This window comes from Oryctolagus cuniculus, chromosome 1, assembly GCF_964237555.1.
Source record: "Oryctolagus cuniculus chromosome 1, mOryCun1.1, whole genome shotgun sequence".
In the NCBI taxonomy this organism is placed as follows: domain Eukaryota; kingdom Metazoa; phylum Chordata; class Mammalia; order Lagomorpha; family Leporidae; genus Oryctolagus; species Oryctolagus cuniculus.
The window spans coordinates 236,258,987-236,313,486 of record NC_091432.1 but is presented as its reverse complement, the minus strand read 5'-3'; the positions used below and the strand labels follow the sequence as shown (position 1 = coordinate 236,313,486).

General features: G+C 68.5%; 1 protein-coding gene across 2 annotated transcripts; it reads right to left on the bottom strand.

Moving 5' to 3' along the window:
- Positions 1-25,185: 25,185 nt before the first annotated feature.
- OLFM1 (olfactomedin 1) lies at positions 25,186-54,167 on the bottom strand. Of its 2 annotated transcripts, none has more exons than XM_070058864.1 (6): positions 53,957-54,167; positions 42,956-43,105; positions 39,903-40,058; positions 38,050-38,269; positions 31,544-31,650; positions 25,186-26,622 (listed from the first exon to the last, which is right to left on the bottom strand). In XM_070058864.1, the coding sequence occupies exons 1-6, from the start codon at positions 54,020-54,022 to the stop codon at positions 25,948-25,950; spliced, it is 1,374 nt and encodes a 457-aa protein (XP_069914965.1). In that variant the 5' UTR covers positions 54,023-54,167; the 3' UTR covers positions 25,186-25,947. The 2 variants fall into 2 exon arrangements, with proteins under 2 accessions (XP_069914965.1, XP_051687425.1); XM_051831465.2 differs by lacking the exon at positions 53,957-54,167 and adding an exon at positions 44,582-44,863.
- Positions 54,168-54,500: the final 333 nt, after the last annotated feature.

Genomic DNA, 54,500 nt, shown 5'->3' with positions numbered 1-54,500 from the left:
CGGGCGTCGTGTGAGCTGTGCCTTGGCAAGGCTGCTCGGCGAGGTGGCGAGGAGATGCGGAGGAAGGAGACCAGCGAGGTGGCGGGGGTGTGGGGGCTGCAGGGAGCCGGGGCTGCCGTGGGGGGAGGCGCTGGTGGCAGAGACGTGGCAGGAGGACACGCGGGGCGTGGCGTGGAGGCCGAGGCTGCGGGGAACCGGATGTGCACGGGAGGAGCTCTGGGCCCCGCCAGGAAAGGGGTCCTGCACGCCCGGCTCTCCAGCCGCAGCCCCGCGCGGTCTGGGTTTCTGGGTCTCTGCTGCCTCTGCCGGGTCTCTGTGGGCGCGGTCGGTCCCTGCCGGGTCTCTGGGCGTGGTCGGTCCCCTCTCAGGTCTCTGTGGGCACTGTAGGTCCCTGCCGGGTCTCTGTGGGCGTGGTCGGTCCCTCCCGGGTCTCTGAGGGCACTGTAGGTCCCTCCCGGGTCTCTGTGGGCACTGTAGGTCCCTGCCGGGTCTCTGTGGGCGTGGTCAGTCCCCTCCCGGGTCTCTGTGGGCGCAGTCCGTCTGCTCCTGGTTCTCTGTGGGCACGGTCAGTCCCCTCTCAGGTCTCTGTGGGCACTGTAGGTCCCTCCCGGGTCTCTGTGGGCGTGGTCGGTCCCTCCCGGGTCTCTGCGGGCACTGTAGGTCCCTCCCGGGTCTCTGTGGGCACTGTAGGTCCCTGCCGGGTCTCTGTGGGCGTGGTCGGTCCCCTCCCGGGTCTCTGCGGGCGTGGTTGGTCCCTTCCCGGGTCTCTGTGGGCGTGGTCGGTCCCCTCCCGGGTCTCTGTGGGCACTGTCGGTCCCTCCCGGGTCTCTGTGGGCGTGGTCGGTCCCCTCCCGGGTCTCTGTGGGCACTGTCGGTCCCTCCCGGGTCTCTGTGGGCACTGTCGGTCCCTCCCGGGTCTCTGTGGGCACTGTCGGTCCCCTCCCGGGTCTCTGTGGGCGTGGTCGGTCCCCTCCCGGGTCTCTGTGAGCTCGGTCCGTCCCCTCCTGGACCACAGGACGTCAATTCCTTCTCCCTCGGGACCCCTCCCCTCGGCTCTGTGGGACTTTCTCCCTTTGCTTCCGTGACCTGCTCCTGGGTCCTCACCTCTGCCCCTCATTCTTCCTGCTCACGAGACCCCGGTGACTACAACCGCAGCTCCCGGCGTCATGGGGCCGCCCTCCCGGGCCACGTCACACGTCCCGGGCCACGTCACATGTGGCTCCCACGTCTCCTTCCGATGCTGGCGACGAGCCGAGCCCTGCAGCCCGCTTTGCCCTGGCTGCAGGTTGTCTCAGACACAGGGACTCTGAGGCCAGGCCAGGCCATGGCCCAAGCAGCAGGGGCTCTGCCGCCCTGGCCCCCAGCCTCCTCTTTGCAGGGAGGACCGGGCAGAGAACGGGGTTGAGGCACCTGGGCGCTGCGCGCGCTGCACCTGGCCGGAGCTGCGAGCCTCTCATTGGCCAGCACCAGTCACATGATCCCTCATCGCCAGGGGCGGGGCTGGTGACCCAGGAGCTCCCACGCCTGCCTCTGGTCTGGCTGGTCCTATCTGAAGCAATGAAGGGGAGCCCTCGGGAGCTGGGGCCGGTGGGCGCTGGCAGGGAGCGGCCAGGAGGGCAGAGGGGTTATCAGACAGTGACGGGCTCCTTGTCCGTGTCACACCGCACTGAGCCCCAGCGTTTAGAACATCTCCGAACAGGTGCTCGGGGTGGGCTCGGGCTCCCTGCGCAGTGGACACCCTGGACGCAGGACGGCCTGCGAGGTCCTGACCCGAGGTGAGGGGTCCTGCCCAGCCCCGGCGGGGGCGCGGGACGAGGTTCCGATGATGGATGCGAGCAGGCGCCCGTGCAGTTCCCCGGATTCCCCGCGTCCTGCGGCCACCGCCGTCTGTGCTGGCCCATCCGTCCAGGCAGCCCTCGTGGGGGTGGGGGTGGGGTGCATGCTGGGTGGGTGGGGTGCTCCTTCCAGAAGCGGACACGGGGATTCAGCACACCGGGAACGGGACCAGGGCCGGACACGGCTTCTGGAGGGCAGGGACAGCACTGGAGGGCAGGACGTTCTGTCCTGGTGTCCAGGGGTGTCTGCCTGGGTCCCGGCAGGGCCACCATGCAGGGGCCACGTGGGTGGCTCAGGAGGACCTGCCGGGCGGCCAAGGGCACCGCCCCGGGAGGAAGCCACCTGTATGTGCCCGCGCCCTCCCTCCGGGCTTCCATCCCCGCCCCCACAGAGCGGCTGTGCGCACCTGCTTGAGTGACAGCTGCTGCTTCCTCTGTGCGGGCAGTGAGCGGCGGGAGGGCAGAAGGGCGGGACCGCGTTGTCACATTGCTGTCCAGAGCAACCCCTCCTCCCGCCCAGGCTCTCTCCTTCCTGGGGTCCCTGGCTGGGGTGAGACGTGGGCAGCCCCGAGGGGCCGTCCCTGGGCCACTGTGGGTGCGTCAGCCCTCAGCACAGAGCCCCTGACGCAGAGACCCCGACTCATCCCTGACGGCTTCTCTGGGGCGCCGAGTGCCAGATAGTTCATTCTTTCCTTCCTGCGTGGAACTAGCACGGCGACTACAAGCAAACAGCAGAGACTCAGAAAGTGGGAAACCAAAACCCTGCCCTGCACCGGAGCCGTGAGGTTCTGGGCGCATACGGGCCTGTGGGGGCCTGTGGGGGCCCGGCGGGGGGCTGAGTTCTCACTGCTGATGGCTCTGGTGCACTGCCACCCCCGCAGGGGCCGGCACAGTAGTGGCTGCTCGCGGCGCCCGGGGTGCTATGTGTGTGTGTGCGCGTGCACTGTGGGGGGAGGGAGGGGCCGGGTCTCGTGGAGCTGGGGCTGGGTCCCCTGGGCCCTTGGGATGTCACGTGACTCCCTCGCCACTGTCCCCGCCCTCCCACAGACTTGCACCCAGGTGGTCCCCTCCCCGCAGAGAGCCCCCCCCGGGGGGGAAGCAGACAGGACACAGCCCTCAGCAGCTCCGCTCAAATTTGCATTTAGGACGTCTGAGCGGTTTTGCCGTCACCGGGAAGTTGCCAGGACCGTGCAGGGCGCGTCTGCTGGGCCCCGTGAGCATCAGGGGCTGCCCCGCGTTTCTCTGGGTGCTGGAGTAGACGCCGGAACCTTGTGGCCGGCCCCTTGTCCCTGTGTCCTCCAGGGAGCACTGGCCAGTCACGAGGCAGTCTCCCCAGGGCCCTCGTGCCCTTATCGGGGTCAGCTGACGGCGGCTTCCGTTACCCACCGACCAGATCCAGTCAGGTGCAGAGAGCCAACAATGTTTACAACTCCCTGAACTGGGGCCGGCGCTGGACGTGGTGGGCTGAGCCTCCGCCTGCAGCGCCTGCGTCCCATGTGTGCCGGCGGCTCCACTTCCCATCCAGCTCTCTGCTGTGGCCTGGGAGAGCAGTGGACAATGACCCAAGTGCTTGGCCCCTGCACCCGCGTGGGAGACCAGGAAGAAGCTCCTGGCCCCTGGCTTCAGATCAGCGCAGCTCTGGCTGTTGCGGCCATGTGGAGAGTGAACCAGCGGATGGAAGACCTCTCTCTCTCTCTCTCTCTCTCTCTCTCTCTCTCCTTCTCTCCCTATAACTCTGACTTTGGAGTAAATAAATAAACTTAAAAAAAGCTAAGGGTGTTTGGTGCACAAGGTGACATCCATGTTCCGTTTTTCCTTTTGCATTTTTCCCAGGAACCCCTTGGAGCTTCCTTGTGAGCGTCGGGGGCCCCTAGGGTCGGTCCTAAGGGTACAGCCCCACCGTTCAGCGCCCGCTCGTCCCGTGTGGTCCGGCAGGCCCTGGTGTTGAGTCTGGATTTTGTCTTTCTGGAGAGAGTCGGTCGCAGCAGGCGCTCGCAGGGGCGTGTGTGTCGATCAGGGCCTGGCTGGCCCCCTTTCTTCCCTGGTGAGCAGGGTGTTGGGCTCCCGCCGTCTCCCCGCAGTCCTGCTCGCCTGGAGGAGCCCCCTTGACACGCAGCTGGGTGAGGGGCAGGGGCGCACGCGGCCCGGGGCGGCTGCTGTGGGACCCCGACAGTGACCGGGCGCCACTGCGGTGCACAGCAGGGGAGCGGCCGGCCTGCGCGTGTGCCCCAGGCTCGTGGCGGCCCCGGGGCGGCCTCTGCAGTCCACGGGGACAGACACCGAGCGCCCGCCGTGCTCCTCCCCGGGGGCTCTCGGGGGCTCACGCCGGGGCTCAGCTCAGCTTACCGAGCCCTGTGTAGGGCATTTTACGGATTTTTTTCCAAACAAAGCAAAGCCAAGGCCGCAGATGTGCATGATTGATGGGCTCTGTCCTCCAGGCTTCGAAGGCGCTTTGTCATCAGCGACCCAGGGCCCAGCTACACCCCCGCCCCGCCCCCACCCCGTGACCCCTGACCCTGCGAAGCCTGGTGCTCCACAATGGCTCCTGCGGCTAAAGGTGGGGGAGGGTCGGGGCTACGGGGTTGCCTCACGTGGCTTCATGGCTCTGCTGGCTCTGGGGGTCGTGGCCACGCTGGCCGTGGAGGCTGGGGTCGGAGGAGGACACGCTTACTCAGGAGAACCCCACATGGGACACAAGTCCTTTTGGGGGCACCCGATGCCCTGGGCTCTGCGGCCTCACCCGCAGCCCCCTTCTCTGGCCCAGCCTGGAAAGAGGACGCAGGGATCCGTGTGGCGGAGATGGCGCCCGGGCTGTGGGCTTCCTGGGGGCCTGTCCCGGGGACACAGCTGGGCTCGTTCCCCTGCCGAGGTGTGACGCCGCGGAGTGGCCGCCCCCTGTGGCCTTAGCAGTGACCAGAGCACGGACGATGCACCCGCAGGAGGAACCTGTGGGCAAGCAGCCGTGCAGGTCCCCAGGCTAGCCCAGGCACACGGCGCGGGGAAGGAACTTGGGACTCGGAGCCCCCAGGGGGAGCCACGGCCTCGGCTCGGCTGTGAGAGGCTCTGGTCGCCTGCTTCTGGCGCCCGAGCTGTGGACAGCGGCTGCTGTCCGTGCCGGCCTTGGAAACCAATGCCAGGGGTCGGGGCAGGCGGTGGGGCCGAGGAGAGGACTGGGCCGTCCAGCTGGCTCTTCACTGGGGTGGGCTGAAGGTGGGCTGCCCAGAGCCCGCTGGGAGCTCCCGGCGCCCCTGCTTCCGCTAGGCGGCTTCTTGCTGGGATGACCTTGGTGTCGCCTTCAGGGCTGGGCAGACGCCGGCTGCTCCCCGGAGAGCTCCCTGGTGCCTCCCTTCCGGGGACAGCATTGACTGTGGGCTCACAGTGAGCCACTCCACACGGGCTGCCCTGGAGTCAGGAACCCCAGAGCTGGGAGAGAGCCCAGGGCTCCCCAGACGCCCCAGGACGGTCAGGACAGGAAGCAGCCCCGCCCATTTCTGCCTTCACTCTGCTGTGAGTCTTTATCATGGGGGCCCCAGGACCGGGCCCCGTGGCTCCCACGCTGTCCCCCAGGGTGGGGCTGTTAGGGCACGGGGACTCGGGGCTGCCAGAGCCCAGTCGGCTGCCCGCCCGTGGTGGCCTCGGCAGGTGCCGAGAACCGACCTGTGCTTTTCCCAGGATGGGGTTAGGCAATGAGGGGCGGGGGAGGATGTTCTGGGTCCTCAGCTTGGGCCAGAGAGGTGGAATGGAGCCTACAGAAGAGGCGGGGTCTGCCTGGCCCCGGGGACCCCTGCACTTGCTGGGGAGGGGTCTCCAAGGGACCCCTCGGTGCGGCCCTGGGTGGGCGGCGGACCTGAATCATCTCTCGGGCTCAGGAGCGAGTGTGGCCCTGGGGCGGCCAGGCTGGTGAGCGGAGTGTGGGAGCTGGGCGTGGGCCGGGCAGCAGAGCCGCCCGAGCCAGCTGGCCGGAGGGGGAGTGGCCCGGACTTCGGCGGGACGGTGTCTTAACCAGAACAGCCGACTGGCCGACCGGGTGACACCAGGACAGCTGCGCCTCCCAGGGACCCATGGGGCCGGAGGGCTGGGAACGGCGGGGTCTCGGGGCCCAGCAGCGTCCTGTGCCACCCGCCCTGGCTCCTCCTGACCGCGGCCTGCAGTCCTCGGCTGTCCGCTGATAGAGGGCGCTAGATTGGCCGCTGGGTGTGGCGCAGTGCGTCTCCCGGTCACTGAAGCTGCTCCCTCCCTCTGGGCTCAGCCCTGGGGCCTGGCCGGCACTGTTGGGAGGAAGCCAAGCTCCACGCACAGGTGGCGCGGACAGCAGCTGGCCACCACGCACGAACCGTCGTGGAGTGGAGCCGGCAGTGCGGCTGCGCGACAGGTCCCAGAGCAGAGCAGGTGCCGGGCGGTTCAGCTGCCGAGTTTGTTGGGGGTGGGGGCTTGGGGGCAGCCCCAGGGACTCTGGCCCCCGGGGTGTCAGGTGACACGGAGCCTCCCCTTGTGTGTCCTCCAGGCCATTGGTGCTCAGGGCTGGGAGACCCCGCCCACCACCCGGGACCACCTCTGCACGTCCAGCGGTGGGAGGCAGGGTGTCTGGGCGAGACGCTGCAGCTGCCTCGCTCCTCCCCAGATTCCCCGCCTGGGACGTCCCCGCTCTGCATAAGGAGGGCGCTCCTGTCCTGCTCAGCGGGCGCCCGTGCACTGGACAGCGGCTGACTGAGCGGAGGGCGGCTCTGGCTGTTAGGCGGCCGTGGGGGGCGGGACTTCCTGCTGCGGGATCTCAGGCCACCGCCGTGCCAGAGGTGAGACGGCAGGTACGCAGGTACGGAGGTGCCGGCCCAGCCAGCCGCGGCCGCCTTCCCCTTCATGGCTGAAACCTTTCCCAGGGGGAGTTTGCCCAGGGCTGGAATGCACTGGGGGCTGCTGTGTTGTGGCTTCATGGCTAAGCCACCGCCTGCGGTGCCGGCTTCCCATTTGGGTGCTGGCTTGAGTCCCGGCCGCTCCACTGCTCATCCGGCTCCTTGCTGTGGCCTGGGAAAGCAGTGGCGAGCGATCCAAGTGCTTGGGCCCCGCGTGGGAGACCCGGGTGCAGCTCCCGGCTCCTGGTTCAGCCTGGCCCAGCCCTGGCCGTTGCAGCCACCTGGGGAGTGAACCAGGGGACGGAAGACCTCTCTCTCTCTCTCTCTGTAACTCTGCTTTTCAAATAAATGGAATAAATCTGTAAAAAAGAAGAAAAATGAAGGAGACTCAGGACTGTTGGGGTTTTGTTAGAATCGAATCCCGGGAATATCGAGTGCTGGGTTGGCGGCTCCCCTGGCAGCCGTGGGTGTCGGCTGCGGGGGAGCTGAGTGGCCCCCGAGAGCCCCCGATGGGCCGTCCTCCCGGCGGGCGTCTCGAGGTCCTGGCCGACTCCCCAGCAATCGTCCACAGCGAGGAGCTCACAGCCTCCGGGCTGCCCCTTTGCCCCCGGCCATCAACACCCAGCTGCCTGTGAGAGCCCAGAAATTAAATTAGCGCGAAATGGAGGAAGCTCTTAGTGTTAGGAGTCGCCCGTGGCTTCAGGAGCCTGGTGCATTTCCACCCGCGGGGCGACCTCCTAGGAGATGTTGAAATGCGATTTCTGCTGTCAAACGGAAATGCCCATCTGTCACCTGCCCCTCAGGCCCCGCTCAGGGCTGGGGCTGTGGCTGGCGGCTCTCCGGTGGGAGCTGTGGCCATGGCAGGATCCGCCCGCGGGGGTGCCGGGAGCTGCACACACACTCCTGGGGCTCCAGGCTCTGGGGCTGGGGGCTCGTCTGGGAATGCACGTGTCCCACTCAGTGGCTCTGTGGCAGGGGGCAGGGGTGGGCGTCTGGAGTGGGGCCGGACTGTCCAGGCTGCAGCTGGGGACCTGAGTGGGGTCCCGTCAGCACCATCCCTTCCTTCCGCTGCGCCCTTTGCCCTCTGTGGGTGGGGCCTCTGTCCACGCTCTGGCAATGAACCCCCCAGGGTCCCAGGGCTGATTTCTGCAGGGGGCTCGGTTCTAGCAAATCTGCTGGGTGCACTCCGGGCGAGGGAAGTGTGAGGAAGCCGTGGCAGGAGCCGCATGGCCCGGGACTCCCGGCTCAACCCAGGGCGTCTTCTCGGAGGGGCTCGGTGCAGCCTGGGGTGTCTACTGGGAGGTGTGGCTTTGTCCACGCGCCCAGGCTGTGGGCCCCGCTGGGGAGCAGGGTCGGCCCACCTTGCTCTCGCCCGCTGGCTGCTGCAGCCGGCCCAGGACTGGGACACGGGTCGGGGACCAACCAGAACCCGCAGGGATAAGCAGATGAGCTCATCTCTCCTGGCCGGGGCAGGGGTGAGGGGAGGCCTCTGACCCTTGGACAGGAAATCTGACCCATCGGCTGCATCCCGTCTCCAGGCTCAGCACCCAGAGGTGCCCTAGGGGGAGAGACCCCCGGCCAGCGCTGGGGGGCGTCTGAGGCCAGGGGGGACCCCGATATGGGGCCTTCTGCCTCTGCTTCCCTCCGACCCTGCCAGGACCCCGCCCTGCCCAGTGCCTCGGCTACCAGCACCAGGAGTGGTATCTGCCGCCCCCCGAAGGTTGGCTCGCTGGGCTCCGTGGATGGGCAGGAGGGGCAGTGGCCAGCGGGGACCGGGGGACGGGCATCCCTGAAGGGTGTGTGGCCCCAGGGCACCTCTTGGGCTGCACTGGGCTCGTGCTGGCCACTCCCTCCTGTCCAGACCCACTGTTAGCGGGCGGGAATGGGTCCCCCCGGGGGGTGAGGGCCGGGGGGTGAGGGCCGGACGTCTGCCCAGTACCGATTGATGTGCTGCAGATTCTCAGGCTGCTGGACCGCAAACGAGCGTCCTCAATGCTGGCCCCCGGCCACTTCCTGCCTTGTTGGCCTGCTCCTGCCCCTCCCCTGGCCCGAGGCCCAGCCCTGGCTCCCGGTGCTGACAGATGGGAGGCCCGGCCCCAGCCTGCCCGCCTGCACCCCAGACGGCTGAGCTGCCTGGCGGCCGGCGCTGCTGCTCCCTCTCCCCCCAGCGGCACAGCTGCCTCGCTCGGGGAACGGATCCGTCTCTGCGCCGCCTCGCACCGCCTCCGGAGCAATGCACCTGTGCCGAGTTCAGAGCCAGAGTCCCCGAGTCGCAGGCAGAAGGGACGGGGTCTCACGCAGCCCCCCACCCCAGCCTGGCTTCCAGACCCCAGTGTGTGGTCCCTTGGCAACACTGGACAGACCTCCCCCACCCCCGCCCCAGGCCACAGAGAATCTGGGTGGAGCAGGCGGCAGGAGGGGGGAGCCACGGGAGCCACCAAGCCTGCCCGTGGGGGCCCGGGTTGGGGCTGCCTGTGGAGGAGGAACAGCTCCGTCGGGTGCCCAGCGAGGCCGGCGTCCGAGCACACGCTCCACGCTTCCGGAGCCCTTCTCAGAGCACTCGTGCAGGGCAAGCTCTGTCCTTCCGGCTTTGGGCGCCCACGGGACCTGGAGGACATGGAAGCTTCTGGAATCCTGGGGATGTGGGGACCCAGCGCACCCTCTGCAGTGCCTCCTGTGGGTCCCGCGGCTCCTGCACCTGCTGGTGAGCCGATGCACGCCTCCTCGTCCCCCTCGTCCCCCTCCTGCCCCTGGCCCCCCTGGTCCCCCTGGCCCCCCTCGTCCCCCTGGTCCCCCTCCTGCCCCTGGCCCCCCTCACCCCCCTGGTCCCCCTCGACACCCCCTCGTCCCCCTCAGCCCCCTCGGCCCTCTCGTCCGCCTTGTCCTCCCCCCCGTCGCCCGTGTCCCCTCACCCCCTCAGCACCAAGCCCCCGCTCTCCTCTGTCTTCCCCGCGCTCACACAGCCGTCGCCGTCGCCCCTGATGCCACTGTCGGCGTCTGGCGGTGTGTCCCCCAGGCTGTGACGTCACGCCGGCATTTCTGGGTCTGGGCTGCTGGCTGGATTTCCCCCCACCCGACTTAGGGGTCCCGGTTTCTTTGTGGCTGCTTGGTGGCACCTGGCGGGATGCTGTTTCATTCCTTTGAGAACGCCGGCCTTGGTCTGCTCCTCGGGGGTCACCTGCTCCTTGACCCATTGTAGGGTGGGCGCAGAGCAGCCCTTGGTCTCAGGCTTGGGGGCCGCCCTCTGAGAACCGCCCGGCGCCGTGTCCTTCGCCCCAGGTCTTTTCCCCGCCCGGCGCCGTCTCACAGCCCACGTGGGCAGGCCTTGGCCGGCTGTCTCGAGGGCCTGCTGTGCAGCTCTGGAATCTCCTCGTGGGGCACAAATGCCCAGTGCCCACTTAGCAGACCCTGCCTGAGGCCGGCCATGGGCCAGAGAGGTCAGCCCTGGGGATGAGCCCCGTCCCCAGGCCCTGGTCCCCTCTGCGGAATGAGTGCCCACTCCTGGGACCAGAGCACACAGCCCGGGTCACACACACCTGGGACCAGAGACACAGCCCGGGTCACACACACCTGGGACCAGAGACACAGCCCGGGTCAGAGACACAGCCCGGGTCACACACACCTGGGACCAGACACACAGCCCGGGTCACACACACCTGGGACCAGAGACACAGCCCGGGTCAGAGACACAGCCCGGGTCACACACACCTGGGACCAGAGACACAGCCCGGGTCAGAGACACAGCCCGGGTCACACACACCTGGGACCAGACACACAGCCCGGGTCACACACACCTGGGACCAGAGACACAGCCCGGGTCAGAGACACAGCCCGGGTCACACACACCTGGGACCAGACACACAGCCCAGGTCACGCACACCTGGGACCAGAGACACAGCCCAGGTCACACACACCTGGGACCAGACACACAGCCGGGGTCACACACACCTGGGACCAGAGCACACAGCCCGGGTCACACATACCCGGGGACCACGGCACACAGCACGTGTCAGAGACACAGCCCAGGTCACACACACCTGGGACCTGACACACAGCCCGGGTCACACACACCTGGGACCAGAGACACAGCCCAGGTCACACACACCTGGGACCTGACACACAGCCCGGGTCACGCACACCCGGGGACCAGAGCACACAGCCCGGGTCACACATACCCGGGGACCAGAGACACAGCCCGGGTCACACACACCCAGGCACCTAACACAGCCCGGGTCACACACACCCGGGGACCTGACACAGCCCGGGTCACACACACCTGGGACCAGAGCACACAGCCCGGGTCACACACACCTGGGACCAGAGACACAGCCCGGGTCACACACACCTGGGACCAGAGCACACAGCCGGGGTCACACACACCTGGGACCAGACACACAGCCCAGGTCACACACACCCGGGGACCAGAGACACAGCCGGGGTCACGCACACCTGGGACCTGACACAGCCCGGTCACACACACCCGGGGACCAGCATGCTCAGCCTAGCTCAGCAGCCCCAGTGCTGCCCCTCCCCCGTCCCACCTTCTCCTGCCCCGCCCTGTCCCCTCCTGTCACTGTATCCACACAGCAAGGCTCTGGCACAAACTGCGTTTCTAATTAAGCTCCTTTCTCCTGTGAAATTCCCGAGCCGGCTTCTTTTTTCCGCTGCTTTTTTTTTTTTTTCATTTTCCAGTCACCTGGGACCCCAAGGACTGTGCAGGGGCGCTGCAGCGCAGAGCCCAGTTCCGCCCCTGCTGCCCTGTAGCCTGGAGCTGCGACCTGGCTCCCTGCACCTCCACTTCCTGGCCTGGGAGTGCCGGGGGCTCCCAGGGGGCCTGGGAGTGGCACAGGGTGGCCAGCCCGGCCAGGACGGGTGTGGGGGAGGGGCTGCTCCCACTGGGGGTGTTTTCCTGAACCAGGAAGGTGGAAAAGGACAAAGAAAAGGAGGAGGGGAGGGGAGCCCGGGTCCTCGGGCTGTCGTGGCCGGGTCGGTGCGGGGTGGATCCCCCCCCGAATAAGCAAGTGTGGGTTTGCTGTGGCACTCGAGCCTGGGCTTGGCCACCGCCTGGGTCAGGCCACCGTGCGGCTCTGAGCTCCCCTGCGGTTCAAGAGGCTCCCGGAGGCTGGGGGTCTCCCGAGGGTCGGCAGATCACAGGGGAGGAGCCCCGGGCAGCCGGCTCCGCCCTGAGAACGCGGGCTTGGAAGTGCCTCGGCCAAGGTTAGGGTTAGGGTTAGGGTTAGGCCTCGGCGAAGGTGCCTGCGTCCCGGCCGGCGCCCTGAGCCCAGCGCCATGCTGGGTCCCCGCACCCACGGTGTGACGGCTGCCACCGCGGGCTTGCTGGGGCTGTTCCCGTCCACGCACCTTGAGGCTGGGGGTGCTGGGGTGTGCGTGCGCTGGATGTCTCTGGTGAGCCCCAGGGGGAACCAGGCTCACCTGGCTGCAGCGGGTGGCCGTGGCCCGAGTGCCCCCCACACCGGCTGTCCCCTCCTGGCCCCCACAGCTCCTGCGGAGCCCCTCCCCATCGGGGCCTGCAGCTCTGTTCTGGCACGAGGCTGCATACTGCAGGCCCAGGCAGAGCTCGGGGCCCGGCTCTGGTCTTGCCCTGCACCGGGATGGCCCCAGCCGGCCCCGCGAATAAGGTGATGACCGGCTGTGGTCCAGCAGCGCCCGTGGAGCAGCAGGGGCCAGGGTCCCGCTGAGCGCCGGGAGGGGTCAGAGGGACGAGACTCCAGCTCCAAACCCGGAACCTCACAGACGGGAGTGCGGGGGAGCTGTGCTGGGGGAGGGGCTGTCCAGCCAGCAGTGGACACACAGGTGGACAGAGAGGGTGGCTGAGGGCTGCGGGGGGCGCCAGGGGCAGTGGGAGACAGGCTGGGTGGGCCAACCCCGGCTGTGGTCGAGGACTGAGCAGGACAGAGGCCGCTCTGGCCGTGGTTGCCCTGTTGGGTGGTGTCACCAAGCCACCAGCGGGAGCCGGGGACTGGGGCTCTCAGCTCAGCCAGGCAGGTTGGAGCTGCCTGGGAGGGGCGTCCACAGTACAGGAAGTGACCGCAGGTGAGGCTGGGCAGTGAGGAGGAAGGGGCAGCCCTGAGGGGCGTGGGGACGGTGCACACCCCTGGCTCTGCCCACTGTCGCCCCAGGGTGCTTCCCTGAAAGGGGGGAGGGGAGGAAAGGGAGTGGGGAAGAGGAGGGGAGGAGGGAGAGGGGAGGAGGGGGAGGAGGAGGGGGAGGGAGAGGAGGGGGAGGGGGAGGGGGGAGGGGAGGGAGAGAAGTAGGGAAGGGGAGAGGAGGAGGAGGGGAAGGAGGGGGGAGGGAAGAAGTAGGGGGAGCGGAAGCAGGGGAGAAGGGGGGAGAGGGAGGAGGAGCGGGGGAGGGGCAGGAGTACGGGGAAGGCGGCGGGGGGGGGGCAACAGAAGCCCCGTGGGCCCCAGGAAGGAGGGGCTCCTGTGAGTGGTGGAGCCCTGCTGAGGCGGAGGGGCCCCCGCTGGGCGTTCAGCGCGCTGGGCGGGCAGGTGGTCACTGCAGGGGACGCCCCCGAATCGCAGACGGTGCCAGGCAGGCTGCGGCCACCCCCCCAGGCCCCGGCCTCGCGTGAGCGCTGCTGACACCCAGCTGGCCCTGCACGCAGTGCTCAGCTCCCCCATCCTCAGGGCGCCCCGGGCTCTCCGGGGGGGTGGGTGGGGTGACGGACATCCTGGAAGAAGGCACAGCCGCCTGCAAGCGGTCAGCGCTGGCCTGGGCAGGTGCTCGGCCGTGGTCTCAGGGCAGCCCCAGGCCACGAGGCCCTCCTGCCTCCCGGGACTCCAGTCCTGAGGGGGAGGCGCAGGCCGGCCCCAGGCGGGGGTGGGACCCTGTCCAGCACCTGAGGGCTTCTTTGCCCAGGCCGCTGGGTGAGCCCCTCCACTCCGCTCCTGGGGCTGGATCCGGCAGAATCATGCTGAGCCTGGCTCGTGGCTGCAGCCCTCGCTGTCTGACCCCTGGTGAACCCTCAGCCACACTCAGGTCAGCGGGGACCCCAAAACCCGCCCCGCCGCGCCTGCAGGTCGCAGCCTGCCGAGCACAGCGCTGGGCTCCGGGCTGTTTCCTGGCAGCCCACCTGGCTGAGTGGCAGCCGCCGGGGGGCGGGGGGCGGGCCAGGCACTCTTGGGGTCCACGGCCCTGCAGGACCCACTCAGGCGGCAGTCACGTGGTCAGAGGACCAGCTGGCCTGGGATCTGAGAACCAGAGGCGGGGTCTGGGCGCAGCCTGCCTCCTGGCCTGGTAGGTCCCAGGCTCGGGCAGGCGCGGCACACCTGGCCCGGGAGCTCCCCAGGTAAGCGGCACCGGCTCCTTATTCCCGAGAGGGGGGCGTATCCATGGCTGATTAATTAAGCCCATGCACCTGTCGCCACGGTGCCCGTCAGGCGGAAGTGGGTCACACCTTCCCCTCCCCCTCATTCTTGAACTTTGGTGAAAGATGATGGATCGGATGTCGCCCCGCACCGCTGTCCCTAACGGGCACCCTGCCTGGAGCGGGAGTCTGGCCAGCCACGAGGCCGGCGAGGGGAGAGGAACAGAGGCTGAGGGAACAGGAGGGCGCGGTGAGTGATGACCCTGTACCCCGATATGCACTCGACCTTGGGGTCTTGGCAGATGCCTGTGGCTCAGGATCTGAGATGACGCGGTCCTGTGCTAGGTGGCACTGAGACCCGTGACAGGAGCCCTGCCAAGGAGAATGGAGCAGGCAGGGACCCCACCTCGGCCCCGGAGGGAGGGGGTGTGGGCCTACAGACACCTTGACTTTACCCCCGTGACCTTGAACCACCGCGCCTGGGACAGTGAGGTCACGACAGCCACAGGTAACTGCCGGGCACCCCGAGGCCCCCTGCAGACAGGACAGGGCGGCCTCGGCCTAGGGAGAGCCTGAGCCTGCCGTGTGTTCCCTGTGCCTCCGGTCTTTGGAGGTGCAGCGCCGGCATAACCAGCAAAGCCACCGCCTGCAGCGCCGGCATCCTATCCGGGCACCGGTTCAAGCCCTGGCTGCTCCACTTCCGGTCCAGCTCCCTGCTAATGATCATGGGAGAGCAGTGGAGGATGGGCCAAGGCCTCGGGCCCCTGCACCCACGTGGGAGACCCGGATGGAGCTCCTGGCTCCTGGCCCAGCTGTGGCCTTTGTGCCCATCTGGGGAGTGAACGGGCAGATGGAAGACCTCTCTCTCTTCCTCCCTCTCTCTCTCCCTCCCTCTCTCTCTCCCTCCCTCTCTCCCTCTCTTTCTGTAGCTCTGCCTTTCAAATGAATAAACAAATCTTTTACTAAGAAAATATGCGGGCCTGGCAGTTATGAGATGGCATCAGAGTGTGGGCAGCAGCCAGGAGCCGAGGACGGATGGGGCCGCCACGGGCCTGTCACTCAGGACGCAGGCGAAGCCACACAGGCTGAGCCAGGACAGGACCTCGCGGAGGCTGCCGAGCCACTCGTCCAATGGGCTCCGGCTCCCCACGGGCACCCTGAGGACTTGGGCCACCCCAGGGGATGCTCGGGGGCTGCACGGAGCAGCCGGGACCTGGGGGCCGGGCTGCAGGAAAGCCCAGCTGTCTTCCTCGCTTGGCATCCCTGGGGCCGCCCCTGGGCCGCGGCTGCACACTGGGGCCCTGATGCTGTTTCTCGGAGCAGGCGGAGGGTGGAGAGAGCCCTGGTGTCGGCTCTCCAGGCAGCGGCGGGCATCAGCTCGGGCCTCGCTCCAGCAGGGAGCGCCCGCAGCCGCAGGTGGTGGCCTGTGTGCAGCGCTGTGTCCCCACTCCTGCCGGCCAGCCCGGGGAGCCGGGGCCGGGGCAGCTGCCCGTGAAGAGGGTGATGAGGAAGGAGGCCTCTGGGGAAGCACAAGGATCTCACATTCCCGGAGACGCCAGCACTCGTGGCCGTGTGGACTCCAGTCTTCTGCCAAGGGTCCTGGAGACAGGGGCCGGGGCCAGCACTGTGGGGCCAGCCCCGGGCTCGTGAGTCCTTTGGGATTTCCTCCTGGGTAGGTCGGCCACGCCGGAACCCTGCCTGCGGAACTGGGCCTGCGTGTGTGACTGGCTGAGATGGGGTGGGCCCCCCGGGGAGCTGTGGGCGGAGACACACCCCACGAGCAGCACCTCCCGTGAGAGGCAGGGACAGCCAGCCGGGGGCACCTCCAGCAGCCAGGGGGTCCGCGACCCTGCGGCAGCCGGCACCAGTGTTGCCCTCAAGGCAGAGGGAGGCTGTGTCCTGGGGTGGCCACGAGGGGAGCCCGCGGACGGCAGGGCCCACACTCCCAGAACAGCCTTGGCGTGTTCTTTAGCACACGCAGCGATCCAGCCGCCCAAGGAAGTCCTGGGCGCACCTGAGCCCCCGGGGACGCACCAGCAACCCAGCACAGGTCTCAGCTCCAGCCCGGACAAGGACGCAGCAGACGGAGTGTGGGCCAGCGGCCGGCGGCCCACGGAGAAGGGCACTGCAGGGGAGGGGGTGGGGCCAGGAGTGAGGGCCCCCACTTCGTGCCCAGTGAGGCTGGGTGGAGAGGATGCCACTGGACACCTCATCACGTCCATCATCCGTGGTCCTCCCACCTACCCATGCACCCACGCATCCGTCCACGTATGCATGTGTTCTCCCACCCACCCATTAACGCGCCCACCAGCCCACCCTCCGAGTGTGTGAGTGCAGAGTGACAGCACCTTCAGTGCAGGACACACCAGTGCCCACGGCAGAGCTGGCCCCGCCCTGTGCAGCAAGAATCTGGTGGAAGCAGCCGACGACAGAGCCATGACGATTACAAGTGAGCAGAGACGGGGCCAGAACCACGGGGCGGGGCCTCGCTGGGCACACGTCTGGGGGTGCCTGGGTCACCAGCCCAGGCCCCACTGCCCGCCCGCCTGCCTCCCTCCTGCGGACGGGGAGCCTGGAAGCCCAGGGCCCTGTCCTTTCATGTCCGTAAGTGTGGACCCACTTCCCTCTTCCGTGGCACCGGCGTCAACCGTGGCACCCCGGCCACTGTGGCACTGCCGCCGTGGCACTCGGCTGGCTTCAGAGCCAGACTGTGAACCCTGAGGCAGGGAGGCCAGCAAGGGCGGGGCCGGGCCTGGATGGGGGAGGCGGGGCCCCTGGGGTCTCTCCCATCGCCAGCTCCCAGGGCACAGGTTTTTTCCACTCCTGGGCTCCCTGCAGGACTTAATGAGCTGTTTTGCAAACTGGCAGAGCATGACTCAGCACTTTCCGGAGGTCTAAATGTGTCACCACCCCCCAGGTGTCTTTTGTCCCAGTCCTTTGGGAAATGAGATCCCAGGGTTAGGCGGGGACGGTGGGACCGTTCCTTACAGCCTCTGGCTCCCCGTCCACTCCCTGTCCAGACCCAGGCCCTGCCCGACTCCCCGGGGACCAAGGTCACAGGGCGCCTGGGGCCCCGCCCCTTCCTCCTCCCCCTGCCTCCTGGGAGTCTCAGTCCCTGGGGTCCAGACGTTGGGACACAAGGCTACGGACCCCCCTCGGTGGCTAGAACGGACCCCCTCGGTGGCTAGGACACAAGGCTACGGACCCCCCTCGGTGGCTAGAATGGACCCCCTCGGTGGCTAGAACACAAGGCTACGGACCCCCTCGGTGGCTAGGGCCTCTGGGGGCAAGGACCGTGTCCCCTCTGTCCTCACTGGGGCGTCACCAGGGGCAGCGGGGCCTGTGGGGGCTGCAGGGTCAGAGCCCATGAACCCCCTCCCCTCTTTACCTGTCTTCCCCCCCCCTTCCTCCTCACCTGCTCCACTGTGGATCTCGGGAGGCCAGGGCTGCAAGAAGGGGGTGACACTCGGGGACCCCACTGGGTCCACCCTGCCCGCCCCATCCTGGATGAGGCAGTGACCAGACTGCAGAGGCCCCTGGCGTGGGTCCAGGGTGTGGTCAGGGGATTCCTACAGCCGCACCTGCCCGGGCCGCTCCCCAGCTCCCCCACGCAGTGGGAGCCCCTGCAGGAAGCAAAGCCCAGGTTTCCCTTTGGGGGGAGCGGAGGGGGGGTCATGTCTCCACCTCCCCCAGGCCAAGGTGGGGCGGGGCCGTGGGGGGGGGGTCATGGGCGCTGCCCCCAGAGAGCCGGTGTTTGCCTCTGTGGCTGCTGGGTACAAACGGCTGAGCCCAGTGGCTTCAGACAGGCATGGGGCTTGCTCCGGGGCTGGAGGGCGTCCCTGACATCAGGTGGCACCGGCCGGCTCCGGTGAGGGCTTCGGTGGCACCGGCCGGCTCCAGGGCACCTGGCCCCTCCATGGTCTTCAGCCCAGCCGTCTCCTCTGGCCTCTGCTCCTGCCCCTGCCCCTCCCGCTGCCCTCTTGGAATAAGGAGGCCTGGGAAGATGCCCGCCCCACGTGGAGAACCGAGATGACCTCCCCCTGGACACATCGGCTCCTAGTTGGACCAGACCTGCAGCTGTGAGGGTCCCCGTTTGTCACCTGTGCCCCCATGCCTGCCCGTCACCAAGGCTGGGGCCCAGGCACGAGCTCCCGGACAGCCTGGCTTGAACTACCGAGCGGCTTCCTTGATCTCCGATTTCTGGGTAGGAATCGGAGCAAGGACCCCAGGCGGCGGCTTCAGGGCGGCCCCGCGTCAGCCCGCGCTCTTAGAAACACTGGCGTGGCTCCGGCCCGGCTGGGAGCCCTCAGGTCGGGGTCCGGGTGGGACACCCGGCACCCTTGGGTGGGGGACAGCAGTCCTGGGAGTGGGCCGGGGGCAGCCAGGCTCAGACCTGAAGGCCAGGGGGCTGGTGACCACAGGGCCCAGTCCCAGCCTCCCTTGCGCCCAGGTGGGCCCATGTGACGGACTTCGGCCAATGAGATGTGGGTGGAGCCTCCCCCTCCTGGCAGAGGCTGCCAGGCTCCAGGGTGAGAAGCCCAGGTTCGCCGGGTGCCGCGTGGTAGAGCGGAGCACAGGAGGCCGGCAGCACCGGTCACTGTGGAGTGGCAGAAGGGACGCAGCCCGGCCTGGAGCCCGGCGGGAGACGGAGCTGCCACGGTGAGGCTGCAGACGGGCCAGGTGGGGGTGTCTGTCCCCAGCAGCCGGTCCCGGGGTGGCCTGGCCAGGACGTGGGCCCTGCTGCTCCAGGTGCGGGGGCTCTAGCCCTGGCTAAGAGGGACGCGGTCCCAACTGTGCCACCTGCTCCTCTCTCCTCCCCCTGGGCAATCCCAGAGAACGCCAGAGAGCAGGGCTGCCCGAGGGCCCCGTGGTGCACACCCCACCCCACTCGTCACAGCTCTGCCCGCCCTGCCAGTCACTCACAGTGAGTCCCGCCCTGCTGGTCACTCACAGCGTGTCCCCACCTGCCTGTCACCCAGCGTGTCCCGCCTGCCCGTCACAGCGCGTCCCCACCTGCCTGTCACTCATCATGTCCCCACCTGCCCATCACTCACAGCGTGTCCCTGCCTGCCCATCACTCACAGTGTGTCCCCACCTGCCTGTCACCCAGCGTGTCCCCACCTGCCCGTCACTCAGTGTGTCCCCGCCTGCCCGTCACAGCGCGTCCCCACCTGCCCGTCACTCACAGCGTGTCCCACCTGCCCGTCACAGCATGTCCCTGCCTGCCCATCACTCACAGCGTGTCCCCACCTGCCCGTCACTCACAGCGTGTCCCCGCCTGCCTGTCACGCAGCGTGTCCCCACCTGCCCGTCACCCAGCGTGTCCCCACCTGCCTGTCACAGTGTGTCCCCACCTGCCCATCACTCACAGTGTGTCCCCGCCTGCCTGTCACCCAGCGTGTCCCCACCTGCCCGTCACTCAGTGTGTCCCCGCCTGCCCGTCACAGCGCGTCCCCACCTGCCCGTCACTCACAGCGTGTCCCCACCTGCCCATCACTCACAGCGTGTCCCCACCTGCCCGTCACTCACAGCGTGTCCCCACCTGCCCGTCACTCACAGCGTGTCCCACCTGCCCGTCACAGCATGTCCCTGCCTGCCCATCACTCACAGCGTGTCCCCACCTGCCCGTCACTCACAGCGTGTCCCCGCCTGCCTGTCACCCAGCGTGTCCCCACCTGCCCGTCACCCAGCGTGTCCCCATCTGCCTGTCACTCATCATGTCCCCGCCTGCCCCACTCAGCTCCATGGGGCCTCTGACCCTGTCTGAACCACCTGCCTCCAGGGCTGTGGCGCAGCTCCCGGGTGGGGGTCCTGCCTCCTGCTCTCAGCTCGCCCTGCCGGGGTCCCTGCTGTGGGGTGGGGCTTTGCTCCCTGCAGCCTCCCGCAGGGGGGGCGGCTTCCCACCCCTCACGTCCCCCCTCAGGCCTCCCTGAGACCGAGAACCAAGTGTCCTGCCTGCAGCCCGCCCTCGGGGATGGACCCCCCCGTCGGAACCCCGGATCTCACAGGGGTGCCCGCGCCGCCGCTCAGAGCCCCTTGCGTGCCCTGGTCCCGCTCCTCTCCCCGAATCTCCCCCGGGACTCTGTCCTGAGAAGGACCAGCAGTCGGGAGAGGCCCCTTCCTCGCTCGGGGAGCCCCCACCCCCCACAGCCACGCCTTCCCGCCCCCGCCCTGTGGGGGGCCCGGGGGTGGAGCTGCAGTGTCCCTGGTGAGGGCTGGCTGACCGCGGTGGCCCCAGGGCACGGGTCCCTCAGGGCTGTGTGTTCCCAGGGCTCCCGGCAGGAGCGTGGCCCGGTCAGGGAAGGTGACCAGTGAGGGACACCCCAGCCCCCGAAGCCGTCCCCAGCTGTCAGTCACAGGTCACCCTGTGGTGGGCAGTCCCCGCCTGTGGTGGTGAATTCCAGACCCTGAGGCCCTGCCCGGTCTGCCCCGCCCCCACTCCCCAGCCCCTCCCGCGCAGCTGAGCAGGGACCCGCAGGGCCTTGGGCTGACTTTTCCAGTCCCAGCCCTCGCCCTGATCTCAGCCGTGCACCCACAGAGGGTGGGGCTGGCAGGCAGGTGGAGGCACAGCCTGGGCCTCTCTGGGGCCAGTGGTGAGATGACTTGTGTGAGACGACTCCCAGGACGCCCTGTGCACCAGCTGCTGGGGGAGGGGTGGGGGAGGGGCCTAGGGCTGTCGGCAGGGCCTGGCCCGCGGGGTCGCGGGAGGACGCGTCATTCACAGCCGCTGGGAGAAAGACTGTTCATGGGTGTTGTTCTGGAGTCCCCCCGTGGCACCCAACCAGGTCCCGTTCCGTTTCCCTAATTCAGCCAGGTGGGCGCTCCGGAGCTGGGCCCGTTTTCCACGCTGCCCGTGCTCATGGCACCCAGCTTCATCTCCCCCGGCGGCCCTGAACAACTCACACCGCCAATCGCTTCCTGCACGCCTTCCCCGGCGAGGGGCCGGGGCTGCCAAGGGCCGGAGAGGTTGTCGCCCTCTGCTGTGGCTTTATCGCACTTTGGTAGAGGGCTTCGCCCACACACACCTGCTGGGATTGCCTCTCTCCCTCCCTGGATCCTACCCTGAGCTCTGGGGCCCCGGCACATAGCTCGGCCTGCAGTGCCGGAGCCGCGGGCTGCTCACTCCTTGGCTGCGCCGTGAAGCACTTGGGGAGCCAAGGATGCTCGGCCAGCAGCCCCCGCGCACGCGTGGGACCCCAGCCCAGCCCCGGACCCGCAGCGGGAGTTGAACCGGATCTCCGCTCTGCCGCCGCTTCCAGAGATTCCACCAGGACCTCGCAATGACCTGGCGCGGCCACGGTTTGTCTTCTTTATGGCCTGTCTGCCACCGCCAATTTGGCAGGGCCCGGGTCGAGGCCAGCGCAGAGGAGGCGCCCGTCGGCTGTCAGAAGGCGGCAGTGGGTGCTGCTGGCCGCAGGCGAGCACGGGCGCCCCCGGGGCAGGTGCTGTGCAGGTGGGCTCGGGCCCCAGGTATCCCTGAAAGGAGGGGCCCCCAGGAAGCTCACAGAGGTCAAGGGCTCTTAGCGGGCAGGGAGAGACCAATACGAAGTCAGTGTTTCTGGTCTCAGGGTCAGCGCCGGACGTCCCCAGGGGCTGCCGCAGAGAGAGGAAGGTGGCCCCCCGGCGGGAGGGGCGCAGGCCCGTTGGAAGATGCCCTGTGACGTCACAGCAGTGTCTCTGCAGCCGGCTGCCGGGCAGGCGCCTGGGGCTGGCGTCCGGGGACGGGGGTCTCCACCAGCTAGCTGTGGGCGCGTGGGCAGCCGTTCACGGGGCTCCCAGGCCTCAGAGCCGGGGGTGGGGCCCGAAGTGTGTGCGGGGGAAGGTCTGGGCTCGTTTCTTTGCCCGGAGGCCAGGAAAAGCTGAACTTTGAATTTTCCAGTGAGTGGGGCTGGCCCTGGCCCTGGCCTGGACGTGGCTCTCGTGTGCCGCCTGGTGCTTGTGCCAACCCCGGGCAGGACGGACCCCACAGCGGTGACTGCCACCTGTGTGACAGGGACGTCCACCAGCACCAGGGCACCAAGCCCCCCACCCCTGCCCCCGCCCACGAGGCCAACAGCAGCGTTCCCGGGGTCACAGGTGTGCATGGTGAAGGCTTCTGTCTGAGCCAGTGGGGGGAGGCCACGAGCGCAGGGCCCCCCGCCCCCGAAGCAGCAGGCAGTGGACGGCCTCCATCTTCCACGGGAGACAGAACCTGCAGAGGGGAGTGAGGGGAGTTCCCACAGCCGGGCTGCTTCCCATGGCTGCTCCGTGTTAGCAGGTGGGTGCTTGGTGCCAGCCAGTGTGCATGGGTGCACGTGCACATGGGTGTGTGTGCATGTGTGAGTACATGCGTGTGCATATGCAGGCCAACACAGGCGTGATGGTGCACACCCATGGATGTACGCCTTGTCCATGCGTATGCTCACTGTGTGGCTGTCTGTGTCCATGCAGCGCACACGTGTAAGCCTGCGTGTGCGTGGGTCAGGGCAGTGAGTGGAGGGCACCACAGACCTGCTCCCCACCTCCCACCCCTCAGCAGGTGCTTTGGCTCCGCCTCCCTCCGTGGCCCGGCCCAGCACCAGCCGCGGTGACTCAGCGGCCCTGGGGGTGGCGGACGAGCCCGGGCCTGGCCGGGCACACGGTTCTGGCACCTTCTGCGGCCTGCTGAGTGATGACTCAGCGGCTGGTGGCTCCCCTGCGGGAGGGCCGCTGTGTGTGCAGGCACACGAGGGGGGACAGGGCAGCCCCGGCGCCCCCGGCTGTGCTCGCTGCCGCCTGATCGAACGCCCGCTTCTGTGGATCGGAGCTAGCGCGACCCCGGGTGGGCGGGGCTCCCCAGGTCGGGCCTCACCGTCGGGGATGAGGCCGCTGCTCCAGGCAGGGACGGAGACCCCTGACCCACCTCCCCCACCCTGCAGGCTCTGGGGACCCAGAGACCTGGAAAGGCCCGCCCAGTTCTCATCACAGACCTCACGGCCACAGGGCCAGGGTCACCGTGCCGGCTTCTGGAGATGACGCAGGACGCACGCAGCCCATGGCGGGTCACGCGACCACGACGCCGTCCCGGAGGGGAGGGGAGGGCGGCCTGGGCGGCTTCGCCGGGGCACTGTGTGCAGGGGCGCGGCCCGGGTGGCTTCGTGGGGCACGTGGGGTCGCAGGGTGGGCAGGCAGTGGACAGCCCTGGCTGGAGACGAAAGGCATCGTCCACCCTTCCCGGAACCCGCAGTGTGGCTGGGTCAGACTCCATGTCGCAGGCGCCGGAGGCCCCGAGGGAATGGGCCAGGAGGTCGCACCGCGGAGCAAAGACCACAACAGCTGTGGTGCAGAGAGGAGCGAAAAACTGGACAGCGTTTGCAATGGAATAGAAGCGCCATGCCGGTGACGTCACAGCCTCAGGGATGCCAGCGTCAGTCACACAGGCCAAATCCTCCCCCCACCCCCACCCCCACACAGGGAGCTTCCTGCCCACCGTCCAGGCAGCCACTGGGCACCCCGCAGCCGTGCAGCCCTGCCCCCACCGTCCATGCAGCCACTGGGCACCCCGCAGCCGTGCAGCCCTGCCCCCACTGTCTACACCCACTGGGCACCCCGCGGCTGTGCAGCCCCGCCCCCACCGTCCACACCCGCTGGGCACCCCGCGGAGGTGGAGGAGCTGCAGGAGGAGCTGTGGGCACGGAGCGGGGCAGCAGGTCTTCAGAAAAGGGACGCCAAGGACATCGGGACACCCGGGCCCAGCTGTGGACAGGGCGGGGGTCCTCCGCGCTGGCCTCCCAGTGCCCAGGAAAACGGCCGGGTTTTGACTCCAGGCCAGCGGCTAACGGAGAAAAGCCACCCTGGAGGCCGCGCCATCGCCGGTGCATCCCGTGACGGGAACCCCGGAGACCGAGAGGCTGGCGGCTGCTGTCTGCTCTCTGGATAGAGCTGTTTCTCCGGCGTATTTAATGTCCTTTCCCCGGAAAATCCCCGCCAGAGACAGCAAATCCACGCGGGCCTCTGGGGTCTCACTCCCCTCCCGGTGGCTCCCGGAGCAGGCAGCGCGTCTGTCTTCTTGCCAAGTCGTCAGACGGAAAAAGGGAGGGGCAGGGTGACAGAGCAGACCAAAGCCGCTGGCGGGGCCTCTGAGGACGGCCTGGGACACTCGGCCTCCCCGCCAGCGCCCCCGCCCTCAGGGGGTCTCCGCCGCCTCCCACTTCCCACGGCTTCCCTCGGAGCCACGCCGCTGACCAGCCTCCCCCACCTCTGCCCAACCCCCTCCTCTCCTCTCCTGGTGTTGGGGAGCCGACGCCCCAGGTGCCCTGGGCAGTGGCGGGAGAGCACCCAAGCGCTTTTGCCTGGGTCTTTGTATGCCAGAAAGCTCGGCCCAGATCGCAAGAGTAAGTTGGGTCCAAGAGAGACTTGCACGCCTGGAGATGTGGTGGACGCAACTCCACGGCCACTGGGGAGCCCACGCCCCTGCTGACCACCGGGGGAGCCCACACCCCTGCTGACCACTGGGGGAGCCCACGCCCCTGCTGACCACCGGGGGAGGCCACACCCCTTTGTTGACCACTGGGGGAGCTCACACCCCTGCTGACCACTGGGGAGGCCATGGCCCTCTGACCACTGGAGGCGCCCACTGACCTTGTAAACCACTGGACTGAGCCCGCACCTCTCACTGCCCTGTGGAAGCACCCAGCTGCGCAGCAGGAGAGGGGGTGGGGGTGGGGCTCCCACTCTCCACAGCTGCCTGGGGATGCAGGTGGGTGACCTCTTCTGCAAAGCCAGGGCGGGGACGTCACCCGTGGGAGGACGGCCACGTGCCCTGTTCCTTCCCCAGGCAGCACCCAACGCCCGGGCCCAGCAGCGCTCGGGACGTGGCGATGAGGTCTGGACAGGCTCCTGCTCCCCTGCAGGTGCCCGAGGGGAACAGCCACGCCCTCTGCACCTGCCCCAGCCTTGGGGGGGCCTGGCCAAACTGACCAGCAGGTCTCCTCTGGGGCCACCTGCCCACACTGTGTGCTGTGTGCGGGGGAGACTGGAAGGCACAGGCAGGGGTTGGGAGTGGGGCCGGGGCAGCTCCCGGGAGCCCCCTAGGGGGCTGGGGCCCTGGGCTGGTGCCCGGGTTCCAACCCGGGGGACCTGTGGGGGAAGGGCCCCCGACACAGGGTCTGTGCTGCCGTTGGAGACCCACAGAAAGGACAGGCGAGGCGGAGACGTCTCCTAATGTTTTTATTGTCCCGCAGGTAACTGGAGAGTACAAAGTTTCCTCTTTTCTCCACTTATAAAACAACCTAGCCGCCTGAGTTCCCTCAGACCCGCGCTTCCCGCGTACAGGACTCGGCTAACTGAACGAGAGGTTCCTTAGATTATTAGCAACACGAACTCGAACTTGACTACGTCTCTATAAGGGCGAACACTTTTTTTTTTTTTAGAAACAAAAACCACCCACTTACCAACCCGAACTACGGCATTGCAGTTACGACACTCATGGCAGGGACTGGACGGACGGCCCCGGGAGGGGCGCACGGACGGACGCGCACGACACATCTACGGGGTGGGCGGGCTGGGAGGACACCCCCCCGGCCGCCGCTTCTGGGAGCACTACACACAGTCCACGAGCTACTGGGCGCCTGGGCACGGCTACTCTAAGAGAGGACACACGGGCGGGGGCGGCGGCGGCGGCCACCGCGGGCCGCCAGTCCAGCCGGCCCCGGCCCCGGCCCCGGGGAGCGTCCATGCGGGCCTCGCGGGGGGCCAACAGTCGCCGCCTTGCTTCTGTAGCGTGAGTGACCGGGCGGGCACGCGGGCGGGAGAGCCGGGGCGCCGGCGGGCGGCTGCAGTTCCAGCTGCAATGACAGGGCTCTGCCCCCTCAAGCCCTGGCGCGGCGCGGGGGCGGCGCAGGGAGCGGCCTCGCCCACCCGGAGCTCGGCCGGGACTCCTCCGCGGGGGCGGGGCCTGGCGGGCGGGGCGGGGCTACAGCTCGTCGGAGCGGATGACGTGGAAGAGGGTGACGTTGTACAGGATCTGGTGGCCGTTGTTCCAGGCGTACAGCGCGCGGTCCTTGGGGTTGTAGTCCAACATGGAGATGTGGGAGTATTTGTTCTGGAAGGGGATGTCGATGTACTCGTAGGTGGAGGCGTTGGTCTGGTAGGCGTAGTGCACCTTGGTGCCCCCCGAGTAGCCGTTGGTGACGTAGAGGGTCCCGCAGATGATGAAGGCCTCGCCCGCGCTGCGCTTGGGGTAGCTAGTGTTCCAGGTCTGCAGCACCTGCAGGGACACGGGGTCCAGCTTGCTGATGACGATGTTGCCGGCGTTCTGGTTGGTGGCGTACACGGCCCACAGCCCGCTCTCGTCCACCATGAGGTCGATGTCCGAGTGGCCGCCCCAGGCGTAGTGGTACATGTTGTTGTAGCCGGCGTAGTCCAGGCTGCGCGTCTTGAGGATGGCCTCGGCCCGCAGGTCGAAGCGGATGATGATGTGGCTCTGGAACTTGTTGAAGTAGATGGAGCCGTTGTACACCACCTGCCCCGTGCCGGACCAGGGGTGCGGCAGCCGGTGGGACGTGAAGTTGTCCGTGTTCATGAAGTCGGCCATGGACTTGTACTCGCGGACGAAGCGGTTGTTGTGGTAGCCGTCCATGTACCAGACCTGCCGGGAGAGACAGCGGTGGCTGAGCGCCGGGCGGGGGTGGGGGGGGGCGGGGCTGGGCCTGGACGGACGGCGTGGCGTCCAGTCTCGCCGCGGGCCCCAGGGCGCGGCGTCCATCCCACCACAGGCCCAGCTTCGAGCTCCGGTGCCCAGCCCTCTGCGTGGGAGAGCACCAGGCTCGCAAGACCCTGGGGCATTTGTGTCCAGACGCCGCCCCGCCCCCAGCCAGGGCTCACACAGATCATGGAGGAACCCAGCTCTGTCCACCCAGGGACCCCCAAGGCCAGCACGGCAGCCGGGCCCCAGGTGAGGACGGAGCCCGCGGCACTGGGCAGCTCCCGCCTGCGGTGGCGGCCAGCACATGAGGTCGCAGGGAAGGGCTGTCCCCGCAGGACACGAGTGAGGACTCCTCGGCTCACCCACCAGGCGGTCGCCACGGCACGGATGGGACCATCCAGACCACCAGGGAGCGGTGGCGTCAGCGTGGCCCTGGGGTGCCGTGTGTGTCATTGTCCCCCGTGACCCGGGGAAGGCACCTCTCGGAGCAGAAACCGGGGTCCCGTGAGAGGCTCCGGCTCTGAAATCCATCCAGATACCCACGGCCCCCGTGGCTGGGGTCTGGGGGTCCAGAGGCCGAGACCCCTGGGGGCAGCCTGAACGCCCAGACCCTGTTCCCAATGCTCTGTGTCATTTGCAGCCCGCGTGGGGACACGTGGGAGAGCGGCGTGGTGGGCCGAGGCAGTGGCGGCGGCCGCCCGTGCCGGGGCCGGCATTTGGCTGGAAGACAGCTGCTGGATCCACCGAGAGCCTCGCTGGCCGCGCGGAGATGAAGGGAGCCGGCGTGCTTGGGCTCGGCGCTGCACATGCGCCAGAAATGAAACCCTCCGTGGGCTTGCTCCCGCGACGCCCGCGCAGGCTGGGAGGCAGATGCACTTTTCATTTCTAATGAGATTTTCAAAAAGAACTGGGTCTCGTGTATTATCCTCAGCCTCCCACACACCAGCCCTCGCCGATGTGGGTCACGGATTAGAGCCGGCAGGCGTGCGGGAGGTGGCGGGGCCTGGCGCCCAGGCCCCCTCGCTCTCAGCCTCCGCCCGGCACGGCCGGCTCCCAGCGGCGCCCCTGACCACACCCGCGCGCCTCCTCTCGGGGGCAGGAACTCTTCAGAGAGAGGTTCAGGGGTCAGCGCTTCGGGGCAGTGGGTTCAAACCACCACCGGGCACACTGGCATCCCATAGGGGCACCACTTCCCATCCAGCTCCCTGCTGTGGCCTGGGGAAGCAGCAGAAGACGGCCACGTCCCTGCACCCACGTGGGAGACCCGGATGGAGCTCCTGGTTCCTGGCTTTCTCCCGGCCACTGTGGCCATTTGGGGAGTGAACCAGCGGATGGAAGACCTACTGTCTCTCCCTGTGACTCTGCCTCTCCAATAAATAAAGAGTTAAAACACAGAAACGGCTCATGTATGAGTTTCCTCCAAGGGTTAAGCCCTGGGGGTGGGGGACCCTGGGGGTGGGGGACCCTGGGGGATGGGGACCCTGGGGGGTGGAGGACCCTGGAGGGTGGGGACCCTGGAGGGTGGGGACCCTGGGGGGTGGGGACCCTGGAGGGTGGGGACCCTGGGGGGTGGGGGATCCTGGAGGGTGGGGACCCTGGGGGATGGGGACCCTGGGGGGTGGGGGATCCTGGGGGATGGGGACCCTGGGGGGTGGGGACCCTGGGGGATGGGGACCCTGGGGGGTGGGGGACCCTGGGGGATGGGGACCCTGGGGGGTGGGGACCCTGGGGGGTGGAGGACCCTGGAGGGTGGGGGCCCTGGGGGGTGGGGACCCTGGGGGGTGGGGGATCCTGGAGGGTGGGGGACCCTGGAGGGTGGGGACCCTGGGGGGTGGGGGATCCTGAAGGGTGGAGGACCCTGGAGGGTGGGGACCCTGGAGGGTGGGGACCCTGGGGGGTGGGGGACCCTGGAGGGTGGGGACCCTGGAGGGTGGGGGCCCTGGAGGGTGGGGACCCTGGGGGGTGGGGGACCCTGGAGGGTGGGGGCCCTGGAGGGTGGGGGCCCTGGAGGGTGGGACCCTGGGGGGTGGGGGACCCTGGAGGGTGGGGACCCTGGGGGGTGGGGACCCTGGGGGGTGGAGGACCCTGGAGGGTGGGACCCTGGGGGGTGGGGACCCCCAGCACTTCCTTGCTGCGGGCAGAGCGGGTGCCCCTGGCATCCAGATACTCAGGGTTCCTTCTAGCAGGGGGCAGGGAATGCAGGGCGGGAGGCCTCCCGGAAGCAGAGCTGGGGGGCTGCAGGCACTGGCGGCGGGGGCTGGGCTCAGGCAGCCCCCGAGCAGCCGTCCTGTGTCAGGGCCGGGGCCCTGTGACCCACATAGGCTGCCCCAGGCTCTGAGCAAATCCCATCCACGCTGGTGCTCAGGAGGCGGCCCCCACACAGTCCACCCTGGGGACACGACGCTGCCGGGCACCCAGGCCTCAGCTGGTCCAGGTGCCCACGGAGCCCTTTCTGCCCCCATGGAGACCAGAAAACCGAGGCCAGCAGGGTGTGGCCGCTCTGCAGGGGCCAGAGCTAGGAGGTGACCCTGACCCCACGGCTCTGACCAAGGGTTCTTGGCCACGGGTGCTCCTGACCCTGGTGCGTGGGCTGGGGCGGGAGGCCTGGGGAGCTGCGCGGTGCCTTGGGGGCAGGTGTCAGATGCCCCCTGCCCAGGAGTGGCCACAGGGACACTTCCTGACCAGGGGCCCAGGGGAAGGGCAGGGTGTGCTCAGCCCCAGCAGGGAGGGGGCCCTGGGCAGGGAGACGCACGTGGGGGGCCAGGTCCCTTCCCAGTGCTCCGGTCACCGCTGCGTGCTTCCCCCAGGACACTGTCCCTTCGAGCCTGGACGCGCTCGGCTGCCAGGGCAGCGTCTGTGCCTCCCCGGGGGCTGGGCTGCCCTGGCCGGGACGAGCAGGAGGTGGGTGTGAGCCTCAGGGGGGCCAGGGTCCCTGGAGTGGGGGGGGGCACATCCCGGCAGGAGATCCGTGCAGGGGCTCAGCCAGCCCTGGGGGAGCCCGGGCCTCTTAGACGCTGGTGAGCGCGCCACGCCAGAAGGCAGGGAAAGGCTAGGCGTGGGGGGCGTGGGGGTGGCCGCCCGGGCACCAGCGGGGCAGGGCGACAGCCGGGACTCGGCAGTGCCTGCAGCCCAGCGGGCCTGGAGCAGACGCACCCCAGACTGCTCGGGTTCTAACAGGGCCAAGGCGGCCAGGCCCTGCGAGCCGGCTCGGGCTCAGTGCCTGGTGCCCTGCGGTCACTGCTCCCTGCCCGCCTGGCCATGCCCCTCCCACAGTGCCCTCCACGGCAGCCTGTGCCGAAGCCGGCATCGATTTCTTTTTTTTCTTTTCTTTTTTTTTTTTGAGTGAGTTATTGGTCTCCTGCGTGTGCGCGATCCAGATCAGACTGGAGATTGGAAAAGAGCAAAACAAAACAAAACATCGCCGGCTCAGATCGATGGCTGGGCCGAGGGACAGGCCACTTAGCAGGCGGGGAGCGGGGGCGGCCGTGCCCACTGCGAGGCTTGGACTGCTCGGAGCCGGCGCCGGGGCTCCCTCTGCCAGCCCGGCGCCCCCTCCTCTGGAGGGCGTTTTACTCGGCAGACTTGCGCCTGGGGCCCTTGGCACCCGGACAGCAGGCACTGGCACCAGTGCTTGTGGGGTGCAGGAAACAGGTACCCGGGCAGGGCTGGGGTACCCCAGACGCGGGCGGGTTCATAGAGGGATGGGCAGGATTGCAGGCAGGAGTGGGCGGAGGGCCCTGGGGTGGGGGCGGCACCAGGAAACCCAGCGCCTGCCACACAATGGGTTCCGGGTGCAGCGGTGGCCCCAGCGCCGGGTGTCCTGGGCACGCACGCACGCACGCGGTGGGGCTGCCCGTCACCTCTGCAGGGACTGCAGAGACCCAGAGAAGAGCCTGGGGCAGGGAGCGCCGGCCCACAGCACCTGCGGCCACCACCTTCCTCCCCCAGGTCACAGAGGCTACCAACAGTGGAGCGCTGGAGACGAGAGAGAAACCCGACCCCCACGGAGAGCTGGTGGGGCCTCTCAGGCCTGCAGGGCAGCCGGCCCCAGCACAGCTGGCTGAGACAGCCCCTCCCACGAGGGAGCCCCCTCCCCCAATGCTCTCCCTGGAAGCTGAGAGGCCGGCAGATCCCAGCGCTCAGGAGACAGAACGCAACCCCTCACCCCTCGTTTCCACTAAAAACTCCCGCGGTGACGCTGCAAAGACCCGGACCTCCCAGCGCTGTCCCCAAGGAGGAGCCGGGCCTGGCTGACTTCCTCCCAGCCCGGCAGAGGGGCTGTGGCCAGGCCAGGTGCAGGCGCCCCCAGGACCGAGAGGCGCCCACAGCTCCCCCGCCCCCACCTCTCCGTTGCCCAGAGGCTCAAATAGTAAAACCCTGGCCGGCTTGGACTCAGCTCCTCCTTCGCCTCCGACTGCCCTGGGGGAAAGCCCAGGAAGAAAGCCCAGCCTCTCTGCTAAATCAAAAGGGAACAGGCGGCTCCATCAGCCTTGAAAGGAAGGGAGGAAATGCACTACAAATGAGATGTCACTCAAACACGGCCGGCCTTGGCCTTGGCTTCTGCTTCCCTCCCGCAGCGAGGCAGGCCAGCTGGGCCCAGCCCCGGGAGGGCACTGGGGGGCTCTGCCGGTCCCCAGCTCCCCCCACCCTGATGCTGGGCTCTGGGTTCGCACAGGGCCCGTTTCTCAGGCAGGGCCGGGGCCGGGGCTGGGGCCAGCGCCTCCCACTCAGCCCCCTGGACTCAGGACAGCAGCCACGCCCCAAGAGTTTTCCAGGAGCAAACCCCCGAGCCCTCGGCTCTGCCAAGCGGCCCATGTGAGCACCCAGGTCCCAAAGACCCCGACGTACGCTGAGGGACACTTACCCTGTTGTCACCTTCTGGGGCCAGGGGGTCGGTCATCCAGGACCCGAACCTCGAGCCGGAAGTCTTGACCGTCACGGGGTCACTGATGCCGGTCAGCTTGCCGCAGGCTGGGAAAGAGTGTGGGGTCAGCACCGGGGTGGGACTTCTGCCCCACACAGCCCCGCCCCCAAGGCGCCTTCATCTTCCTCTTCTCCCTGTTGGGGGCCTGGGTATGGCTGGGTCCTGGGCCCCAGAGGCCAGAGAAGCCACCCCCTCCCCCAAACAGTGAGGCAGGGAGGAGTGAGTGGACCCGGCGTCCTCCTGGGCCTCCTCCCTCCTGGAAGCGCGGTGTGGGTCGGCCTGGGGAGGGGCCCTCAGCCTCCTCTGGCCACTGGGGATGGCGGCAGCTCAGCCTCCAAAGGCCGTTAGTAGATGGCATTGAACTGCCTGGGAGGGTGGGGGGCACAGGCAGGCCCCCCGCTGGACGCTGGACCCAGGACCCAGACAGGGCTGGCTCCATGAGCGGCATCGACGCCGCCCCCACCCTGCCCCGCCCCGCCCCGCCCCGCCCCTTGCCCAGCAGCCCGGGGAGGCCGAGTGCCCTGTGTGCCCCCTCTCTGCCTGGGGCAGGGCCTAGGCACAGGGCTTCAGTCCGAGCACAGGGTGGACTTGATCTTGGAGTGACCTTGGCAGCCCTCCCTGTCACAGACGGTGCTGGGGCAGGGAGGACGTACGTGCCCAGGGCGCCCGTTTCTCAGGCAGGGCCGGGGCCGGGGCCAGCGCCTCCCACTCAGTCCCCTGGACTCAGGCAGCAGCCACACGCCAAAACTGACCCCCCGCCCCCCGCTTCCTCATCCGACGTGCCCCCTGCGGCCAGTGACCCCTCCAGAACCCCAACCCCAGCTCATCTCGCAAGGGCAAAGCGCCACTGAGCTCTGAGGCAGGTTCCTCTCCTCCTCCTTCAATTCCCCTCATGGGGGGCCGATAGGGAGCCCACAGAGGGTCCCGCAGCCGCGTGCCCTCTGCACCCTCCTCCACGTCCCCAGGCCCGCCTGGCCTGCCTGTGACCTCCCAGCCTGCATGCCACTGGCAGGTTCAGGGAAGACTCAAGAGACTTCACCGGGAACCACGGCTTAGCCGGGAGCGGAGGGCAGGCCGGGCACAGCCCTGCCCACCTCGAGCTCCGGGGGTCCCCGGTGCCGCCCACGCCGTCCCCATGACAGTGCCCACGTCCATCAGCAGAGCGAGACTGGAGGCTGGACCCCCGCACGCTGCCCTGTAGCCAAGCAAGCAGAGGGGAGACAGCCAGCTCTGCACCCCGCCGAGACTGCAGCACCCACATGCTCCCTCCTGCCCGTTCCGCTCAGTCTCCCTGAGCCCACCCCAGGGAAAGTGAGCGGGGGGCCCGCACGGTGTGCAGCGGGGTAACCCGCCAGCTCCGCCGGCATCCCGTATCGGAGGGCGGGTTCCAGCCCCGGCTGCTCCGCTTCCGATCCAGCTCCCTGCTGATGCTCCTGGGAAAGCAGCAGAGGATGGCCCGAGTGCCTGGACCCCTGCACCCCCGTGCGAGACCCGGATGGAGCTCCAGACCCCGTCTTTGGCCTGGCCCAGCCCTGGCCATCGCGGCCACCTGGGGAGTGAACCAGCAGACAGAAGACCTCTCTCTGTCTCTCCCTCCCACCCCCCATAACTCTAACTTCCCAATAAATAAACCTCTAGGAGTGGCTCCCCACGTGCACCCAGGCCCCTCACGGCCTGAGGCTTCCCGGCAGCCGGGCTGTGGGTCGCCAGCATCCAGGCTGCGCTGGGCTCAAGTCTGCTCGGCCACTGTGCACCCCGCTCCTTGCCCTGCCCAAGCCCCACCTAGAAGCAGACACAGGGGGAGGGGCTGAGGGAGGGGGAGGGGCTGAGGGAGGCCGAGGGTCATGCCCGGAGGCCTGGAGCAGAGACTGGGGTATGGGGGGTCCCCGAGAGCTTCCTTTCCATGAAGTCCTGGACCAGCTTCTCCACCCCCTCCCCCGGCCAGGCGGGCGGCGCCCTAAGGGTTTCCCCTGTGGGAGCCCCAGCGGCACCCCTCCCCCACTCTTGCCTGTCTCTTCCTTGGTTCCTGTTGACCTGGGGGTCCTGGGCTGCCAGTCTGAGTCTGATCAGCGTGGGAGACGCTAACGGGGTCTATGCCCCCACGGAGAGCCCACCCTTGCTCCCAGGCCCCCACCAGCTATCCAGAGCCTGGCATCCTGCCCCCATGCCGGTGGGAGCCGCAAGTGAACCACGGTAGGTGTGGCCATGGATGGCCCTGCCCTCTGTCCATGGCCTGGGGCTCCCTCTGGCTTGACCCAGCCTCACGCAGAGCCCCTCCCTCCTCCATGTGGACCCATTCAAAGCACCTGCCAGCCCTGAGCCCCGCCTGGCCTCTCCCACAGCCCTGCCCAAGCTGTCTCCCACCAGGGGCACTGGCCCTGCCTCCCGCCCGGACCCCCACCCCTAGACGTCCTCTCTGACCTGAGTCGCCAAGCATACATCTCCCGGGGCCTGTGACCGCCCGGGGAAGACACCTCCCGCGTGCACCCTGTCTCCCCAAGAATGAATGAGACAGATCTCCCAGAAAATCCTCCCTGTGCGGGCCCTCCTGTCCCAGCAGAGGTGGGGGGAGGGAGGGCGACCTTGGGGCGAGCAGGACAGTGGCAGCGCTGGCCAGGGTGCGCCCCCCAGAGCCTTGCAGCAGAGGGACACTCCACTGTCCCCACCGAGAAGTCAGAGCCGGAGCGGCCCCGGGGGAGCACCCACGCTCCGGCAAGCGCAGCTCACGTGGGCCGCTCCCCTGGGCCAGCCCAGCCCCCGGAAATGCACTCGTGGTCCCGGGAGGCAGCTTCCAGCCCGGCTCGGGGAGCGGGAGGGGCGGTGCAGCAGCGGCTGGCTGCAGGCCCTGCTCCAGGGCCCACGGGGCGGCCGCTCCCCTGCACTCAGGAGTTATTTTTGGTTCTCTGTCCAGACCGGTTGTGCCAAGGCCTCGGGGACTTGACAGGATCTAAAACAGCCCACGGCAGAGCCTGATGGAAATCTTGGCACAGCCAGCCTGGGAAAGCGCCCGTCTCCAGTCACGAGCCCTCAGGAGGGGCCGGGCCAGGAGGCTGGGGAGGAGCCGGACAGGTGGCCGGAGACCGCGCCCCGTGGCTGGAGCAAAGCGCCTCCTGCTCCGGGTTCCAGGAGGCCGCTCGTGGCAGCAGCAGCCTGGTCCCTGGAGGCGGGGGGCCTCCAGGCTGGGCCCCAAGGGTCTCTGGGCAGCCCCGAGGGCCAGCTAAGGAGGGTGACTGCCCAAAGCCACTGGCCCCTGCGCCCAGCCGCTCTCCCTCAGACCCATGTGGGAAGAAGTCGGCATAGCCGGGGGCTTGGATGCACACACGTCCCTGGTGCAGATGAAATGGGCGGAGGACCAAGCCGCCCCCTGCCCGGGTCTCAGACCAGGTCCTGGGGTGGGGGTGGGGGCTCTTCCACCTTTCACCTCCTTGGGCAGCACTTGACACCCCAGCCCTCCCTGGAGGGAGGGAGCTGAGAGGAGGGCGGGGCCCCGCCAGGACCCCGCCCAGGCCAGCGCCCCGAGCCTGCGGGGTCTCCCAGCGCTGGGCCCAGCTCACCTTCCCAACGCCTCACGGCACTGGACGAGGAGGCACGGACACAGCCGCCCATGGGAGGGCGAAGCTGACCAGGGCGACTCGGCAGCAGCCCAGCCCCCCATGGCTCTGTCTTCTCAGAGGAATGAGACCCCCGCTGGGTGCCACCGTGCCCCCGCCGTCTGGGGGCTTCAGCCCCAGCCAGGCTGCCGGGGAGGCTGTAACCAGGAGAAGCCCCGGGGACGCCCAGTGCGTCTGCAGAGAGCAGCGCGGCTCAGGTCCAGCGTTCCCGGCTGTGCTGAGGTTTCCGCCTTCCTCAGTTTACCTGAAGGAGCATCTGCCTCTGAGGTGTCCAGAGAGACGCCCCAGGCGCTGGCTCGGGGCTGGGGACCCTGCCGGGCGGCAGTGCCTCCATAATGCCCCGGGCAAGACTGGCTCTGGAAGGCTGGACACAGACACCTTCCTGACAGTGAGCCCCAGATCCGCCTCCAGCTGAGTCCCACAGGGAGGGGGTCTTGGGAGGGGGCCTGGCCTGGGTGCTTCCAGGGCAGGCGCTGCTGGGAGCCCTGTCCCCCACCGTAACCCCAGGGAGATCAGCCCGCCACCGGACACAGCAGGGACCCAGGGGTGCAAGCGTGGGAGGGGCCCCGCCTGCCCAAGAGCCCACGCTGCACAGAGGCCAGCCCCTCCCCCAGCCGCCAACAAGGAAACTGGCTGCTGGGGTGACCCCAGCCCCTGCGCGTGTGCAAGGCTGGCACAGAGACCAAACCGAGAGGCCATGACCCGGAAACCCGACCTTGAAGCCACTCACTGAGCGGAATGGAGGCGGGGGAAGAGGGAGGAGGAGCTCAATCTACTGAGATACCTTTCAATCAACTGTCACCTGTATCAACTGTCTGCCACTCTCTACCCATCAGCTCACCAATCACCCACCTCTATCACCTATCCATCCACCCACCGATCACGTCATCTCTGCCAATCTGTCCATCGCCCGTCACCCGCCTAGCACCTAGCAACATCCACCTCTATCATCCACAGACCCACCCACCCATCAATCATCTACGATCAGGCACCTGTCATCCGCCTCTGTCATGTACCCAGGTGTCATCCTACCAGTCCCTTCTCCGTGTCCACCAGGGCCACCCCCCTGCGTGCCCCGCAGCAGGAACTGGACTCTCCCAGCAACCACAGGGCCCAGACGAGGTGCGGCTGACAAGGCCTTGGGGGAGCCGCATAGCCGGGGGCAGCACCCCCTGCCCTACAGGCTGCCTCCCCGGACAGGGGGACGGGGGCACCCACGAGGGCCGCCCTGCTCCAGGGCCCATCCGTGTCTCACAGCCCTCCTGACCCATTCGAGGCAGAGGCAGAAACCGCAGAGCGCACGGTGGGGGGCGCCCACTCAGCCTCGGCTCCACTCCCAAACCAGCGTTTTCGGCCGCCCGAGGCGAGCAAGAGGAGATTCCAGAACCTGGGCTAAACTCACCTGGCGCTCGAAACGGCACGGCCGGGAAGCCTGGCCCAAAGCCTCCTTCTCACCGTGCGTCAGCTTCCACCCTGCTCCCTTGCCGGGACAACACAGAGGCTTCCCGTGTTCCTCCCGGTGTCCCAGGGTGCACACGGGTGCGGCGGGGCGCGGATGGGGCCGGGGGGAGTCAGTGGATATGGGGGACGGAGAAACAAGAAAACCCACCCTGCCAGGGGCTGCCAGGGGCCTGAGGAGCAAAACCGAGCCAAACTCTGGTCCTGGGGCAGGGGGACCCAAGGGTGGCACCCAGCAGAAGGTCACACAGCCAGCGTGTCTCTCGTCACTGGCCTCAGGCCCCCACCAAACCCTTGCACGTCCACAGCCCCCCCCCCCGGCCCCGCCCAGCCCGCATGGTCCAAGTCACCCAGTCCCGGGCAGCAAGGAAACCAGGGAGCAGAGGGAAAGAACACAGTCGGCCACCCTGTGTGACACGGCGAGAGCGTGGGCCCCACTCTCTTCTCCTTGCGGCCAGGGGCTCAGAGGCACCAGAATGGAGACCGCCGCCCCCCGCCCTGTTTAACCACGGCTGGCTGATGCTACTGTCCTCTCCCGGCCAGTTCCTGCCTAACAGCGCGAGGAAGCCCCATGGTGCCTGCTGGCCACGCCCCTGCAGCAGGTGCAGGGCCCGGGCGGGGTCGGGAGGAGAGGGAAGGGAACCAAGTCAGAGCCTCAGACGGAGCTGACCCTCGGCTGGACCCCAAGCTGCCCTAGGCCAGGGACCGCATGGAATGCGCAGCCTCCATGGGAAACATGGCTAGAGAGGAGGTGGGCTCGGGGCGGGGAGGGGGGAGCCCCAGAACGAGCCGGGCTCCGGCGCAACTCACTGAGACCGCTTATCGCAATTAACTGGCAATCAATCTCAAGCAAGGGTCCCGGTGGGGCACCCTGCTTGGGCGGGGCTACCGCTGAGGACCCAGGGAAATGTGCCAGGGGCGCATGAGCACCCCTGGGGCTGGAAGAGGGGCTCCCTCACTGGCGAGGAGGGGCGGATCTTCTGCTGGGACGGGGTGGCGCCCGTCTCCCAGTGTCTGCAGGAACCCGAGGCGTGTCGCCAGCCCCCTGGAACTCGTGTCCCTCACGCACACACGCACGCGCCCACGCACCCACGCACGCACGCACCCACGCACACATGCGCCCACGCACGCACGCACGCGCGCGCCCAGCCCCAGGCAGCGGCTCCGCTCGCCCTGCTTCTGCCAGACGCGCTCCTCCGTGGGGTCTGCGGCTGGAGGCCCTGCCTGGGCTCCTGCTGCGCTAACCCTACAGGAGGCCCTACCAGGAGCCCTGCGGGCGGCTCGCCGAGGCCGGGCAGGCGCCGCCCCTGGCCGCGCTCCCTACGCCTGCACGCGTGCCGCAGGCGGGCAGCGCCGCGCCCCGGGCGCCGGGCCTACCTAGTTTTTGCATGCATGCACGCAGCCTGTCTTCAAGACTGGACACTCTGTTCTGCAGCTCATCGTAGTCAAAGGCGCCAATCTCCTCTTGCAGTTCGTTTAGCACTGACGTCAGATTCTGGACCTCCTCCTTAAACTGCAATACCAATTTGGCATCGGCCTTGTACTCTTCCAACACAGGGATCAAAGGCCTAAGTTCATCCATTTTCGCTTTAATCGCCTGCAAGGTTAAAATAAGCTGGGTTCAGTGCCTAGCATGCAAGAACTGGTAAGGCCTGCCTCGCCGGCTCCTCCCACGGGCGGGGCTGTGCGCCGCCGCGCCCCGCCCCGGCAGAAGGCGTAGGAATCAGTCCCAGGACACCGAGGGCTTTGGGAAAGGTCTTTATTGGCACAATGCAACATCCGGAAGTTACATGCGGTTACGTCACAGACAACACAGAGTTCTTTTTTTTCTTCCTTTTTCAAAAACCGCATCGACAAGGGCTCGGGCTACTCCTGGGATGCATCTACGGCCGCATGCAAGGGAGGCTCCTGGTTGAGTTCAAGCTTCCTTAGTGATATGGTGCTACGGATTGGAAAATAGAGTAAAAATGCAAGGTGCAAAAAGCTGTCTGGCTCTCTCATGTTACAGGGGAGTGGGCTGCGTCTTCTCTCACTGCAGCATGAAAAAACTCTTTAAAGTTAGCCCTGCAAGCAAGAAAACGAGAGAGCGTTGAGGAGCCAGCTCGCTAGCCTGGCCGCGCAGACGGCCTGAGACAAGCACTTTCACGGTCAGTTAAAAAAAAATCACACGCTACTGCTGGAGTCAGTCAAGCAAGGGCAGGAGCCTACCTCTGCTCCCCCACAGCCGCGGCGCCCCCGTCTGGCCCTCAGAGGGACCCCCGCATGGCCGGTGTGGCCTGGGGACGCCCCGGGAGCTTAGAGGGGGTCTCCGGGCCACAGGGCAGGGAGAGCCGGCCCCTCTGGGAGCCAGAGACACAAGCCCCTTCCCGTCAAGCCCGGGGGGACCCAGGCTGACCCGTGAGGAGCGGGCACGGGCGGGCCAGCAGCCGGCTGCCGCCACTCGGAGGCCTCGGGCTGGCCGGCATCTCACGGGTAACACAGACCGTATAACTTCATTAGTTTGCCGTTTCGTCTGTCTAATGTCTCGCTTTTAAAAGAAAATTAGTCCTCGCTGCATGCAGGGAGCAGATCAAAGAACAGCATTAGCATAAAAAGGACGGGGGGGCAAGCTCGGGAGCAGTCTGCAGCGGGGGCCAGGCTGTGCGACTCCGGGCGCGCGCCGCCGGCGCGTGGGCCGCGCGTCTCGGCAGCATGCAGCGGCATCTTAACCGAGGCCGCACGCACTTCTCCACGGAACCTTCTGGAAACCAGCAGCCAGCAGGGGTGCCGCCCCAGCTGCACGTCACGCGTGCAGGTTCCACAGCTTTAGTGCCCACAGTCACCGGGAGCCGTGCGCACTTCACCGCCTGCGAGGCGAGAGAGGCCCTGGGGCCCACGTCTCCCCCACCCCCGTCCGTCCACAGCGTGCCTCGTCACGGACGACCTGCCCTGAGTGATCTGTGCTCAGAGATGGCTCCGGCCAAGCGTGCTAACCCCTGCCTAGTGTGCTTTACCTGCAGGAGTGGGCGGGAGACGCGGCCGGGGAGCAGGGGCCGTGGGGCGCCGGCGCCCGGCTCGCCCACAGATGGCTCTCCTGCGTGCCAGGCAGGAGCGCTGTGGCAAGGCGCTGTGCGGGGCAAGAGCAATCCTGGCCGTGTCCCCCCGGGGCTCCCAGGTCACCACCGCTGCAGGGGACGGGACAGCACGAGGGGCCAAGCCTGGCTCTGGGGGGCCGTGGGGGGCGCACACACCTTGAACTGCCTGGCCAGGTGCTGCTTGTGGCTCTCCTCCACCTGCTTGAACTTGGACTCCAGCCCCTTCATCTGGCTCTCCATCTTCTCCACGTACTGCAGGTCTCTCTGCGTCCGCCTGTCCAGCACCTCTATGGACTGCGACATGTTCTGCACCTGTGCAGAGGGTGACAGGCGCGAGGCAAGAGCTGCGGCGGTGCCCGGCTGGCTCAGCCGCCGCCCGCCGCCCCCACGCACGCACACACGCGTGCACACACACATGCTCAGCCGCCCGCCCGCCCCCACGCACGCACACACGCGCACACACACATGCACACACACGGACGCACGCACATGCACACACACACACACGCTCAGCCGCCCCCGCCCGCCCCCACGCACGCACACACGCACGCGGCCAGCCACCAGGGGCTCCATGCATTATTTACGAGCTCATCGGCAGCATCACACACAGAGCAAATTGGTTCTGTCAACATCCTCTCTGCCATCTTGCCGAGCCTGATCTTGGGATCTGGGGGACGCGGGAGCCCAGGACCCTGGGGGCGGGTCCTCTCCAGGTGCCATTGCCTGGCCCCACCCTCGGCCCCGCCCCCAGGTATAAAGCCCCAGCCCTCCCTGGAAGGGCTAAGTGCAGGAGGAAGGAACCGGGAACGGCCCTCCCCACCTCCCGGCTCGCGTGCCATCCGTCACACGCGGCATCACGAGCGATCACGGCTCTGCAGGCTCGCACACGCCTGTGCCGGCACAGCCGCACCGAGCCCAGCTCAGACGGAGCGTCACCGCTCACCGGGGTTCCAGACAGCTCCGGGGGACGGGCAGGCCCCCGGCAGCCGCCGGCCTGCTCGCTTCCGGCTCGGGAGTGCAGCAGAGGACGACGGCCGTGGCACGGGGGTCCTCTCCCCAGAACCCGACCCCGCGGCCAGGCAGGAGGACACCTCCCCGGCAGCAAATCTCTTCTGGTTTTATTTATTTCTGCTGAATTTGAAAACCCTCTGCCGCGGGGGTCGGTGGGGCCGGGCTCGGCCTGGGCGGCCAGGCTCGGGGGGGGTGGCGTGGCCCCCATCCCCTGCAGTCCAGCAAACAAAATGCAGCCACGGCAGCCTGTGTGCCTGCAGGCAGTGTGCACAGATCCGGTTCAGAACCCAGTCTGGAAAGCACAACACGGGGCGACGGTGGCTCTGTGGCCCCCCCCCCCCCCCGCCGGGCCATTCCATCAACGGGAAACGGGCCTGGGCCTGCCTGCCGTCTGCCTGCCCCCATCTCACTCCGTCGTTCCGAGTGCCCCAGGCACTCCTTTCCATTGGTTTCCTTCACCCTCAAGGCCCAGCCTGAATGCCGCCTCCTCCAGGGAGGTTTCCTGGATGAGCCAGGCCAGACGGGGCCACGTACTACCGCGGAACAAAATCACTCTGCTGGCCCAAGCCTGAGCCGGAGCAAGCCACACGCCGGTGTCGCTACCCAAGCCCAGGGCCAGGCCGTGAGCCTGCAGGCTGGGAAGACGGCCCCTCTGCCCACCCCCTTCGGAGAGCAGCAGCCAGGGACCACACACAGCTCTTAGTTGCTGGAGGGGGAAAGTTGTAAAGATTTTAAATCTTGAATTTGTCAAGATCAAACTTCGACTTACAAGAGACAAACTCTGGCCAGCTGCCTCCAGCCCAGGGCTCCAACAGCCGCCCCAGCCTCCCGCCCCCAGGCGGCATCCTAGCCACAGCCCCCAAAGCTCCCGATGCCCCACCCCCACCCCGGCGCAGCAGGTGCAAGGGAGCAGGGCGGGGGTCAGCGGCAGGCAGCAGGCCCACCTGCCCTCCAGGAAGGCCACACCCCCTCACAGAAGGTTTCCCGCATCCCAAGCACACGCACTGATTGCCGGCTGTTTACCCAGTGCTGCCGGGTGACCGCGCTGACAGCCTGGGCGAGGGGCAGCAAACCTGCTCGCTGTCGCCCAGCCAGGCCGGCTGCCTCCTGCCCACAGCCCCGCCCGCTCCCGGTCCCTGCGGCTCCTGCGCAGGCTGGCACGGGGGTCTCAGAACGGGGTGGGGTGGGGGAGGGTGGTGGCTCCCAGGACTGTCCTCAGCCACCTGGCGGGACTCTGAAGGCTCGGCCAGGAAGTAGCTCGCTGGCGGCCTTGGCCGGTGCACAGGGTTCTGGGGCGTCTGCTCTGCCCACGGGGGTGGGTGCCCGGTGTGTGCCTCGCCTGGCCGCTGAGAGCCAGGAACAGAAGGGCACTGGGCCCAGACCAGCGGGAGAGGAGCTGAGGACAGCTCTGCACGCTGGAATCCGGCGTGCCTGCCGCTGCCGTGGAAGATGGGCCTTTAAATTTTTAAACAGGCACAGGCAGAGGGAAAGCTCCCGGGCCTTCGTCCCCAGGGCCTGGAGAGCTTTCTGGAAGCTATTTCCGCCCTCCCCCCCAGGGGCGCAGGGTCCAGGTCTCCGGTGGTCCCTGGGGGCTCTGCACGCAGCCTCTCCTCCACAGTCTGAGTAACTAACGGCCCAACCAGGCCTCGGGTCTGGTCTGGTCCAGGAACTGTGAGTGGCAGATGCTCCAGGCATCTCACTCTGACTCCTCTCAACCCGCTTGCTCAGGGGGCAGGGGCACCCCCCCCCCCGGCCCTCACAGGTGCTCGAGCCCCCGGAGCCCCGCTGGGATGCCCGCAGGAGCAAGGCTCTCACCAAGCCCCTTCCCGGTGGGCATGGGGGCAGGGAACAGCTGGTCACGTTGCGTCCTCAGGGCGGCCGGAGCTGGAGGACCTGAACGCGTAGCTCGGCCCCTCCCTCCACTGCTGAGGGAGCTGCGCCCACCAGAGGGGGCTGCGTCCTGCCTCCCGAGGCCGCAGGCAGTGGGCGGATTTGCCCCCTCCTCCCGGGCCACCCGGCATCTTCAGCCACCCACCCGTCCGTCCATCCGTCCACCCATCCATCTGCCCATTCATAAGTATTTCTAGCGGGACAGGAGGGATGCGGGATGGCCCCGCAGACCAGCGCGGCTGTGGTGCTGGGGTGGGCGCACGCGCACGCGCACGCACACACGCACACGCACACGCACACGCACTCACCTTCTCCAACAGCTGCCTCAGCTGTTTGGTGCGGGCGTCCCGGGAGCACATGGTCTGTTGGGGAGCCACCACGGTGCAGATGCACCTGCCCTCGCTGTCCTGGGCAGAGCTGTACACCTGCCAGCTCTCCTCAGGGTTGGTGGGCAACACCTGGAGGGGGCAGGTGAGGCGAGGCAGGGGGAGGGAGAGAAAGGGAGACGTGAGGCTGTGCACTGGGCACTGTATGAGGGATGGTGGTGAGCGTGCTTGTCTGGCCCAGGGGACAGGCACAAAGCAGGGCCCCAAAGACCTGGCCCGGAGGCACCAACCGATGCCCAGGGCGGGAGGCAAATCAAAGAGGCACAACTCTTTCAAAAACAATGTTTCAAATCTCAGGTTTAACCTGAAAGAGCCTGGAGTTTTAACATGGAGCCCATTGATACATCGGAGGGATCACAGTGCCCCGGCTGGATGGGAGCAGGCAGGGCTGGCGACACACAGCAGGCATGCAATTCAGAAATGAGATCCCCCCCTCCCTGGGAGGCCAGCAGGGCGGCTGGCGCGGCAGCCGTGACACCGCCGGCTCCAGCTGCCTCTCAGCCCAGAGCTGCAATGCCCCTGGGCCGCGGCAATCATCCTGCCGGCAGCCTAGCACAGACACCCACGTCCACTCCCCGGCCATTTGGGGACGCCACCGAACCGTAGGGATGCATTGGCCATGCAGGGGCCACCCCAGCCCTGGTCACCAGGACCACAGAGAAACCAGAGCCGGCCCCTCCCCTGCAGCCCAGCTTGGGTGTCCTGTTGGCCGGGCACTCAGGGCAGACCCCAGGAGCCCCTGAGCCCTGGCTGGCACACGCCCTGTACCCTCCTGCTGGCCCCGCAGGCTGCCGGCTGCCTCCACCCAGTCACCTCCTCGCTATTCTTAGCCCGGGACTGGGAGAGCCTGGAGTAGGAAACATTTGATTTCATTCATTTCCCTGTCAGAAGCTCAGGTCCAGAGGCGGAGGATAAAGTCACGAGGAAGGGCTGAGCCGCTCTCCCAACAGCAGGTGAGAGGGTCACACCAGCAGCCCCTCCCCAAGGAGCCTGAGCCCCTGGCAGCCCCGGGGAGCCCAGGAGACTTGACCTTCACCTCTCCTCTCCTATCCGCAGGGAGGGGAGCCCGCCTGGGCTGCTCCGCCATCACCATCCCAACCGGCCGTGCCCAGGGGCCGCTCCCCTGCCCCCAGGTCCCAGCAGGGCAGGGCAAGCAGGCGGGGTGGGAGGGGTGACGGGAGGCGAAGCTGAGCGCGCGGCTCCCAGGCACCCCTGCACCGTCCTCCGAGGGGACCCCGGCCCACCCTCCAGGGCCGACGGGAAAGGCTGGGTGCCTGGGGACTTGGGTCCCGGCTTGTCCAAAGTAGGGCAGGCTCCGTGGCCCCACCAGGCTGGGGTCTGGGAGCGTCCGTGCCTCGCACGGGCCCCGTGACCTTGGGCAAGTCCCCAAGAGCCCAGCCCCAGTTTCCTAGCGCTTCAAGGAAAGAGTTTCTCTCGGAGAAGCCCCGGGACCTCCGAGCCCCCGGGCGGGCTCACCCCCGCCCCGCGAGCGGCCACCGCGGGCCCGGCGCAGACGCGGAGGGAGCAGGGCGCGGCGGGCGCACTTACGCCGGTGCTGCGGTCCAGCGTCCCGCCGCGGGCGGCCGACAGCCGGGTGGTGTTGAGCCCCGCCAGCGAGGGCAGCGTCTGGGACATCCAGTTGGTGATCATAGCCATGGTACTCAGCACAACCCCGATCTTCAGCAGCGGCACGGACATCGCGCCGGGTCCCCGCGCCCGCGCCGCACCGGCGCCGGCTCCGCGCCCGGACAGCCTTCAGGCGGCGGGCACCGCGGCGGGCAGGGGCGCCCGGCCGTGTCCCCGCGCCCCCTCCGCCCGCCGCCGCCGCGCGCCCGCCGCCGCCGCCCCGCGCGCCCGGGCCATCGCCACGCCGCCCCCGGGCGCCAGGGAGCGAGGCGGGCAGGAAGCAGCCAGCGAGCGAACGAGCGAGCGAGCGAGGGAGACAGGGAGCCGCCGCCGGCCCGCGCGCCGCGCCCCGCGCCCTCCGCCGGGAACAGCAGCCCGGTTCTGAGCTCGGCGCGGGCTGCGCGCGGGGGCCGCGGCCGGGAGGCGGGGACACGGCCGGGCGGCGGCCGACGCAATCTGCCCAGGAAATGGGTGGGTTTTTCCTGCGCGCTCCGGCTCCCCGCCGCCCCCTGGCTGCTGGCGGCGAGGCCTGCAGACCACAGCCGACCGACGAGCTGGGCTCTGAGGGCGACCCGGCCTCTCCGGCCGCCCCTGGCCCGCCTGGCCGCCACCCACACCCCCGCGTCCCCAGGGGAGCGCTGGGCGGCGGCGCTGGGGCCTGGAGGGGTCGCCGGCGCCAGGGATGGGGATGGGGGCCAAGTGAACGGCCGCCTGCTAGCCGGGCAGCCGCGGAGGTCAGCCGGCGCTGACCACGGCCCGGGGAGGCGGAGGGTGCGCTGGCCGCGCGCGCCGAGGGGTGACAGGGCGAGCGCGCGGGCGCAGCTGCGGGAGGTTTGGGGATCAGGCGTGGGAGCCACGCCCGCGACTGGCAGCGACCGGGGGTCTGGCCGACAGGCTGGGCAGATCCGTGTCCCCACGGGCGCTGCCTTCCCGGGTTCCCGCGGACCCGGGGTGCGGGGACCCCCGAAGCCTCACCCAGAAGGCCGGCCTGCCCAAGAAGCTCTGGGCAGCGCCCGGGGCTGGAAAGGCAGCCAGCACAGAAAGTACCGCCTCCCTGGCGCCCGCCCACCACGGAGAGCAACTCGTGGGGCAGCCAAGCCGATCCCAGCCCGAGCGAGACCTGCTGGCCACGGCGGTGGCTCGGGTTTGTTTTTCTGATTAAGGCATGGCAACCCTCTGGATGCGCGGCCAGCGGCTTCCAACTGCTGGGCGCGGGCGCCACCTCCCAGTGCCAGCTGGTACTGCAGCCCTGCTAGCAGCCTCCCCGCCCCCACCCCAGGCTGTCACCCCGGTGTGACCATCTGCCCGCCCCTCTCCTGACCAAGGCTCAGGGACACAAGCCCCGCCTGCCCAGCCCCCCACCCCTGCTCCCTGCAGGCGTCGGAGCTATGCTGCAACCACTTGAATCCACCGCAGGTGCACCCCCGGCTTCACAGGTTATTTCACACCAGTAAGTGCGAGCCGTGGGGTACAGCCAGCCGCGAACCCCAGCACGGACGCCACAGCAAGACGCCACAGCAACGCCTAGAAGCTTCCCCGTGAACTCAACAGCTGCCCTCGCGGGTCTCAGCGCGCAGAGCCCGGCCCGGCCCACGAGCCCTCCTGGAACCCGGCTCCCCACCTGTACGGGCTGAAGGGGGGTGGGGGTGGGGGTGCAGGGACCAGCTCGCCTCGGGAGAGGAGCAGGCGTCGTCACCGCCCAGGGCAGGAGATCGGCTCCTAACCAGCTTCGGGTTAGGCTCGCCGTCAGCCCTGCCCCGGCACTCTAGGCGGTGCCAGCCTGGCTGGGGCTGCCGACCCAGGGAACGCGACGCGGGTCGTGTGCAGGGGCGAGGCAGGGCTGCTCGCCGGCACTGCTGGTGCCACGGGGCTCCTGGGGACAGGCCAGGGCCTGGAGAGCGGAAGCCCCCCCCCCCCAGGTGCTTCTGCCGAGCTCTGTCCTGCGGGCAGCCGGGGAGGGGGTATGTACGGTGACCCTGTAGGCACAGCTGCAAAGCATTCCTTTGAAAGTGAGGTTCTGGGTTCCTGGCGTGGAGCTCGCGGAACGTGAGCGGGGCCCTGGGACTCCCAGGATCCCGGGATGTCGGTGGGAGGGAGGGAGGCACTGACCCACCCACGTCCTCGCCTCCTTGTTGGCCGACGCTTTGAGGCCCCTGCAGAGATGCATGGTTCTCACCAGCCCTGCGTGGGCTGTGACAGCTCAGCCCCGGAATGCGGGCCCTGCACCTGAGCCGCCCCCCTCACGGCGCTGCCCACACCTGCTCTTGCCTGGGAGATTCAAGCGAGTCGCCCCCTGCTGGCCCCTGTCCAGCGTGCGGACAAGGGCTCTGGATGGGAGGAGGAGGATTTCCCGGGGAGGAATCCCCCAGACCTCCCCGGAGCCAGGGGCTCGCTCACATGGGCATCTCTGAGCAATCAGAACCCCACGTCACAGCGGGTGCTGGGCCCAGGACGCTCGGGGGCTCAGTGCCAGGCCTGATGTCACTTAATCCTTGCTGGAGCCCACGGGGCGGAGCCACCGCCGACTCCCGGCCACTCGGCTGTCCAAGGTCACACGGCGGGGCAGGCGGCTGCCAGGCCAGGCCCCTCAACACAGCTGTCACGCATCCCCGGGGGTGGCCCGACGGAAGCCCCCGCCACCTGCACAGCCCACGAGCCACGCAGGCCGTCGGAAGGCATTCCCAACGCCCTGGCTACCACACGCAGGCAGGAGGCGTTTCGGCGCTGCCCTGGGCGACGCCTGGTCACCTGCCGGGGCGGCCGGGTCTGTCCTCACGCGGGGCCCCCACGGTCTCCGGCCTCGGCAGCCGCACCAGCTCAGCCCAGCCAGAACGCTCTGGAAAGCACGGGGGCTGCCAGGTGCCTGGGGAGGGTGCGCCCACCTCCACGCGGCCGTCCCTGCAGGGACAGTGGGTGGTGCTGTCAGGGAGTCACCGAGTGCCGTCCACTACAGCCGCACGGCCCCACTGGGAGAGGCCGCTGCCCACGATGGACCCCGAAGGGGGAGGTGGGGGTGTCCTGCTGTGTACGATGAGCTGGAGGGGAGCGAGGAGCGGGAGAGAATCAGAGACAATCAGAGGGAGGAGGCAGACAGTCAGAGGGAGGAGACAGAGGCAGAAGCAGAGACCAGGGCGAGCACAGGGCTCCCTCATGAGTGACCGCTGCTCCCGGGTGCCTCTCGCTCGCTCTCTCTGCTGGAGCAAGAACATCCTTGGGCAGGGAGGGGACCTGGGGGCCCGAGCGTTCCCTCCCGGCAGCCACGGCCGACCCCGGGGCAGTCCCAGCCTGCGCCTTCCTGCCCCCCCCGCCCGGCTCCCTGCCCCTTGCCCTGCTCCTGCGGCCTAGGTGCCCCCCGACACGGCCCGTGGAGGCTTGGCTGTGTGACGGCCGTCTCGGCCAGTGGAGGCCGGATGGCAGGGCCACGCTGGTCTCGGCTTCACCCGTGCTCCCTCCAGGGGGTGCTCCCTGCCTGGGCCCCCAGATGGGCAGGCACACGGGCCAGCGCCATGGCTGCCCGCCACAGATAGCCTGTCGTGTGGGTGCGAGACGCAGCCTTGCACGGAGCCAGCGAGAGCGGCTGAGGCAGGGGCTGGTGTCCCCCGAGGCTGGGCCTTCTACCTCCCGCTCAGCCCCCCAGCGCCTCTGGGACGCTGCGTCCCCCGGAGTCCCGGCCCGCACTCGGTCCCGTTCTCGGCCCTCCACGCCCCCCACCTCTGCCCCGGCTGCTTCCATCAGTGGCTCCCGCGCTCTCGGTGGTGAGACACAGGGCTGGGCTCTTTGCAGGGAGGGGCTGACTGCACAGACGCCCCCCGCTGGGCTGAGCGGGGGGGGGGGGTGGAAGGGTTTTGGGGGGGCTACACAGTGCTCCTGTTGCCCCCTCCCAAAACTGAGAAGGCAGCCCGGTGTCCGTGGAGCAAATCCTGACGCAGATTGAAAGGTGGCGTCGGGGGCGGGTTTGGTGCCTGGCGGCTGAGATGCCTGTGTCCCACTCTGGGGGGCTCGGGGTCTGCACGCAGCGCCAGCTCCGATTCCCACTCCCCGCTAATGCAGACCCCGGGAGGCAGGGATGATGGCTCCGGCACTCGGGTTCCTGCCACCCACGTGGGAGACTGCGTGGGGCTCCCGGCTCCCGGCTCTGCTCTGGCACAGCCCCTGCTGTTGTGGGCCCCTGGGGAGTGAACCAGTGCACGGAAGACCTCGGTATCTCTCAAGGAGATGCACACTTAGGGGCTGGCGTTGTGGGCAGCGAGTTGAGCCACCGCCTGTGACACGGCATCCAGTACAAGCACAGGGTCAAGTCCCGGCTGCTCCACTTCCGGTCCAGCTCCCTGCTGTGGCCTGGGCAAGCAGCGGAGGACGGCCCAGTCCTTGGGCCCCTGCACCCGCGTGGGAGCCCCGGAAGAAGCTCCTGGCTTCATGGCTGCAACAGTCAGGTCTGGGCCAGACCAAAGCCGGGAGCCAGGAGCTTCTCCCGGGTCTCCCACGCGGGTGCAGGGGCCCAAGCACTTGGGCATCTTCTACTGCTTTCCCAGGCCATCAGCAGGGAGCTAGACCGGAAGTGGAGCAGCCGGGACTCGAATCGGCGCCCACATGGGATGGATGCCGGCGCCGGACTCAGCGGCTTTAACCCTCTGCGCCATGGTGCCGGCCCTCAGGGACTTCCCAGCGCTGGCTGCGGCCTCTGGGGACGGCGCCTCTCCCCCAGGCCCCTGCGTGCCGCGGTGCAGTCAGTGCCCTTCCCGGGGCCCTGCTCACAGCCGGGGCATCTGCGGCCGGGGCTGGCACGGTGGGCGGGCGAGGCACAGGGACTCACGGCCTCCCAGGCCCTGTTCTTTCTTCTGTCCCAGGGCCGAGTGCTGAGAGGCCTTCTCAGAGGCGTGGGGCCAGCTGGGAAACGCCTGTGGGGCGGGGTTGCCGCAGGCGACGGTCTCCACGGTGAGGGCTGCTCCCGCGGGCACAGCCAGGGCCTCGGCGCCTTTCTCGCTCACCGCGGGCTCCCTGGGACTCTCCCATCGGATCTGCAATGTCGTGGCCCTGTGCACAAGCAGGAGGCGCCTCAGCCCTCGCCCCCCCCCTTTGAGACCAAGGAAGCTACCGCCAGCAGCTGGCCCCCGGTGCGTGCGCCAAAGCCGTTCCCCAGAAAGGAGTCGTGAGTGGGCCGGCGGCGGACGGACAGCAGCACCTGCTCTGCCCAGCGGCCAGCCCTCCCCAGCCCAGTGCAAACCACGGAGCTGGGCGGCGGCAGGGTGGGGGGAGCATCCTCGAACTGCTTCCCACTGCCTGGACCTCGGGGCCCCCAGTGCTCCCCACCGAGCCCCGCCGAGCACCCCTTCCGGTGCTGGCCCTGCTGGCCCGCTCTGGAGCCAGCCTGCATGGTTAGCAGTGGCCGCACCATGTGGTCGCACAGTTAGCAAAGCACAGGGCCCCGGGGCCCTGTGCGCCTCGCTGACTGGGGTCTCTGGGACCCAAGAGACAGCACCAGCCCCCTCCCCCCTCCCCTGGGGCTCCATAACACCAAGTGGTTCTGCTTTCTCTACTTTTTACTTTTCTGTTTTAACAAGAACCTGAACCCAGGCGTCCCAGGTGTCAGACAGACCCGGGGCCGCGTCCAGGCCGACTCATCCTTTCTGGGCCTCCGGGCACGTCGCTTACCCCCCCCCCCGTCCATCTCCCCATTTTGAGAATGAGGCTGGGGCTCGCGCCCCACAAAGAGCCACGTTCCCTCCCGGCCTGGGGCTGGGTGCGCGGTGACACCTGGGACAGCACCGGCTGCCGGCTGAATGCCGGCACCCTCAGCTCTGCTGGGCTTGTTTTCCGTGTTGGGGTCCCTCTCCCCCTCCTCCTGCCTGCGCTGCCCGTCGCGACCACACTGAGGCGGGCAGCCCTGCCAGCGGTAAAGACGGCAGGACTGCCGCTTCCCACCGCTCCGGCCTCGCAGCGGGAGTTGGTTCCCTCCCCGTGGGCCCCGTTCCCCGTAGCTGTCTGAGCTTAGCCGGTAGCCCTGTCTCACTTCACACGGCGATGCCCGTCCCGAGCACGGCCGGGATCTGAAGGCAGATTGTCCTTCCTTCCGCCGTGGGACAGCGCGCCAGCGGCTGCCCCGTGTGGGATTCTGTGGCTCACAGCTCGTGCCCTGCCGCTCCCCTAGCCCCACCCGGGGACAGGCCTGGGTTCTGAGTTTGCTCAGGGCCACGGGTTGGGGTCTTCCTGTAGAGTGGGCTGGGTGGGAGGGGAGGGGCAGATGCGGCAGGGGGACCTTCCTAGGACTCCCAGAGCAACCCCCGCCCCCGCATACCCTGCCCACACGTCCCCGAGGGCACAGGCCCCTGGAACGGCTCCGCGGGCTCCAGGACGGAGTATATGGCAGTCACCCAGTAACCCTAAAGGCAAACAGCGAGCACCCAAGAGACTGTGTCCTCGGCTGGGACCTCGGGGAGCACCCAGGCCGCCACATGGCCGGGGGAGGGTGCACAAGGCTCAGGCACCCCTCCCCGCCCGGCACACATGTGCCGAGCAGGGACACGAGAGTCGGGGCGCCTGGTCTTCTCCCGGCCTCCTTCCCTCCCCCACCTTCCCACCCGGGCTCCCTGCTTCCTGGGTTCCGGCTCGGCTCCAAAGCCTTCTCCCGGGCCGGCGCTCACTCCTCCGCTCTCCTGTGCAGCACCTGGTGCCGGCGGCGCCTGGGCCACCGAGACAAACGCCCACAGCGGGGCCTCAGGTCTGCCCCGGGTGTCGGACGGCAAGGCGTCCTCGACGCTGCAGGCTGGACTGGACGGAGTTCCGTCCAACCCGTGGGTGACCAGGAAAGGCTGGTGAGGGGCCGGGCGGCGGGACACAGGACGGGGGGCTGGGGGCGCTCTTTGTCTCAACAGAGCGGGAGCCGAGGCTCAGAGGGCAGCAGGCCTTCTCAAGGTCACCCACAGCGCCCGGAGGGACAGGAGCCACAGGGCGGGCGCCTGGGCCCCAGGTCCTGGCCTCAGACAGCCCCCACCCCCACCCCGTACCTTTCACACCATCGTATACAAGGCCCGCCCCGCCTCCCCCAGGCCCACCTCTGTGTTGTCACTCCTTTGCAATGCCAGCCTTTTGTCGGAACCCACAGAACAAGGCCGGGTCAAAGTCCTGTCTGAGGACAGAGTTCACGGGGGCCCACGGCTTCGGGCACGGGCGGGCCGTCAATCCACAGCTGGCGTCCGGCCTGCCCAGGGGGCTCGCCCCCTCCCTCCCGCCTGTCTGCCTGAATCCTGTAAGCAGTGCTGGTTAAGTGCAGGTGAAACCCACCTGGTCCCACTGTCTCCAACCCAGGGACCTAACGCAGGGTGTGGCCGTGCGAAGTCTGCCTGCGGCGAACGTGGAAGACGGATCCCAGGGCGTGTGGCTGAAGCCGACAGGTGCTGTGTGCGCTCACAGGTGTGAGGGCGTCGCACAGGACACCTGGCCGCCTAGCACTCGACACAGGTAGGAGCGAGCAGCTGAGACTCACAGCAGCCCGGCCTGCACCCACCCCCACTCCCCAGCCCCGGCTGCGCCTGGGAGGTCACTGCCAAAGCTGGGAGTCACCCAGCCCGGCCCAGCCCCGGTGGGTTCAGGCCAGGCGGCGGCAGCAGGGCGACCAGGCTCTCCAGAGCGGGCTGCCGAGGGAGCCGCTCCCCGGCCTGTTTGTAGGCACGGAGGGGAAGGACTGGGGACATCCAAGCCAGCCACCAGCAGCAGGCTTGATCCAGAGATGGCCAGGGAGGGCAGAGGTGCAGGTGAGGGTGGGGCGGGCCCTCCAGGGACCCAGCCAGGAGGGAAGCCCCGCCTCCAGCTCACCCCCCACAGAGGAGCCTCCCAGGGAAATCCCTGGTCCCCTTCCTGACCGGGGCAGGAGCTGACCAGGGTCCTGAAGTCAGGCAGCACCAGACCGCAAGGCTGGGGATGCAGGTGCGTGTGCCCCGGGGCTGGAGCAGGTGGGCAAACACTCACCACCGAGACAGCTTCTGCCTGGACTGGAACCCCAAGTTTCTCCCCAGAACAGGGGGGCGTTGGCCAAGACACAAACAGGAGAAGCATTGTGTGGCCGCAATGGTCACTAGGAAGGTCACTAGGGCCGGGACGGTCCTTGGGTCGGGGACGGGCACCTCCAGGGCCAGCGAAGAGGCGTCGCCGTCCTGCTGCCGAGCTGTGCCCACGAGCTCAGGCTGGCTCCCAGGGTCGCCTGCAGCTCCTTGGGACCCGCTGGGCGCTTCTCTGCACGTGTGTGCGTGTGTGCACGCGTGTGTGTGCACGTGTGCCCGTGTGTGCTTGCATCTGTCCGTCCACGGCACGCCTGCCATCCCTCGGCCAGACTGTGTGGGGTGGGGGTGGGGCCGAGAGAACTTCCCTGCTGGAGGCGCCACGCCGAGCCTCTCCTGGGGGGCCGGGGCGGGGGCGCGGCAGCCCCCTGTTGGGCTGAGAGTCCTGGGCAGGGAGAGACCAGGGACGCTGGTTCCGGCATCTTCTCTCTGTGTCTACCTCCCTCCCTTCTCTCTCCTTTGTCTCCTCTTATTCCGACAGGGAGGGAGGCAGGGGTGGGGGGCCAGGGCCTGGGCAGTGGGGGGGGGGGGTCTTGGGCTCATCTGCTTCCTGGACTTGGTGCTCGGAAGCGCCAGCCTCCCAGCCCGGAGCGTGGCACAGTGGCACGGTGGAGAGGGCGTTTTAATGTCACCCCAGGCAGCCGGGCTCCGGAGACTGGCACACTCTTCCCAGCCCCGGGTGCGGTGCCGGCTCGACCCTCCCGCCGGGCGATCGCACACAGCCCTTCCCTCCGCCCAGACCTGCGGCTCCCAGATGCATTTAAAATGGAGAACACCCGGCAAAGACTGGCTCTGTGCTGAGCCGAGCTCAGGAGACGACAAGCCCACCGCACTTGCCGGGGTCCCCGCGGTGCACACAGCACAGCTGGGGCTCCCAAGCCCTCCCCCAGGAAGCCAATGCCGCCTGTCCCCGGAGTCGGGGCGTTCCGGGAGCCCCCAGGGGAACTCCGTGAACCCACCGGGGAAGGCTGGGCCCCCGCCGGGCTGTGTTGGGGCGAGAGAGTGAGACCTGGACCCCCCCAAAAGCCTGGGAGCTCCCCGCGTGACACCAGCAGCCCCAGGCTGAACTTCTCAGCAGGGAGTGGGGGCAGGGGAGGGAGGGGTCGGCGCGCCCCCTCCCTCGGCCCCAGGTCCACCCGCTCCCCAGCCCCCAGCCCCCGGCCCCCGGCGCTCCCCGACTTTGCCGCGCGCCCCGGCCCGGCCAGCGCCTGGCGGGGAAGAAAATGGCGTTGGGTGCACGTACTTGGGTGAGTTCGGTGCCCATGAGGATGAGGAAGAGGAGGCTGAGCAGCTTCTGGGCCGGTGGCATGTCTCGCGGCCCCTCGGACGTCCTGGCGTGCGGGCCCTGGGTGCTGCCGGCCGGCGGCTGCGTGGACGCGGACGCGCTCCCGGCTCAGCACCCGGAGCAGGCGGCGCGCGGGCTGTGCTGCGCGGAGCCTCCGCTCTGCATATTTATCGCGTCCCGGTTCCGGCGCGGCTGCCTGCGGGGCTGGGCTGGGCTGGGCTGGGCGGGGGCTGCGCCCTCCGCTCCCCGCGCGCACGGCTCCGGCGGCGGGAGGCGCGCCCTGCGGAGCTCGAACGCGCGCTCGGCGGCGCCGGTGCCAAAAGTTTGCCGGCGAAGGGCGAGTGCGGGGGTGGCGCGGGAGGACCCGCGCGCCCGAGGCGGCTCGCACGGGGAGGGGGCGGCGGCGGCGGCGGCGGTGGCCGGCGGGGAGGCGGGCAGCCCGGGACAGGATGTGACATCAAAAAGGCGGGGGAAATTGAACCGGGACAGAAGCTGCATCGTG

Bases quoted from the DNA above. Each gene is read 5' to 3' on its own strand.
- OLFM1 (XM_051831465.2), bottom strand. From the start codon at position 44,731: ATGTCCGTGCCGCTGCTGAAGATCGGGGTTGTGCTGAGTACCATGGCT. The intron at 38,270-39,902 runs GTGTGTGCGCCC...TTAACCTTGCAG, and splicing joins ACCTGGCCAGGCAGTTCAAG to GCGATTAAAGCGAAAATGGA. The intron at 26,623-31,543 runs GTAAGTGTCCCT...CTCTCCCGGCAG, and splicing joins CCCCAGAAGGTGACAACAGG to GTCTGGTACATGGACGGCTA.